The sequence below is a fragment of the Antechinus flavipes genome, chromosome 3 (genome assembly GCF_016432865.1).
Source record: "Antechinus flavipes isolate AdamAnt ecotype Samford, QLD, Australia chromosome 3, AdamAnt_v2, whole genome shotgun sequence".
NCBI lineage: Eukaryota > Metazoa > Chordata > Mammalia > Dasyuromorphia > Dasyuridae > Antechinus > Antechinus flavipes.
The window spans coordinates 418,822,608-418,886,076 of NC_067400.1; the positions used below are offsets into that span (position 1 = coordinate 418,822,608).

At 34.5% G+C, this 63,469-nt stretch overlaps 2 protein-coding genes across 2 annotated transcripts in view; one reads left to right on the forward strand and one right to left on the reverse strand.

Annotated features, from left to right (window-relative positions):
• The window catches only part of LOC127557785 (neurabin-2-like), a 20,528-nt gene extending 6,301 nt beyond the window's left edge, over nucleotides 1-14,227 (forward strand). The window contains exons 5-9 of the mRNA XM_051991097.1: nucleotides 20-122; nucleotides 4,755-4,837; nucleotides 5,441-5,537; nucleotides 10,238-10,382; nucleotides 14,073-14,227. Coding sequence (XP_051847057.1) covers nucleotides 20-122; nucleotides 4,755-4,837; nucleotides 5,441-5,537; nucleotides 10,238-10,382; nucleotides 14,073-14,155 — 511 coding nt within the window. The 3' untranslated portion in view covers nucleotides 14,156-14,227. The remainder of the gene's footprint in view (nucleotides 1-19; nucleotides 123-4,754; nucleotides 4,838-5,440; nucleotides 5,538-10,237; nucleotides 10,383-14,072) is intronic.
• Nucleotides 14,228-27,752: 13,525 nt separating this feature from the next.
• PDK1 (pyruvate dehydrogenase kinase 1) lies at nucleotides 27,753-59,448 on the reverse strand. The gene is made up of 11 exons (XM_051991089.1): nucleotides 57,921-59,448; nucleotides 54,750-54,891; nucleotides 50,808-50,879; nucleotides 47,462-47,646; nucleotides 47,131-47,226; nucleotides 44,396-44,473; nucleotides 42,678-42,754; nucleotides 40,812-40,910; nucleotides 38,303-38,413; nucleotides 31,634-31,747; nucleotides 27,753-31,257 (listed from the first exon to the last, which is right to left on the reverse strand). Exons 1-11 carry the CDS (start codon nucleotides 58,093-58,095, stop codon nucleotides 31,117-31,119), a joined length of 1,290 nt encoding a protein of 429 aa, XP_051847049.1. The 5' UTR covers nucleotides 58,096-59,448; the 3' UTR covers nucleotides 27,753-31,116.
• Between the last annotated feature and the right edge of the window lie 4,021 nt (nucleotides 59,449-63,469).

The window sequence follows — 63,469 nt, forward strand, 5'->3', positions numbered from 1 at the left end:
GGGGCTATTCTGTGACTAGGATTCAAATTGGACGCGAGTCACCTGAGAACACCAAGCAACTCATCAAACACTTAATGAAAGAGGAAGAAAGGAAAAGAGGTTTCCTTGATTCAGCCAAACAGGTATTAAATGAAATGCCTATAAAGGATGTAAAAGTTCAATTAATTCATTATTCTCCATTATTAAAAATAACATTTATAAAACAAATCTCTGTTCCTAGTTGCAATAGTCTGAAACAGGCTAGTAAATATCTAGAAACTCACCACACTGGGTTTCTTTGTTTTTTTTTTTTTTTTATAATTACATTGATGCATTTTGTTTTCACAGCCTGGTCTTTTCCAGATTTATCCCATACAATTATCACTGAGCAGTTCCTTGGAGTGTGTCTGTATATCATTTAATCCCAATTGCCTCAGCAAAACAACCAAATAAATAAATAAACAGCAGTTAACAAAACCTGCCAATATAACTGTATCTGACAGAACATGCAACATTCTGTAACTATTCTTTAGCCACTCTATTAAGTGGAGAAAACTTTTTCATTTTCTCTTTTTCTGGGTCCTAAGATTTTTCAATACAATTAAGAGAATGGCAACCTCTTAGTGATGTTTTTGTCTACATTAATTTTAGTTATTTATAATAATCTGTTCTTAATTTCATTCTGCATCATTCTGCATCTCTGAATTCTTCGAATTTGTCATTTTCTACAACACTGAAATGGCACTCTCATGTTACCTACCATTGATTCCTCAAATCTAATTCTTATTTCATGTCTTATTCAACTTGATCTCTCTGCAACTTTTGACACCATCAAGCCTTTTCTTCTCTTGGATGGTCTTTCCTCCTTAGGTTTTATAATACCACCTCCATCTGCTCCTTCCCTGCCCCATATAATTAGTCCATCTCTTTCTCTGGAGTTTACATCCCACTTGTGCCCACTAATTGTGAATCCTATTTCTCTCCTCATTCTACAACAGCTTTTTTGGTGATCACATTAGCTCCCATGAGTTCAAATGTCATCGTCCCATGTGTCCTGCTAAGACTTGCCATTTCTACTTCCACAATATCTTAAATGTCCCCCTTTTTCCATCTCCTCAGACATCTCTTTGATGCATGCTCTCCTCCCTTACTTCCTCCCTAAACTATTCCAACAGCCTTTCCTTACATCAAAGTTTCTCTCCATTCCAATCCATCCTAGCCTTAACTGCCAAAGTGATCTTCCTAAAATCAAGATTTAACCATACTTCTGCCCTATTAAATAAATGCTAGAGATTCCTGGATCAAATATAAAATCCTATTTTTAGCTTTTAAAATCCTGCAATGCATGGCCTGTTCTTCCAGTCTTTTTATGCCTTTTTCCTCTCCAAGTATTCTAAAATCCAGTAAGACAGTAGATTTCTTGCCCTTCCTCACAAACTATATTCCCATTTTACAATTACCATGCCTTCTCATTGACTGCTACACACACAGACACACACACACACACACACACACACACACACACACACACACACACACTGAAATGTTCTATCTCCTCACCTCTACTTCCAGGATTTCCTGACTTCCTATAAGACTCAGCTTAAATTCAGCCTTCTGAAATAATCCTCTGGAATGCTCCTTCCATATTTAGGGCCAATCATGGTCATCCTTGACTAATACCTTTCTTATGAGATTATTTTCCATTTATGCTCTATACTGCTGTATGTACAGTTTTTGATATATTTTTCCCAATAAAAAAGAGTTCCTTGAGAGCAAGGAACCATGCTTTTGCCTTTCTTTGTATCCCTAGAGCTCATCACAGTGACTGGCACATAACATGTTTAATAATTAACTTCATTAACTAATTTCTTCATTAACTAAACATATCATATTAATAAACCACTATTCATTCAGTCAATCTCTTTTCAATGGACAATTATACCTACATTGTTTCCAGCCAAAAAAAGGTTAACTGTGTATATGAAATCTTTTTTTTTTTTTTTTTACTTCTTTGGAGTACATATTTGTCACAGTGAAGTTAATGATTAAAAGGACATAGGTTAATGTCCTTTCTAAGTGGTACAATTGATAGAGCACTGGCATCTGGAATCAGGAGGACCTCAATTCAAATCTGGCCTCAGATACTTGAGAGCTGTGTAACCCTATGCATCACTTGTCCCTAACTGCTTCAAAAAATTTTTTTAATGAAAGGATAAGGACATTTAATGACCTTTTTCATATGATTCCAAATATTTTTCTCAGAATTGTTGGGTTTATTTCATATCCTCTAATAATTTGCTAATCGTTGGTCTATCTTCCCATAGCTCCTTCAAAATATCTATCCCCATATATTATCATTTTTGCCAATTTGACGTGAAATGAAAAAAGCAGTTGGTTGATCTATTTCCCTTCCTATTCATGAGGTTGTGTTAATGGTTGTTGATGGTTTTTAGTAGTTCTTTGAGGAAAGTGTCCTTATATTATTATTGGATGAATTATCTACTAGGGGGAAATGACTTTAAAAACCAAAATTGTTATATATTTTGAAAAGGCAGACTTTTCAACTGAGAAATTAAATTCAAAAGAGATTCCCAGCTTAAAGTTTCTTCTTTTATAAGTTGTATTGACTCTGCTCATACAAAAGTTTATTAATGTAACATAGTTAAAATTGTCTAGTTTTTTATGATGACCTTTATACCTTATTTTATTGCAGATATCTTCCCCACTCATATATTGAAAGAAACTCCTATTTTCCATGATGTTTAAATATTTTTTATTTTAAGCTATTTATTTATTTATTTATTTTTATTTTATTTTATTTAATAATAACTTTATAATGACAGAATCCATGCCAGGATAATTTTTATACAACATTATCCCTTGCAATCGCTTATGTTTCATTTTTTCCCCTCCCTCCCTCCACCCCCCCCCAAGATGGCAAGCAGTCCTATATATGTTAAATATGTTGCAGTATATCCTAGATACAATACATATTTGCAGAACCGAACAGTTCTCCCGCTGCACAGGGAGAATTGGATTCAGAAGGTAAAAATAACTCGGGAAGAAAATCAAAAATGCAAATAGTTCACATTCATTTCCCAGTGTTCCTTCTTTGGGTGTAGCTGTTTCTGTCCATCATTTATCCATTGAAACTCAGTTAAGTCTCTTTGTCATAGAAATCCACTTCCATCAGAATACATCCTCATACAATATCGTTGTCGAAGTGTATAATGATCTCCTGGTTCTGCTCATCTCACTTAGCATCAGTCCTATTTTAAGCTATTTATCCCATCAGAGTTCATAAATACTGTATGATGCTATTCTAAACCTAATTATTGCCTAACTGCTTTTCTATTTTCCCTATAGTTTTTCTAAAACAGAATCATTCCTCCTCTCTCCTCCCCTCCCCCATCCTCATTCATTCATGCTCTCAGGCTCACTGATTACTTGACTTTTGGGTTTATTAGCTTCTAAGGTCTTGATTATTCAATCTGTTCCACCCATTTGCCTTTTATTTTTTTTATATCATTAAAACCACTACCAGATAATTTTGATGATGAATGTTTCATGATACAGTGTGAGATATAGTAATGGTGGGGCCCCTTTAATTTCTATTTTTTTAACTAATAATCTTGACCTTCAGTTTACTAACATTATAACTATTAATTAAATCTGATGGTCTTTTCTCAAACTTTGTAGTTCCTTGCCTTTCTCTACCACTTCTTACACTGTGGATCTTCCCTTTCACATATAGATTACTTTCCCACCTTTGATTGCTCTGAAACCCCTGATGTTTCTATTATTAATTGATCATATCTTATTCCTCTAGCCTGGATTACTATATCTTACTCATTAAATCTGGGTGTTTTCCCACATTCTACTTCATGTAATCTTTTCTCGTCCTACACCTTCTTTCTTGATGATCTCATTTGATTAAATGATCATTTCTCCCTGAAAATTTCAAATAAGACTCCAAAATCCATAGATCCAGAAAGAATCAATGTCCTGAGCTTCAGACCCATACAATCAATATGCATTAATTTACCTCCTGTACCAAGATATACAAATTGGAGTCATTATCTTTCTCCAAATCCTATTAGTCCACCAAGTTTTCCTATTTCTATTGAGGACACTACTTTCTTGCTAGTCACCCATTGATTCCCTAAAAGTCATTTCCAAACTCTTTACTCTCCCTCATTTTCTTATATCAATCAACTAATCTTCCCACTATGCCTCTACAACATCCCTGGCATCCTAACTTTTTTCCTGCTCACATGAACAGTATTATCCTGGCTCAGGATCATAACATCTCTTGCCTGGACTATTGAAATAGCCTCAATTTTTAAAAGTTTTTTTTTCTTAATTTCTATAGATATCATTTATTTTATACAATCACCAGCATTTCTCCCAGTATCTCTTTCATTCTCCCAAGAAACCCATACCTTATAAGTAATAATTTTTAAGTAACAAAAAAGAGGAAGAAAAGGAAAAAAATCAGCAAAACCAATCACTACCTTGAAAAACATCTGAAAATGTAATGTCTCATATCTGTATACCATCCAGCTCTCTTCAAAGAAATTGAGAAGGCAGTCACTTTTCATATCTCCACTTTGGGCCATGCTTGCTCTTTAAATTTTGAAAAATCATTTTGAGTTACAGATATTAAAAGTTCATGCTGAGTAGTCTCAGATTGGTATTTTAAAAAAAGATTTGCTTTTGTTCCCTTTAACCTTATATTTTAATTATCTCTTTCTAAAAATGATTCCTTTCTAAAGGAAAGAGGTGAAACTAACAGAATTACTGAAAAGGAAACCCCAAATTATGAAGCTTCAACTCTGGCATCACTCTGGAGAACCAGGTACACTATCATCTATTACAAATAAGATTGCAAAATAATAGAATGTCTTTAGAGTGCAATGTAGTAATATTCTGGTCAACCTAACAAAATTTACAGCATATAAGCCTATGTCTCTGACATAGATCCCTTTATTGGGAATATACTAAATGGAAGAAAAGTAGTACATGTTCAAATATATTTATAGTAGAATAATATTATTGCCAAAACCTTGAGAAGCATGAAATGCCTGACAAATAAAAAATATCTGAATAAATTCTAGATTATCAATATAAAGGAAAAATGCCAAAAACTACAATCAGTTAGCAAAAATAATAGAAAGAAATCTAGAAATATTTCTGCTAATTAATGTGAGCAGCAGGGAAAATAAACCCAGAATAAATAGTGCATAGAAACATATGTTGTCAGAATAAAAGAGAAAGGATGTAGCTATATAGAGATAAATGGATAAAATAATAATGGTAATACAGAAGCAAATAACTAATATCAGTATGGGAATTATACAAGTTGCAGTTGTAATCCAATATATTAGACCCCAAGCCTCTTGACTCTCAAGTTATCATTCTCTCCACTTATAACACATTATTGGTTTTTCTTTTTTTCCAGAGAAATCGAATTCAAAAAAAGAGAACTAGCAACAAAAAGTGCTCTGAAAAAGAAAGTTCAGAAAGATACTGAATTCCTCAAAACAGCATATGCCACGGTGAGACAGTTCAATTCATGGAGAATTTTTCCCATTTCTATTACACAATGATTTAGAGGACCTGTTTGTATGCAATCTCCTGAAAGTTGTGAGATACAAGAAATTAGGAAGAGGAAAAGAAGGGAGGAGAAGGAAGAAGAGGAAAAGGAGGAGAAAAAAGGAGAAAAGAGAAGGGGGGAAGAGGAAAGAAAGAAAGAGAAGGAAAAAGAGGAGAAAAGAGAAAGAGAAAAAGAGGAGGAGAAAGAAAATAAAAAATAAAGGATGAGGAAAGGAAAAAGGAAGAGAAAAAAAGAAAAGAAAGAAGATACATAGGAAAGGAATAAAAGCAATGTTCCTGACGTGGGAGTGGGTGGTAGTTTTGATGAGAAGTGGAAAAACAAGAATTTTTTTGAAGAGAGTAAATGCCACTTTTATTCCTTAGAATTCTGAGTCAGGGAAGAATTTTTTTAAAACAGCATAATATTCTTTTCAAGTGCTATTAGTAATATGTATTCACTATTGATTCATAACTGTGTTTCCAAGTCAAGATTCTACATGACTCATTCCCATATATTGAAAAAGTAGAGATTTGTCATGATCACATAATTGCATGGGGAATGGTTGATGCCTCCATGCTTTCAAATCATTCTCTTAAAACCAATCTTCCTCAATCTTTACAATCACTACTCTGCTTATGATGGATTTCTTAGATAATAAAAAGTAAACTTGATAACACTTAACTGATACCATAAGATTAGTAATAGCCTTGAAAATAGCTATTCCAACTCCCCAGTACCATGAGTTAATTTTATGTATATGAATACACAGCGTGACAGCTAATAATATGCTAAAAGCCATATAGCTAGTTTGTTTACTTTCCATTTGAATTCTTAAGCTCAGAAAGGAAGAAGAATAGATAATAATTCTGGAAAATATTTTGGAGATACATAAGGTTTTTAAAGTTTGGCTTTGAAAGTAGTTGATGTGACTAGATTGGTAGAAAGATGGGAAGAAGAAGAAGAAAAATGATAACAACAAACATTTATATGGCACTTATTTTGTGTCAAGCACTGTGCTGAATTCTTTGCAATCATTATCTCATTTGAACCTCTCATCTACCCAAAGAAGTAGGTGCTATTATGAAAAGCATTCCAGGTGAGCGAAATGGAGTGGGCAAAATCACAGAAGTGGAAGTTATAGTCTATGTACATAAACTGTGAATTTAATTGAATGGCTTGGGAAAATTGCTAAGATGTAAAGCACTTACAAATAAGTAGGTCATGGAATAGGGTGTGAGGGGCACTGAAAATGAAAGATTAAAAATTGAATGTAAGGGATTAGGAAGCTGATGGTATAAATGATAGCAATGAGGAAAAAGGAAATTATTTTAAGCTAAATATTTTATACCAAGATCTTGGTTTTTGAATGTGAAATGTTTAGACAACTCAAGTAGGCTTTTGGTTATTGTGGGTTTCCCTTTCTAATTTATTAAATCCTATTATATTCTATTCTATTACTACTATTATTAAATTAAATTATTAAATTCTAACCTATCTTCAAGCCATTGATTTCATTTCACAAATTCTTTTTTTCAAGGAGTTAGTTGTTTTCTTTTTCCATTTCACTAACTCTATTTTGTAAGGCGTTTTCTTCAGATAATTTTTGTGTTTCCTTTTCCAAATTCTCCTACAATGTTCTCATTTCCTTTCCCCATTTCTCTTCTAACTCTCTTTTTTTAAATTAAAGCTTTTTATTTACAAAACATATGCATGGGTAATTTTTCAACATTGACCCTTGCAAAGCCTTCGGTTCCAAATTATCCCCTCCTTCTCCCCTCCCCTAGATGGCAGGTAGTCCAAAACATGTTAAATGTGTTAAAATATATGTTAAATCAAATATATGCATACATATTGATACAGTTATCTTGATGCACAAGAAAAATCAGATCAAGAAGAAAAAAACTGGGAAAGATAAAAAAAAAGGCAAGCAAACAACAGAAAGAGTGAGAAATGCTATGTTGTGGTCCACACTCAGCTCCCACAATCCTCTCTCACTGAACAACTAGAATTGGTTTGAGTCATCTCATTGTTGAAGAGAGCCATGTTCATCAGAATTGATCATCATATAGTCTTCTTGTTGCTATGTACAATGATCTCCTGTTTCTGCTCATGTCACTTAACAGTTCATATAAATCTCTTCAGGCTTCTCTGAAATCAGCCTGCTGATTGTTTCTTACAGAACAACAATATTACATAACATTCATATACTATAACTTATTCAGCCACTCTCCAATTGATGGACATCTACTGAGTTTCCAGTTCCTTGCAACTACAAAAAGGGCTGCCACAAACATTTTTGCATATGTAGATCCCTTTCCCTCCTTTAAGATCTCTTTGGGATATAAGTCCCTAACTCTCTTTTAAGATCCTTTTTTAATTCTTCCAAGAAAGTCTTGTGAGATAGGAACCAATACATAATCACTCTTTGGAGCTTCATCTGGAGATGATTTGCTTTTAATCTCCTCAGGGTTTGAGATCTGTTCTTCTCTTTCTCCATAAAAACTATCTATGGTCAAAGTTCTCTTTGCTTTTTGCTCACTTTTTTAAAAAAAGGTTGAGGTCTGCTTTTAGGGTAAAGGGGAGATTGTCCAAGCTTCCTCTAGAGGTGACAGTGGCTGCACTTGGTTGGTGCTGCTGACTTCTGGTGCTGGGAAGTCTTGTGTTATTCTGGGGTTCAGAGGCTCACTACTTGCCTCTAGTATTTGTGTTGGATGTCTCACAGCTACTCTGCTGTTCCATCAGCTTGCAACCAGGACAGATTAGCCAACACTGCTGTAAATTCCTTCCAGTACATTCTCTGGCACATGGATCTCACACTGCCGTAGGTCTCTGTGCTGCACCTGTGCTCAGCCTGCCTCCCTCTGAGCCAATTTAAACAGACCATTTCTGAAGTTCTTTCTATATTTTCTGATGGAAATTTGTTATGTTCCAAATATCCATGGGTTCTGTGATTCCAAAAACAGTTTAAAGGCTTGATTTGGTATTGAGCTGAGGGACATTAGGGAGAACTCAGATAATAAGTCTCTTCTCCATCATCTTGGCTCCACTACCTCAATTTCATATATTTCATATCATATCATATATGATAGATTTCCTAGAAATTCTTTTTTTAAAAAAATTCTCCTTTTGGACACTGGGGACATCTTCACATCTAGGCTTTCTGGTATTTCTTCAGAATTTCTCAGAGATTGCTGACACTGGTACTATTATGTAAAAAGTCTTTGTGCTCTCTAGGATTATACCCAGTTCTCTGCTCACAAACTGGAAATGAATCCCTGTTGCATAATGAAACAAAATCTAAATTCAAACTCTTCCATTGTCTGACCCCTAATAAGTCTTTCCAGGCCTACTTCTCACATGCAATTTAACAAATCTGATATTGCAATATCTTGCCTTATTTGACTTTTTTCCAAATGTGCTTTGTTCATTCTACTTCCATGCCCTTGCTTACACCATTCCTTTTGCCTGAAAAGTCAACTTGTGTTGGAATCGTTACAAACTGCTAACTCATTAGAGTTGATAGATTATTGATCTAATCTTACAAGATGATGTTTGGGGCCAGAACCTGAAACAAGGTACTAAGTAGAACAATACAATGATACAATGCTTGTGTTCATACCTTTACTCATTGGAGTTCACACATTTGGGAGATTTCAGGGTTTAGTATGAGATATCCGAATTCACCTCTGGCTCTTAGAGCCAGAGAGCACTATGGGAGAAAACCCATAATCCCGCTCTCTGATATATAAGAAGAAAGCAGAGGCTCAATTAGGAGAGTTCAGCTGAATTTAGATTGAGAGGGGAGCGTCAAGTGAGTTCAGCCAGAAGCCCTCTCTGAGTGAGGAGTTTTACTTCAGGACATTGTCTGGGGTCGGAGAGAAGCACTCTGGGAGATTAAGAGCCAGAAGCCCTCTCTGAGGCAAGACGGATTCAACTTGGTGCTGGGTCTGGAGGCTGAAGAAAGCAGAGGCAGAAGCAAAGGATAAAGCTGCAAGAGCTCTTGAAACCAAGCAGAGAGATAGCCCTCTAAGGTAACCGGGCTATATTGGAGACAATAAAAGATCTGAACTTTTATCACCTGGCTGTGTTTTGAGGTGATTATTACTTTCAACTGCAACTAAGGCTGCCTCCAGAAAACCTCCCCAAGAAACCTGCACTCTCCCAGAGAGAACTATTATATTATAAAGAAGAAAAACATCACAAACTTTCTCAACTCTTCTCTACAAATCTTATCAGCTTCAACCTTTTTTATAAGAAGTTGAATATAAATCTTCTATATCCAATATATTCTTCTAGCTGGAAATAGTCTCCCCAATGTCTCTTTTTATTATAAGGAGTTGCAAAATTCATTGAGCAGTTATTTTTTTTAGTTGTATGTATGTATCTATATATCTTCAATTTCATTACTGTATTATTATATATTTCTCAAAGATAGAGAACCATGTCTTTTCAATTTTTCTGTCCCACAGAGGATAGATAAGAAACTTTTAGGTAAATAAATTTCTGAAGAGTGAATGAATTGTAAGTTAACTGAAGAACAAATAGTGCAAAGACACACTGAGCAGAGATAACATCAGCTACTCAGGAATATGAGGTATGCAAGTAAAGATAATAAAAAATAAGATGGATCATTGGAAAATGAAGGATTTTTTAAAATTTCAGATCGCAGAAGCTGAAGCTAAATTATCAATATATGAAAAGAAAAACAGAATTAGGATGGACATGGAGCCAAAGTTGGAAGAAAAAGACTATCCACCCATAAACTCTTCCAGAGGAATGATTGAGATCCATGAATCTTCCAATTTGGGTAAGCCTGAACTTATATGCTTCCCGCTTTATTTTAGGGGTCATTTTTAAAGGCATGGCATTATTGAAGAATATTTATAGTTTTAATGTCATTAAGATAATGTCATTTGAGATATGTAATAAAATGGAGAAAGCTATGGAGAATAACTATCCTAGTTATTTGATGACAATATTTGCATACGGTTCACTGTAAAATGTAGCTTCTATGGAGCACTGTATATCTGAACTCTTAGTTTGGATCATGAAGCCTAGAACTTTGCAAACAAGTATAGGTGTTATTAGTACAGATGTTGCAAAAGCTTGTCTCAAAGAAGTATCATTGTGTAGTTCAAAAGGAGGCAGACCATTATCAAATAACTATTTAATGTACTATAGAAATGTTAGCTTATAGAAATAAGAGAAGAAAAAGAAATTAAAATAATTAGAATAGGCAATGGGGAAATAAAATTATCATTTGCAGATGATATGATTTTATACTTAGAATATCTTAGGGAATCAACTAAAAAACTACTTGATATAATTAACAATTTTAACAAAGTTGTAGGATACAAAATAAACCTGTATAAATGACCAACATTTCTACATATTACCAACAAAGTCCAGCATCAAGAGATGGAAAGAAACATTCCATTTAAAATAACTGTAGACAATATAAAATACTTGGAATCTATCTGCCAAGAGAAACTCAGTAACTATTGTTCATGGGTTGACCAAGCCAATATAATAAAAATGACAATTTCACCTATAACCAGTACCATTCTAATCAAATTATCAAAAGTTATTTATAGAACTAGAAAAATATTAACAAAATTCATCTGGAAGAACAAAAGTCCATGGATACCAAAGGAATCAAATGAAAAAATATGTGAAAGAAGATCTAGCCATACCAAATTTCAAGCTCTTATTATAAAGTGATAATTATCAAAACAATCTAGTACTAGTTAAGAATTAAGAGTGGTGGCTCAGTGGAACAGATTAGGTACAAATTACATTATAGTAAGTGAGCAGAGCAATCTAATACATAATAAACCCAAAGATTCAAGCTTCTGGAATAAAAACTCATTATTGGACAAAAAAATGCTTGGAAAAGTAGAAAATAGTATAACAGAAAGGTGTTGTGTAGAACAATACCTCACACCATATACTAAGATAAGGTCAAAATGAACAGATAATTTACACAAAAAAATATACTGCCAGAAGCAAATTAAGAGATCATGCAATAGTTTATCTGTCAAGTTTATGGATAGGGGAAGAATTTAGGGCCAAAGAAGATGTGGAGAGCATTACAATATTTAAAATAATTTGTTTTATAAAATTTAAAAGTTTTTGCACAAACAAAACCAGTACAACCAAAATTACAAAGAAAGCAGAAAAGTAGTTTTTTTTTTCCTAACAAGTATTTCTAATAAAGGTTTCATTTCTCAAATATATAGAGAAATGAACCAAATTTATAAAAATACAAATCATTCTCCTGTTGATAAATGGTAAAAGGATGTGAACAAGCAATTTTCAGACAGAGAAATCAAAGTGAGAGTCATAGAAAACAGATTCTAAATCACTATTGATCAGAGAAATATAAAATAAAATTAAAACGACTCTGAGGTACCACCTCATACCTATGAATGGCTAATATGAAAAAAAAAGAAAAATGTTGAATGTTGGAGGGGATGTGGAAAAAATGGGACACTAATGCATTGTTGGTGAAGTTGTGAATTGATCCAAACATTCTAGAGGAATTTGGAACTATGTCCAAAGGGCTATAAAACACTGCATATCTTTTGAGCCAGATAATACTACTATGTCTATATCCCAAAGATACCCAAAAAAGGGAAAAGCACCTGTTTGTATGTAAATATAGCATCTCTTTTTGTGGTAGCTAAGAATTGGAAATCAAAGGGATAGCTATCAATTAAGAAATGGCTGAACAAGTTGTGGTATATGATTGTAATGGAATAATATTATGTTGTAAGAAATGACAAGCAGGATGACTTAAGAAAAACTGGAAAGACTTACATGAATTGGTGCATAGTGAAGTGATCAGAACCAGGAGAACATTGTACACAATATCAACATTGTTCAGTGAAGAACTATGGATGGGACTTAGCTATTTTCAACAATACAATCATCGAAGGCAATCACAAAGGATTAATGGTGAAACATATTATCCACTTCCAGACAAAGAACTAATAGTGATTGAATACAGACTGAAACGTTTTTTTTTCACTTTTGTTTCTTTTATTTGAGTCTTCTTATACAAAATGACTAAACATGGAAATATTTAACATAATTGCACACGTATAACCTATTATCTGATTGTTTACCATCTCAGGTTGGGGGTAGAAAAGGGAAGAAGGAAGGAATAAAATTTGGAACCTAAATATTTAAATAAAAATGTTTAAAATTTGGAAGAGGAAGAAAAAAGAGAGAATATACTTCTCTAGTCTCTTCTCCCCTTGTCCCACTCCATTCTCCAAGGAAGATTTTCATTGCTAACAGGAGGAGAAACAGGATATTGGAGCCAGAATTTAGTCTTCTCTGCTCTCCTCAGAGAAAGATGGTAATGGGTTAGAATTACATATATATATCTGCTCTCTTAAGAATTATTAGTCTAAGGGATATGGTTTTCAAATGCAAGCTACTTTCTAATCATTGTTTCATTATGGGGAAAGGAGGACAACCCCGAGCTTTGGATCCAAGGCTTTGACTCCTTCCTATCAAGTTCAGTTTCACAATGACCACACATAGCAATAGCCAAAAAACTCATCTAACCAAATCAAAGCAAAATACCATTCAGAGAAAGCGTACATAGGAGAATATATAACAAAGAATGCAGAGGGAAGAAGTTCTGCAAGGTACTTCAGCTCAATTGAAGTCCTGAATTTCACTCATGGAAAAGTTCCTCCAAGTCTCAAGTGCAAAAAAGTGGGAACCTCTCAAGTTCCTTTCATTACTGTTCTTTGAGTCTTTTCCCTAGGCAACTTCAAATAGTGTTGACATCTTTCATCTTAAATTTGAAATTGGGAAACAGAAGTGACTGAAGCAACTGCAGAGCTAGAAAAATACTAGAGTCTTGAAGAGACCAAAGTGCTCTGTCATTTTCACCAGCTCTGCCCCATTGAACATTGATCTTCACCAGTTAAGAGAGTCCCAAAACAATGAGCTTTGCTCACATAAGCTTACAAGAGATCAAACTTGTGGATAAAGCACTATCTTAATTAAGATAATTGTTACCTTTTTTGTTTACTTGACTTTCATTGACTATTCATGCTAACTACCATGAACATGACCTGGTTAAATTGGTGTTAGGCTGATTGAATTTCTTTAGTGGACTTAATGTTTTTGTTTTCCTAAATCTACTCTTAAATGGAAAAGAAAATGGCAAATATTTACATGAAATAAATCATTGTAGATTCATACTGGAAAGAACTTTGGAAGTTACCTTGTTCAATCCTGAAGTCATTTTGTAAGTGAAAAGAATGAAACTCGTGAATACTGAATAGTTAACTAGCTAGTCACATAGAGTAGAGATCCCAGAATTCGTTGCTCCCTAATACAGTGCTCTAGATACTATATCATGCACACCTCCAACATAATGATATGATTCACAACCCAGCTATGAATATTATTGTTCTTTATTCATAGATGTAGGTAGTTTTCAATGTTTTACTTGCTGAATTATTCTTATTCCTAGATGCAAAAAATAAGAGACCATCACCTATGCAAAGATCACTACTGGTAAAGGCTGCAAGAAGGTTTGCAAGATGGTTCCGGTAATACTTCTGTTTTTGCCTTTTAATAGCAAAATTAAAACTGAATAAATAAAAGTTTCTTCCTGTTTGGCGTTAATTGCTTATCTGCCCTTTTGCTTTCTTGCTTTCATTTGTCTTTGCCTTAAAGAGCTCTTTTAGTTATGTCCAGTAACTTCCAATGCTTCTGTTGTCATGGAAATAGCAGAAAGAATGCTAGATGTTCAAAGAAGCTGGCTTCAAATTCTGATTCTCCTACTTTACCTCTTTGCCCATAAGCAAGAGGTATTTATCCACTTTGGGATTCAATTTCTTCATCTGACAAATTAAGATATATAGAATGACATTCACATTCTGAAACTATGATCCTAGAATTATTTGATAAGTCAGCGTAAGAGCAAGCAGACACAAGAGTCCTATGATCCATGTTTGGATGGATTTATATAAATTTATACAAATTTATTACAAATTGAGACAAATTAAGAATCAATATCTAAGAATTCATTATGAGATAGAAGGCAACTTTTATAGGCTTCCCTATTACTGTAAATCTCTTCAGTGTGATTATATTTTTTGATACTATTACATTTTCTTTCTTTATTGAACTCTTTATTTTCAAAACATATACAAGGATAATTTTTCAACATTGACCCTTGAAAAACCCTGTGTTCCAATTTTCTCCTCCCTTCCCCACCTTCTCCTCTAGATGGCAAAGTATTCAAATATATGTTAAACATGGAAAAATATCTGTAAATACAATATAGATATACATATTTATACAATTATTTTGCTTGCACAAGAAAAATAAGAAAAGGAAAAATGGGAAAGAAAATAAAATTCAAGCAAACAACAAAAGAAGGGAAAATGCTATGTTGAGAACCACACACAATTCCCACAGTCCTTTCTCTGAGTGTAGATGGCTCTCTTCATCACAAGATCATTGAAACTGACCTCAATCATCTCATTGTTGAAAAGGCACGTCCATCAGAATTGATCATTGTATAATATGCTGTTGCTGGGTACAATGATCTCCTGGTCCTGCTCATTTCACTTAGCATCAATTTATGTAAGTCTCTTCAGGTCTCTCTAAAATCATCCTCCTAATTGTTTCTTATAAAACAATAATATTCCATAACATTCATATAGTATAATTTATTCAGCCATTCTCCAATTGATGGGTATCCAGTCAGTTTCCAGTTTCTTGCCACTACAAAAAGGGCTGCCACAAACATTTTTGCACATATGGGTCTCTTTCCTTCCTTTAAGATCTCTTTGGCATATAAGCCCGGTAGAAACACTACTGGATCAAAGGGTGTGCATAGTTTGATGGCCCTTTGGGCATATTTCCAAACGGTTCTATAAAATAGTTGGATCAGCTCACAACTCCTCCAACAATGTATTAGTCTCCCAGTTTTCCCACATCCCCTCCAATATTCGCTATAATCTTTTTCTGTTACCTTAGCCCATCTGTGGGTTTTGTAGTAGTACCTCAGAGTTGTCTTCATTTGCATTTCTCTGATCAAAAGTGATTTAGAGCACCTTTTCATATGACTACAACTAGGTTTAATTTCATCTGAAAATTGTCTGTTCAAAGCCTTTGACCTTTTATCAATTGGAGAATGGCTTGATTTCTTACAAATTTGAGTCAATTCTCTATATATATTAGAAATGAGGACTTTTATCAGAAGCCTTGAATATAAAAATGTTTTCCCACTGTATTGCTTCCCTTCTGATCTTGTCTGCATTAGTTTTGTTTGTATAAAAACTTTTGAACTTAATATAATCAAAATTATCTATTTTGTGAGCAATAATGAGCCCCAGTTTTTGGTCATAAATTCCTTCTTTCTCCACAGATCTGAGAGGTAAACTATCCTATGATGTTCTAATTTGCTGATACTATCACTCTTTATGTCTAACTAAATGTGATTACATTTCTGACATGGATCCTTGACTGTATATTAAAAGTATGCTTTCTTTCATCACCTTGAATTCAGAATTTTCATAAAAACACTGGCAAAAGATAAAAAGATCAGAAAACTAAAGTGAAGATAATATTTAGAAAGTACTTTCCAAACTTTAAAGTGCTATATAAATGCTAGCTACCATCATAATCATCATTACTATTAATATTATTAGAACATATTTATAATGTCATTGATGTTAAGAATAGGAGGGCTTAGTGTAATGGGTTGATGCTTGAGTTGATGCACTGAGGTCCCAAGCAAATCGTAATTGGACCATACTCTATTAATATATAAGCTTGGAGAAAGAATGGCCCCCGCCCACTCTTTGTGCAAGTCCTGATGTATTGTATAGGAAATGATAATTTTGGTGGGTGGAGGCAGGGGAGTGGAAAGGGAAGCAGAAAGAGAGACTGCTGGTTGGTTTCTTGACACAGCTGCTTGCATTGCTATCACAATCCCCCTTCACCTCCGATCCCCTTTTCACCTGCAATCCCCCTTCACCTCTGCTGGCTGCCCATTTTGCTATCGCAATCCTTCTTCACCTCTACTGAGAATAAAGATTGAAGATTTTTTGCTTAACCTGAATTCCTGACTCCGCCTGATTTTAAATACGCGGTCATCACATTTGGCGCCCAAGCATGGGAACCAAGGACCCTATTTTCACTGAAGAAGTTTTCAGTGACCAGGAACTTAGGTGAGTATTGTAATAGACAAACAGGGAACTTATTTTCTTAAAGACTAAACTAGTAACCTTTTTTGGCTGAAATGGGACAGATGCTAGTTAAAGATTCTCCATCCCCAACCCCAACCTCCTTACTCCCAGCCCCACCCAGGAGTAGTGCTATAGAAAGCATGCTTAAGCTGATAGAAGATCAAGGGCTATTTATAACTTGGGAACAGACAGCTAGACTTCTGGGTACATTAAAACACACCTCCCCTTGGTTCTTAGAGGAAGAGCAAATCTCTCCAGATAATTGGACATTAACTGGCCAACAGCTCTCCGCATATTACAACGAAAACAATCCTCATTCAATTTCCATTGAGGCATTCTATTTATACAATATAATACAGTTGGCCTTAAGAAATCAGATAAGTTATAGAAGAAAAGGAAAAAACTCTAGGAATAGCCAAATGGGGAAGCCTGAGATAAAGGATGAAGCCAAAGAATAGATTAATGACCTATCCCCACAGGGCATAGAGACTTAAATGAGGCTCAAGAGTGTGGTGAATCTGAGGCAGCTTCAGCCCCACCTAAGGAGCAGGTAATTGACTCTCCTCCATCAACTCCACCCTCCAGGATGGAGGGAGGAGGAGTAGTGAGGGAGAGGGGGCAGTGACAGCACCAGCACCCAGCATTCAGCCGCTCCTATGAGTAGACTGCAAAAGGGACTAATTAAGGCCAAAGCGAGAAGGGAGAAATGTTTTGGAATGTCAACACCACATTTTTCCTGTAATTCAACAGTTTAATTCTTCAGGTTAAGAAAGTAGAAAATACGCTCCTTTTGATATAGAAATCCTCAAAGACCTGAAAGAGCCTTGTACTCTTTATGGACTTACATCAGCTTATGTTAAGATGTTATTACAGAATTTGGCTTTTGAAATCTTGACCCCTAATGACAGGAAATCTATAGCAAGGATATTCCTAGAACCTGGACAAAACTTGTTGTGGCTTTTTGAATATAGTGAGCTCTGTAGGATACAAGCCTCAGGCCATTATAGTTACAGACAGAGGAGAGCAAGGATTTGGCAGTTCCAATAACATTTATTGGACCCCCTGAAAAAAATAATACCAGGAACTAAAGTGTGGGTGAAAAAACACCCAACTGATAAACCTAGACAAGCTGAATTAATTGCCCAAGGGAAAACAAATACTGCTATTGTTGTTTACCCAGGTAATGATAAATGGTATTAACACACGTTTTTATGAAATTAAGTATCTTCTAGATGTTATTGGCTGGTGGACTGCATGGGCATGGACCTCTGAATGTAGTGAGCTCTGTAGGATACAAGCCCAACAAAATAGTCAAAGTGGAGTTCATGCTGCAATCACCTGTGATATACTAACAGATGTAGGTTCCTATGCAGACGATGCAGTACAGATTAATTATTCCATAGCAGCATATGAGCAAATTGCTGCTAATGCTCTCAAAGCGTGGGCTTCTCACCACAATAAAGACGACAAAGGTGGGGCCTTCACAAAAATAACACAAGGGCCAAATGAACCCTTTGCTGACTTTGTGGGACGTTTTGCAGACAGCTATCACAAGAACAAATGGAGAAAATGTAATAACAGACATTTTGATAAGGCAACTTGCTAAGAAAAATGCTAATGAGGTTTGCAGAAGAATTATACTAGGACTGCACAAGGATGCTTCTTTAGAGGAGCTCATAACACGCTGTGCCACAGTGGGCACAGATGCCTTTTATAGCCAGGCTATGATGCAGACTTCCCAAAATCCAAACATGGGAAGACAGAGTCCCTCCTGGCAAGGGACTCGTAGATGCTTTCAGTGTGGAAAAGTAGGGCATCTGAAAGCTCAATTTTGGTATAGAGATAGAATGGGAAAACAGGGTGGGAGAACAAGACCCAATAGCCCATGTCCAAAATGCAACAGAAGCTTCCATTGGGCCTCAGAATGTAGACAGACTCACGGAAACAGGATGAGGGGCCCAGCCCCAGGACCCAAGGCAAAAAACACTTGGGGCATGATGGCAGCCAATGGTGCACCCAAAGAGTGCCTACAAGTTCAGTACCCAGATATGACCAATCAGCCAGAAAGCCATATGATGGGAGAAGGGGATTACACAATCAACCAGCCAGGAAGCAACCTGATGGGAGAAAGGAATTACAATTGGGGAGAATAGAGCTGTATGCAGCTGCGACAACTGAGATACCCCCTGGAGAGATGAAATCTGTTCCTCTCCAGCCTATGGATCCCTTGCCTCCAGGCACAGTAGGCTTGACCATTTCACCTCCTTTTTGTATGTACAAAACAATGTCCAACCACACACTGATGTGGGAAACTGGGGAATGTGTAGATAATATCCCAGTCACTAATACAGGTAGATGATGTGTGACTTATCACCCAGGAGAAGTAGTAGCATCAGGTTTACTCATACAGAATTCTAATAAGCAACCTGGTGATAGTCACCCAAATTCTGACTCCAGACCACAAAATCCAGGAATATACTGGACAGCAGCTGTAACAGCTGACCGACCTATGCTCATGATCTATATAAATGGCCTACCGTTAGAAGGATTGGGGTAGACACAGGTGCCATACAGTCATTAGAGGTGCCAATTGGCCCAGTCACTGGCCAAATATTAAAGCAGACACCTACATGTCTGGTGTAGGAGGATCAATAGCAGCTGAAGTTAGTGCTGCCCCTATGAGATGGACTTTTGAAGGCAAAACAGGAGTTTTTACTCCTTTTATAGTTGAAAAAATCCCCATCAATCTGTGGGGAAGAGACATTTTACAGCAATTAGGGTTAAAAATGAGTACTTCAGTTTTTTAAGCAGGGCTTCTGTTGAAGGCCTGCCAACACTTTCACCTGTTCCTATCCAATGGAAAACTGATACACCAGTGTGGATAGAACAGTGGCCCTTAGGTAGTGATAAAATTCAGGCCTTATTAGATATAGTACAGGAGCAGCTTGAACAAAGGCACTTACAACCTTCTCTAAGTCCTTGGAATTCCCCAGTGTTCATTGTAAAAAAGAAATCTGGAAAATGGAGGATGCTCACTGATTTAAGAAAAGTGAATGAACAGATGGAAACTATGGGAACTCTTCAGCCTGGACTTCCATTTCCTACTCAATTGCCTAGAGAATGGCCTCTTTGGGTCATAGATATTAAGGATTGTTTCTATTCTGTCCCTCTGGATAAGGAGGATATGAAAAGATTTACCTTTTCAGTGCCCAGCATTAACTTAGCTGAGCCTTATAAAAGATATGAATGGACAGTTTTGCCACAGGGAATGAAAAATAGCCCCACTATATGTCAAATGTATGTTGCTGCTGCTCTTGCTCCAATAAGAAAAGCCTTTCCAAAAGTTATGCTATTACATTATATGAATGATATCTTGGGATGTGCACCTGAGGAACAAATGCTAGAAGCATGTCTACAAAAGACCATAGAAACACTAAGGAATTACAAATTGTACATAGCTGAAGAAAAAATTCAAAGACATGCTCCTTTTCAATATTTAGGATATGAAGTATATCCTAAGGTGCTTACAGTACAAAAACTGTCCTGAAGAACAGAGAAGCTAAACACCTTAAATGATTTTCAGAAATTGATAGGAGATATCCAATGGATGCGATCAGTGTTAGGCTTGACTACCTATCAGTTACAACCATTATATGACATTTTAAGGGGAGACAGTGCTTTAAATTCACCACACCAGCTCACAAAAGAAGCTCAAGAGGCTTTGAGAAAAGTTAAACTGGCTTTAACCAATATGGTTCAAAGAGTCACTCAAAAACCCTTGGAAATATCAGTTTTTGCCACACAAGAGGCACCCACAGCAGTCCTTCATCAAGGAGACAGGGTGATAGAGTGGGTGAACCTCCCAGCACAACCAGAACAAAGCCTTACTCCTTACCCAGTGCTTGTGGCTAGAATTTTATTTAAGACCATTAAGCAAGCAGTACAATTATCTGGGACACGACCTGATAAAATATCCACCTTTTACACCAATACACAAATTAATGTGTGCTGTGAGACCATCCCAGAGTGGCAAATTTTATTAGCCATGGCTTCAAATTTTACACATGGGTCTCCATTAAAGATAACCAGACTTTTACATAATTGGCAATGGATTCTTGAAGAACAAGTTTCTAAAGTTCCTCTTAAAGACCCTACCAATGTTGCTGAATCAATAATGGATGCCATTGAAGATTTTGCACATAAAGGATCTGGCCAATCACTGGAAAAAATAAAAGTGGTCATCTTCTTGCCAGAGCTCCTGAAAGTGTTTCATGATGTTATGAAAAAAAGAGTGACATCTAAATTATCAAGCTCAAACCCTGTGATCTCAATGATAAAATGTAAGTTAATCATTTTTTAAAAAATACTTGTGCCTATGATTTGCCTTGAAAATATTTATGAGTAAATACTAATGTGTGCTGTGAGACCATCCCAGAGGGGCAAATTTTATTAGCTATGGCTCCAAAATTTTACGCATGAGTCTCCATTAAAGATAACCAGACTTTTACATAATTGGCGATGGATTCTTGAAGGAAAAGTTTCTAAAGTTCCTCTTAAAGGACCAACTATCTTTACAGATGCATCCAAACATAATATTTGTGCTGTATACTCTCATGATTTAACCATAAAAAAAGTAGTCAGAACTCCTTTTCAGTCCACTCAGCAGAACAAATTATATGCAATCATGCTAGCTCTCACTTATTACCCAGGAGACATAAATATAATATCTAATTCAGCCTATTCAGTAGGTGTAGTACAAAGAATTGCCACAGCCCAAATAAAATTTGCAGCTTCTAATATATATCAGCTTTTTAAGAAACTTCAAGAGCAAGTGAGAAAGCATCCAGGAAAGATTTATATCTTGCATGTCCACTCACATAATGGACTTCCAGGTCCTATTTTTGATGGAAATTCAAAGGCAGATAGCCTTCTAACTATGTTGGTCAATACTCCTTTATTCCAAGAAGCCCAGACATCTCATTATAAATATCATCAGGCTGCTTGAGCTTTACGTTTACAATTTGGAATAACGAGAGAGGAAGCTAGGAGCATAGTAAAAGCCTGTATGGCTCCTACACTGCCTCCAGGAAAGAACCCTCATGGTTTGAGACCCAATGAAATCTGGCAAATGGATGTGACCCATTATAAATCTTTCGGTCGTCTGTCTTTTATCCACGTTGTGGTAGACACCTTTTCAGGATTCACTTTTGCCATACCAGCAGCAAAAGAGATAGCCCAAGTGGTCACTGAATTCCTTACACAAGTATTTGCTATTATGGGTGTGCCACAAGCAATAAAAAGAGACAAAGGTGCTTCATATATCTCCAAACATTTTGCACACTTTTGTGCACAATATAAGATTTTACACACCACTGGCATACCCTTTAATCCTCAAGGGCAGTCAATAGTAGAGAGGAGAAACGGAGACATTAAGATGCTGCTCCAAAAACAAAAGAAAGGGGGAGTCACAGGTAACCCTAGAGAACTACTAAATCTAACCCTTTATACTATTAACTTCTTGATTTTTGACAAAGATGCACTGGCTCCGGCAGACCGGTTTTATAACCCACCAGAAGGGCAGTGTCCAGTGCAAACAGCTCCACTATCTTTAGATAATCACCAGGTGATGTGGAGAGACCCAGAAAGTGGTGAATGGAAGGGACCAGATAGGCTAACTGCTTGGGGGAGAGGGTTTGCTTGTATCTCTACAGGTGGAGAAGGAATCAGATGGGTGCCAAAGAGCTGTATTCGCCTTGTCCATCGCAGAGAGACAGAGCAGGCCTTTGAAATGAAGGACAAGACCCAAGAAATATCAGGTGGTTCTGTTGCTGATTGTGCTCATCAACATGGCAGTTATGGCGTTTGACTCAGGCATAGAAAATTGTTGGACTTCAAAACCCTCAGGAATCATTGGATTCTCTGAGACATAAGATTGTTGTAGGACTTGAAAACCCTCAGAAATCTTGGATTCTTTGAGACATAAATTTCAAGGGCAGTCAATAGTAGAGAGGAGAAACAGAGACATTAAGATGCTGTTCCAAAAACAAAAGCCCTCAGGAATCATTGGATTTTCTGAGAAATGATAAGACTCTTAAAAGACTTCAAAATCTGCTGGAATCATTGGATTCCCTAACACATAATAAGACTTTTGCAGGACTTCAAAAACTTGGGGGGATCATTGGATTCCCTGATATGTGAAGCAATGAACAATAGATTGGTTTTGGACTATCTCTTGGCTGCTGAAGAAGGCGTATGTGTGACTGCTGTTTACATACTCTCCTTCTAGGACTTCTGGCAATCTTACAACACCATGTTGATTTATATTGTTTGTTATACTGTTACTTGCATGTACAATTCATGTTTCTTACACCACATCAAGCCTGCACTGACTGAGGGGAGGGTCATCACTAATAGCCTCTGCATTGTTGCTGTGTGCTTGTGTAATACTTCCCATGCTGATGGGTTTGTGCATACCTGTTTCTAATAAGACCCTTCAGCCCAGAAACCCGCTAGCAACCCCCACTTCCCTTTGGTGCTTTTCATCTCCCTTCCTGAGATGTCAGGGTGGCATGACCACCTGTGATGTTAAAAAAAAAAAAAAAGCGGAAGATGTAATAGGCTGAGGCTTGAGTTGATGCACTGAAGTCCCAAGCACATGAGGCTAAATAGTAATTGGACCATACTCTATTAATATATATGCTTGGAGAAAGAATGGCCCCCGCCCACTCTTTGTGCAAGTCCTGATGTGTTGTATAGAAAATGACGATTTTGGTGGGTGGAGGCAAGGGGGCAGGGAAGGAAGCGGAAAGAGAGACTGCGGACTGGCGTCTTGTCACAGCTGCTCGCATTGCTATCGCGACCTGCCCTTCATCTCCAATTCCCCTCTGCTAGCTGGCTTCCTGTTGCAACTGCCCATATTGCTATCGCAATCCTTCTTCACCTCTACTGAGAATAAAGATTGAAGATTTTCCCCTTAACCTGAATTCCTGATTCCAGCTGATTTTAAATACATGGTCATCACATATATTAATTTCTATTCACACTCAATATCTGTTGGAATCCTTACAAAGTGTTGTCACTCAAATTGATAGAGACAATAATTATCTAATTTAGCATGGTTCAGTATGATTGATCTGATTTTACAGGAGATGTTATGGGCCAGAACTTGAAACAAGGTGATAATTCAATGGAATTGATGGAAGCAATGCTTGTGTGCTTGGGTTTGCACCTTTAAGAATTGACACATTAGAGCTCACACCTTTGAGAGTTCACACATTAGCTCACACATTGGAGTTCACAAGTTCGGGATATTCAAAGTCAGAAACCCACAATCCCTTTCTCAGAGGAGGAGTCAACCTTTGTGTTCACACCTTTAAGAGATCATATATAAGAAGCTTCAGTCAGTCAGTCAGTCAGTTCGGAAGATTCGAGAGCTCTCGGAACCAAAGAAAGCTCAAGTGAGTTCACTTAAGGAGATTGACAAACTAGAGATTACTGTTGGGCAGAACTGGGGATTCAGGAGAGGCCTCTAAGAAAGCTAACCAGGCCCAAAGAAAGAGACTAACCTTGGAAGGAGAAAATAAACGTTTGGATTTTATCAGCTGGCTGCATTTGGAGTGATTATTACTCAGAACTGAAACTAAGGCTGCCTCCGAAAACCTCTCCAAGAAACCTGCTCGCAGAGAGAACCATTATATTATAAAAAAGAAGAGAACATCACAAATATCCCCCAAATATCTGATATTGTGGCAGTATCAGTATATAAGACAGGGTTACCTTTGAAAGAATTCAGGCTCATATAGTTTTCACTCTAAAGAAAGGTATTTCAATGAGATTTACATTCTCCTTGGATAGGCTAAAATCCCTGGAGTTAGCAGTCTAACAAAGCAAGACAAGGATTTTTATAGAGTAAATGGTACTGATTACATCACAAGATATGTAAAATTTAAGGAGAATAACTAACATGGGGAGGTCCTGAAGCTTTGGTAGAACTGTACATGCAGTTACACAGAATGCATAGAGAAAAGGCCACTTGGGGGAATATTCATGTATAGTAAAGATATTATAACTATAATAGATTCACCCAAGGACAGTAAAGGGGAACTGCACAGAAACCATGTTGGGCAAAAGATTTATTGAGGTTTGTGGTCCTGTGTCCTGTTCTGTATCTTGTTGGTGCTACTTTCTTATTGGTTGATTTCTATAATATGTCTAAACCAGAAATTGTGGTCAACAGGGCATACTGACCTTGTTTCTGTAGTGATTTCTGTGTTTCAGAGGTGGGTGTAACAGTTGGACTGGGGGCAACAATTAGAATGCCATAAATATCTTTTCTAGAATTCTATTCTGTTGTTTTAACTTTTTTCTTGTTTATTTTATGATTACAGCTGAGAGCTATAAACTGAAGTCCTTCACTATTAGACTTATCATTTTCTCCTGTAACTAATTTAACTTATCCTTTAAAAATTTAGATACTATGCCATCTGATTCATATATATGCATTACTGATATTAATTTATATATATTCAATACTAATATTAATTAACAATTACTGATATTACCTGTGGTACCTTTAGTAAAATTTATTTTCTCTTAATCATGTCTGGCTTTTTTTTGTCTGACATGACTGCCACCCATCTTTTTAATTTCAGCTGAAGTACAAGTGATTCTGCACTAGCCCCTTATTTTAATTGTATCATCTTTCTGGTTCAAGTGTGTATATATAGTGTATGTGTGTTGTAATAATAGTGAATTTAAAAATATTACTGGTTTCTAATCTAGTTTGCTATATTCTATTTTATGGGTGATTTCATTCCATGCACATTCAGCCTTATGACTGTTATGTCCTCCCATCCTATTTTTTTACTTCTTCTTTACCCTTTAAGTCTGTTTTATTTCTGATCATTGCTGCCCTTCTAGCATCTTTATTTTCATTCACTTCTTCCCCTTAATCTTTTCCCCTACTTCCCTGTGGGGTAAGACACATTTTTGGACCTAAAAATGTGTATGTTTATTGTTTCCTTCTTGAACAAGTTCAGATAAGAGTGAAGTTCAAGTGGTGCCATTTTCCCCTCCCTTCTCTGCTCTTCAAGTGCATTGCTTTCTTACTCTTGCAATCTATTTTTGAGATTATCCCAACATAATAGATAATATCCAGGCCCTCTAAGTAGACTTCCTTTAACTGTCCTATAAAGTTCTGAGATTATGTGAACCATCTCCCCATGAAAGAATGTAAATTGTTTTATTTTTTTGTCCTTCATGATTTTTCTCATTTACCTTTAGAAAAAAAAAATTTAATTATCTCTCCTCTCACCTCCCCACTCCCTGAGACAGTAAGCAACTTGATACAGGTTATTCATGTTCAATTATGCAAGACATAATACAAAATTAGTCATTGTGGAAAAAGACCCAAAGAGAGGGAACAGAAAGTGAAAACGAATATGTTTTGATCTGCCTTCAGATTCTCTTCTCTGGAGATGAATAGTATTTTTAATCACCAAGTCCTTTGCAATTGTGTTAGATCATTATATTGCTGACAATAGCAAGGTCATTCACAGTTGATCATTATGCAGTACAGTTATTACTTTTAATTATTCTTTTGGTTTTGCTCATCAGTTTATATGGGTCTTTCCAGGTTTTTCCAAAATCTGCCTATACATCATTTTTAATAGCACAGTAATATTTCACTATAATCATGTACAACTTGTTCAGCCATTCCCCTATTGATGGGCATCTCTTCAATTTCCAATTCTGTACCATCACAAAAGTAACTGCTATATTTTTGTACAAATAAGTCTCTTGCAACTCCCTCCCTTATTTTTTTTTAATCTTATGGAACACTGACCTAATAGTTTTGCTGAGTCAAAAGGTATACACAATTTTATAACTCTATGAATATATTTCCAAATTCCTCTTCAGAATGGTTGGATTTGTTCATGAGTCCAACAATACATCTTCATTTTTCCACATCCCTTACAACATTTGTTATTTTCCTTTTCTATCATATTCAGATTCAGTGTGGAGAATTTTCTAGATTGTTTGCTGGGGAGTTAAGACAAAAATATTGGTCACTCTACAATTGACTCAACTCCAGGATATCTCTTTTTAAATGTAACGAATATGCCACTTTCTATTATTCTTTGTTCTTTCTGAACTATTTCATTTCACAATGTCATTTAGGGAGGCTTTTGTACACTGAATTTGAATTCTGTCAGTTGTGCCTTTTTTTTTTAATGAGACATTTGGGGAAATTTATAAATTTGCCAATTTTAACTGTTGCATTCTCAAAACTGGATGTTACTAGGTGTGCAAAGTCCTACTCTGAGGACCTATGGTGATGTGAAAGTGATTTGGGGGTTCCTCAGGGCTATGATGGTTGAATGCAAACTCTGGAAAGTCCTATCATTCTGGAAAGAATTTGAGTATACCCTCCAAACAGATCAAATTTGCTTTTCTTTTCTTTCTTTCTTTTTTTTTTGCTGAGGCACCTGGGATTAAGTGACTTACCCAGGGTCACACAGCCAGGAAGTAATGTCACTGAGGCCAGATTTGAACTCAGGTCCTCCTGACTTCAGGGCTGGTGCTCAATTCAAATATGCTTTTCAAGAACACTGAAAAGTTCATCATCATTCATGCTAGTCACTCAATAAAATTTTTGGCCATCATGTACCATGAAACAAAGAAAAATACAAAATATCCCTCTTTTTTGAGTGGCCTCTTACTTCTTTTTCACTGATATTAGTAAAGTAGTAAGGAAGAGAGAAGATGGTTCTAAGAGTCACAAGCTTTTTGATCACCTCTAAATTTCAATTGGTTTTCTAAATGTGATATCCATATCCAATGACCAATGAGGATATACTGCTAAAGGAACTAAATAATAATCTTGACATTGTCCCTATAAACAAAACAGAAAAAGAATAGTTCACAAGTACTCCTTAAAAAACAAAAAGTTGATAAAATTGTTTTATTGTATATCCAAAGACGTCAAGAAATATAACTTCATAGAGCATGTGATTCACATATTGCAGTATGGAAGACACTTACAAAAAGTTCACCAGGAAAAATAATTGTAGGTGATGATTGAAAACAGTGAGGAAAAAGAAGTCGACTCTTCTTCCTAGCCAATTGCACGGGGGGCACATGAAAGATTGTGTATTTAATACTGGGAGAGGTTGCCATGAACAGAGTACCTTCTGTAGAAGACGTTTTCATGACTGCAAGAAAATTGAAGGAATATGAGAGGAAGAGACCTAATATGAAAAGCAGTTAATAAAATTGGCATTTCACAAACTTCAATGGAAGGGCAGAAAGAGTAGAATAGCAACAATGGAGGAAGAGAGTTAATAAAAATAGAAATGAGGGTGCAGGGAGTGGTATTAAGAAAAAGGAGCTTCTTCCTAGACAACCTATAACTAAATAACAAGGATTTGGGGTGGAGTAAATTTCACACTAATGTATTGTTATCCCAGGACCTGTTTAATACCTTTCTCTGCTTAGATTGGTTTTGATTTGATACTTGTGATGCAGATCAAGTCATTTATATTTCTGCAACAACTTCTATTGAGTCATTTTATCCTTAACATAATTACTTTTCAAATTATGTCCTTTCAATAAATTAATTGGCCTTATTTAATTGTTTTTAATGCATGAAAATCTGTCTCTTCCATATATAAGGTCCAGTGCCAAAGCTGAGAAAGGCCACTGGTTCCCAATTTGTTATATAATTGGCATTGCATTGCTTTAAAAAATCAGTATGCTCCGAAGCTTGAATCTTTGTTTCTTTCCTCAGCCACTTTATTTTTCAGTCTCCACAATACCATTTATGTCTGACCCCTAAAGAAAAAAGATTAATATATATCACAAAACTGCAATTTCCTATTTTCACTTCATCCTTTTCTGATGAAAATTTATTTGAATATTAAGCACTGATAGGGAGGAATAGTTGATTTTATTGCATAAGACATAGCAGCCTATATAAGATCTGGTTTTGAAAGGATTTTTTTTTTTAAGTTTAAATCATGGTATCAATTTAGTTTCATACACAAAATCTTTCAAAGATCACACTTTACACTTCCATTTAAATATCTCACTTAAATTTTCTAATTCAAGAAAAGGAAACCACAGGTAGGTATGAATATAATCAAAGCATAACACAGAATATCTACTTTACTATGAACTCCTAAAACAATTCCTAATTTTCTCAGCTTGTATTGATTTAGAAAATAGATGATATCTATATATTACAATTAAAAGTAAATTATCTCCAGCAGACTTGGATAAACTATTTTAAACAAAATTAACAGCTTTTTAAAAACAAACAGCTTAGAACCATCATGAACAATTAATCAGTCAAGCAATATACTAACCTACAAGAAACCAAGAGGAAATAAAAAATTTCTTATAAGTTTCTGTGTATAATCATAATTATCAGAAAGAACTCCATATCAATCATCTAAAAATATGAATGTCTTGTTATAAAGGAAAAAAGGATCTCTTTATGACAGCATTAAAAAATACAAATGTCAAACTTACATACTTTGATTGTAAAAAAAAATTATTTTATTTAAGGCTGACCATTTTATAATTAATTCAAAATCTGTTCTGATTTGAAGAATTCCAAAAGTTTATACATCATTATTGCTGGAAATTTGAAGACAGTTATATTCAGCAATGATAATAAGTCTGAATTATTTACCCTTCATTTACTAATTCATAGTAAACTAATAATACATTGGGTTTTTTGTTAGGTCACCCTGCAATATTCATATAGTATGGACAGTAATACCTCATCATTAGAAAACATGGAATTCTTTTTATGTTAATCTATTTTAATATTTTCCAATAAAAGATTTTTTTAAATGTATGAGATACTTCACTGATTAAAACAAAATGATATGGGCTCACAAAATAGTATTATTACTGTATAATCAGTCACATCTCCAATACTGAAGGAGAACTGACCTTTTTTCTTTTGGTAATTTATCACAAAAATCAATTACTACATGTGCGGATAGAAAGATTTTTAGAGCTCCAAGACTAATCTCTGTTATCAATTGTTATTCAATTCTTATTTCTATTCTGCTGTGTTCTTTTATGTACAATTAGCTACATAACTGCCCCTCTTATATACAATTAGATTCCCAGCAACTGAGGAAACTGGGAGACTAATTGAGATTTTATTATGCTGTATTTAGATGTCTGTGGAAACCTAATGTAGACCTGTATCATTATTCCCATCTGATATGTAAGGATAATTCTATCATTAGGGTCGCTTTTTTGGGACGATTCTAGATCTGTGATTTCATTATTATGATGAACTCTTATTTTGAAAATTTCCTCCAAAAACAAGTCAATTTACAAACTTAAAGAATTAAGGCAAGAAGTAAAGTGCCTGACCTTTGGTAATTAAACACAGGTGGTATATCAAGGCAAGACTTGGACCTAGGTCTTCCTGCCTCCAATGCCAGCTTTCTACCAATTATGCCACATTACTTCTTGATGTCATAATTAGGATCATTATACACAATTTAAAATCACACAATAAATAACTATCCCCTCAAAATTTCTGAGGATTTTGTTAAGGGTTGCTGGTCATTTAGCAACAAAATTTTTTCTCCTCAATTAATTAATCAAAAGAATATTCATAGTAAACTAATGAAATTTCACAGGATCTTGACTGAACAGGAAAAACTAGATATTGATTGTTCAGAAAAAGAAAATTTACCTCTAAAAATAAGTGCCCCTAAGTCTACCACAAAAGGAAATTATAAAAAGCAGGTGGTATTAAATCCACAGAGTAACAATTTTCTGCCTTTATATGTGCAACCAATAGGCAGTTATTGATTATAACATGAAAACAATTTCAATTTGCTCTCATTCCTGAGTAGACTTAAATAAAGCATAACAAGATTTTCCAGATTATAAAAAGGTAGTTAATCAATTAATCAGTACAATTAGGGAAATATTTTTACTAGATATAAATGAAAGAAATAAGTATAAACTACACAGGTCCAATGAGGAACCTGGAAATTTCTATACCTGAAACCTAGTCCCTGAAGTACACTGAAAAGGAAACAACACATGTAACATTTGCAGTAGTAATGTACACAGTATCTAGAATTTTCTTTCTTCTTACAGTTAAATGGTTCAATGCTTTAGGAGGTCTGAAAGATAACTATGGAATTCAGTTTCCATTTATTCTACCTAGTTAATGAGGGTGAAGATCAAGAAATGTTTGGTGTAACAGTTTTCCAAAATTGCTTTCAACCATAATACTAGAAATCAGTTTTGTTTTTTCAGATAGCCTAGATACAGCTATGCACTGCGGAACGTGGTCATGTCCTTTGGTTCACTGCTTGGCACACACCAGTCATCTGCCTCATGATTGGTATTATAATGTTTCCAAGCAGCTTTATTATATACGGGGAGCCTCTCCACTGACTCTGTTGATAGGGCCTAGAAGAAAAGGAAATTCATATTAAATTCAGTTTACAACATAAGCCACTGATACTTTAAAACAGACACACCTCAGCTATTGTGAATGATTTTTTTGTTAGATAAAGAGTGTGGTCTGGTGATAACTGCAAGAAAATGAAGGTAACCAGCAACCAACTTAATATGCTAGGTTTCTCAACTTATCTTGATGTGGTGTTTTCAAAGATCATTAAGATGTTTTTTGTTTTTGTTTTTGTTTTTACATCCATACATAATGCACACACTCATATGTACATTCACAAAAAGGTGTACTATAACTTAAAATTAAGTTTTTTGACAAGTCAAAGACAAACTAAGAGAGACTGATCTGATTGATAAAAAGTGCTGGAATCATTACCTTAATGTAGATAACAGCATCCGTCCCATAACCTTCTAAGGAATACAATTTTAGGTCTCCTTGAAAGTATTGTGCGTAAAGCCGAGATATGGGCAATCCATAACCAAAACCCGCCTTTTTAATGAGAGTAAGAGAAAAAAAAAAACAACTGTTTTACATTATAATCATACCTGCCAGATCCATTTATTTATGAGAGTATAATTTGTACATTTCTACATATTAACATAAATGTGAAAGCAGGAAACTCCAGTGAATTTTTTATTTTAATGCCCAATAAAGTTTATTGTAAATAACAAACCTTAAATCTGAGTACTTTTTTTTTTAAACCTTCAACTCTCTTAAGTTAAAATTCCCTTTTCCTTTATTTATTTCATATAAAATCGCTTTAGTGTGGTGTGTTCTTGCTAAGCTGACACAACCCAAACTTCCTTTACCTTTGGTACCTCTCTCAAAGAATATTCATCTCTGAGCATTTCTAGAAGCACCAAGGAACAGAAGAACAAATTCCTTGGAATAAGGAGACAGCAACTTGAACACTGGATCCACTATTTACTAGCATTGTAGACCTGGGCAAGTCATAAAAACTTTGCTAAATTTCAATATCCTCACTCTGTAAAATAAAAATAATAATAGACTTCCATTACTAAGTACCTCACAAGATTTACTGTCGGGGAAAAGGAGATGGTGTACATAAAAACATTCTGATGCCATGAAATGCTAAAACCATCACCTATTTGACATATTATTTTTTCTAACTTAAGCCCCCCAAAAAAGCTATGATCATAAATCTAATATCCACAAGCCATGAAAGCAGTTGCATAACTTTAGCTTCATCATGAATTTTCTATAAGTTCTATAAGTTTCTATAAGTTCTCAATCTCATAAACTTTTCTTTACTAAGCTGGCTTCCTTAGCTCTATTGCCACTTTTATCATAAATACTTTCTTTTTCATAATAAGATTTTCATTCATACATACATACATACATGCATGCATACATAACTACATATTTATACACAAATATACACACACATAATTTGTGGCTTAGGATGTACCACTTCATTAAAACAGTCTTAACTGTAAGATTTCTAACTAGCTTCTCCTTGCTAATTTGAATCAGAGATAGTAAAATAAAGTTGTTTTAAAATAAAAATTTTAAATATAATTTTGCCTAAAGTATTTCAGACTGCCTACATTATAATATTTTACTTACTCAGTTGCAACCCAATTATTATAAAATTCTTCATTATGACTAGAATATGATTTGTTCAATATAATTCTTATTTTTAAAAAAGTTTTATATCTAACATCTTAATTTACAATAAAACTCCAACAATGACATAATTTTTTATTTCATATTTATCTATAAATTGATCTTTTTGATTTTGGATCTCTCAATATCTGTAACAGACATATACCTGTCCATGCAAGACAACACTTCTCACATTTCTTAAGTAATTTATATCCACAAAATAATAGTGTTCCAGTTAAGAATCATTCCAACAAAATTGAAGAACTGTCACACTCTAATATTCAGGCTCTGAATATCATAAGCTTTTTCCTTTGAAAGAGCTCTTTGATTATTTCTTTTGCATTCCCAATGCCAAGAACTCTGATCTAGGTGCTTAAAGCATCATGGTACAATGAAAAGACTATTGGATTTAAAGTCAAAATGACTACATTCAAATCTCATTTCTCTTTACTATTTATGTAACAATGCACAAGTCACACATTTTTCTATTTTCATCATCAATAAAATGAAGGAGTTAAACTATATGACCTATAAGGTATTCCCAGCTATAAATTCTATAACTCAATGAGTTACTACAACTCCCTATCTCCAGCTTCTCCCCTCTTTATCATGTACATCACTACCAGAACAAAATTCCTAAAAGTACTTTTTTCCATATCATCCCCTCACTCCCACTCAGAAACCTAAACAACTCATCTACTCGCAAACACATCAAGTTTAAAATCTTGTGGTTTATTTGAAGACATTTTTGCTGCAAACTTCAATTCCCCACCACTGTTTCATCAAGCTAGGTCTATTCACTGTCCTTTACAACAGTGAAGTCAAAAAAAAGAGAAATAGAGGCCCCTAAACTATACATAATAATCTTATGAGTAACATTCTGACTTAGAAAACTTCACACACACACACACACACACACACACACAGTAACATATATATTATACATATTTCTTTTTTAATAAATACATTAACATTAGACAAGGATTACGCTTTATCTAGTTCAGGCTGCATTCAGGAGTGTTGTGGGCCATGTTTGACACCTCTAGTTCATACATTCCATGCTCATTACTGCCTCTCTTTGACCACGCTGGCTCTCCTTCCTGGAATGTTTTTTCTGCTCTTCTTGGTCACCCCTATATTATTATTATTAGAGTCATCATGAATATTACATCATTCAGCATGTATTCTCTAATTCTTCTATATAAGTTATGTCTATATATCCAAATCTAACCTCCTTAAGGGGAAGGATCATGTCTTATATAGCACACATAGTGTTAGGCACAAAATTGGTGCTCAATAAAACATTTATTATTGATTAAAGAAACTAAGGTTTTCTAAATTGTCCAGATTGTTTATAAATTTTTAAAAAGTGCTTTCTTAAACTAAGTTATTAGTTTATTATTTATTAGTTTATTAAGTTATTAAACAATGACAAGACATGTACACATATATATGCATTTATACACATGTATGTGAATACATATGTAGTATAGAAAGATATAGACATATATGTACAGGGAGTATATGTGTGTGTGTGTGTGTGTGTGTGTGCGCACATGCAGGTATATATCTACACTGTTAGAACTATGAAAAAATGTCTTTTCATAAATTCTCCACAAAGAACCTATTGAAGGCCTTCTCTCAATTCTTTGCAAATTTCCTGCATAAACCAGTACAGGACTTGGACTATTCATTGGTTTATCTTCACAGAACGTGATTAATTGCCTTCTTTTCTAGTCTTGTACAATCTCTTGTACAACTTCTCACAAGAAAATTTGCAATCATTATTGGTTGTAGTCTATTCACACCCCCTATGCATGCCTCTTTTTATTGCTCTTTGGGTCCTTTGAAGTAACTATCTGATAGGGTGCCATATTATTAATGTCATCAGAGAATTAACTCTAAGAAAAGCCTGATTTTTAAAGTCAAGCGAAATATTACCGAAAATGTACTAAATCCCAGTAGCAGGAAGAGTAACAATGTAGAAAAGAAAATCTATTAACAAAAAAGTTTGTCTATTATTTCCTAACACTGACATCCAAATTGTGACTCATCAAGGAGATGTACAATCACTATCAGAGGGCAAGAAGCCTGATTCTCATAAATATGCTTCTGCTTCATCAATTGTAAAACAATATACAGTATTTGACAAAGAGCAATTTCTTATCAACAATTTCAAAGAACCTATATCTTGGTATAAAAAAGAGAGAACTTTCAGGAAAGATCACAACTGATGAATCTAGAATACAGATCTAGTTTCAAAATAAAAGAGCCAGATAATCATCAAAGCAGAAAAAGCAGGCATTTATGGCTTTAAATCAACTCAAGAAAAGAGATGTACCTAAAAAAGTCATCTCCAAATCTAATTCTCAAAAAGGATCATTTTGAATATGATCTCTCCAAGCATGAGTTATCACCAACAAATGCAACCAGGCCAATTCAGATCAGATTAGACTAATTGGGAAGCTGGCCCAAGAAGCAGCAGCTTCATGGAGAAGAGAAATGGAACTCGAACTACTAAGGCTGCTTGGTCATGATATGGCATTTCCCAGCCATCACTTTGGCTCCTCCCCAACAATGAAACCATCAACTCAACTTCAACCCTGTGGCTTCTCCCGGACAGCTTTCCAGGGAAGTTCCAGCCAGTTTGCATCTTCCTGGGCCCTGTATGGCCAAAGAATTATAGCACACATACCTCTTTTTATGGAGAAATGGAGCCACTATTGCATCCTCAGAGACAGGACCAGAAAATGGTATGGATACTCATACTATTACCTACTACCTTTTTGATATATACTGGAGCTTCTACCTCAACTGCAATAACCGTATCCCTAGCAACCAACAATACTATTGCTCTCCATATCCCAGCACCCCACCTTCCAGGTACAGAAACTGTACCCATTTCAGTATCAATCACCACAGGCTAATTAAGACTGAACACAGCCAGCCCCATTTGTGATGGGGGAAAGAGCAGCTAAAAGAATCATTCTCTTCTTTACCTGGCAAGGACAAGTGCAGCCTATAAATCTGTTCAAGATAATTTAAGTGTGGGCTTACCTATTCCTGATGGGACATCTATCTTTCCCCCGTCCCCAGGAAGATAATAGACACCAATTTGATAGATCTGCCTTCCCTTCAAGGAATCTGACTGTTGAGATACCAGATGATACATACAAGTAATTCAATGACTTTTTTTCCTGTGTTAATGAATTCTTGAGTAATCTGAGGATCTGTATACTATGGTGTGTCCCAGCACTTTAACAGTGCCTGTGACTCTAAAAGTCATTCTAAGATAGAAGTTTCTTGCTTTCGAGACTTGTAAACTAATTTATAAAAAGGAAAAAAATGAAAAACAAAGAACTTCTACAAATACCACCATCTGTACAAATACTGTATCTGTATACTGTGCTGATTTCAAAACTATTTGAGTTATATTGTATATAAAAATCCAATCTTTTTCCAAACTTCAAAGCTAATCTTTTTGAGAATTACATAGTAATGTTTTTACACATAAAAATATGTATTTTTCTCATGTCCATGATGAAATTTATCCTTTTAATTATAATAGATATTTATATAATTCTGTAAGGTTTGTAAAGTGCTATGCAAATATTATTTCACCTGATCTTCACCTGCCAATTTTGCAGATAAGGAACTGAGGCTCAGAGAGATTAAAGACTTGCCCAGGTTCATATAACTTGTAAATATCCAAGATCATATTTGAACTCCAGTCTCCATGACCTACCCAATATTTTAACCACTGTGCAATTCAGATGAATCTTACTGAAAGTTCCATACCAGAATTAATAATTTTAAAGAATCTGTGATTTTTTTTTAATAGAAGCACCTATTTCTCACCTGAATTTTCCCTTCATTTGTAAGTTCTAGATTTGTACAACAGTTTTGTTCATTATTTGCTAATCACTATTCCTACTAGATTATAGTAGGGGTCCTTGAACCCAAGGGTTTTGCTATTTCACATTTGCCCATTTTAACTAATACCAAAAACATATTTTAGTAATTTAAGGGTGTGTGATACCATCACTATTAATGTTCCTTCCACCAAAATGCATATAACTTCTATATCTTAGTAGATTACCTTTATGAATTGCTATGATTAAAAAATCTTTAGTTCAGTGACCAATTTTCAGGTGATGAACCTCTGTGAATGTAACTAAACTGGTTCTCATATATGAGACATAACAACCTTTACTTAATTTTTTTGAGCTGCCATAAAAGCTAATGTGAGCTTGAATTGCATTACAACAGGCAAAACTTTTGGAAAATAAGATATGTCTTTCTTGAATCAGCTCTCCTCAGATCTCATCTAAAGTACTATGTTAAATTCTGGCCAACACAATTTTAAAACAGTGATAAATTGAAGAGTCCATAGGAGGGCAACCAAAATAGCAAAGCACTTTTGAGTTTAGGTCCAATGATTGGCTGAAGGAAATAAGAATGCTAGAGTTTGAAGAAAAACTTATGGGGAAACAGGATATCTCTGTTCAAGTGCCTAAAGTTCTGTCACAAAGGGGAATTCTTGGTCTATTTGGCCTGAAAAGGCAAAATTAAGAATCATAGGTAGATTTTGCAAAGAAACAAATGTTACAAAAAAGAGGCTAACAATGAGAGCTGTCCAAAAATTGAATAGGCTGTTGAGAGAGGTGGCAGTTTACCATTTATTAGAATTCTTGAAGAATTTCATATAAATGGGGAAATTAGATTTTTTTTTGTTCTTTGGAGGGTACTAATAAAGTTTAAAATTACTTTCCTATCTTTGATACCTTCCCCTACCTTCAAATACCTTGGTAATCAATCACTGGATACCCTCTAATACATTTTTCCTGTTTACAAAAGATCTGGTCCTGTTTATTTTACCATTTGTCAAGTATTCTTTTATAGTAGACATTCCTTTAAAGTATAGATTGGACTAGAGGGTTATTAAGGTCCCTTTCAAAACTCTCAAATTCTGTGATTCCATGATTAACATATTTAAGATTTTCTACACTAGTTTAACCATCTAATGTTTGTAGTCTGGTAGGATAATCTTCAAGATTCACTTCTGTGCTATGATAAGACACCAGAGGAGAATTTTACTTAATTAAATTTAACAAGCTTTTATTAATTTATTCTTATAACATATTAGTAAAAACATACCAGAATGTGATTTACTTTCTGGCTTTGAAAGTCTAATAATTTTATCCGTCTCAATATATGAACTTAATCCAAAAGATTTTTTTTTTTTTAAAGTAAGCACTGTTTTCTTTACAGAATGATCTTCCCTTATTCCTTGTGCAGAACCCCACCTTGTGGCCATACTGAGGAGTTTTTAAATGCTACTTTGGCAGCCCATCTCTTTTCACTTTGATTAGAAAGGAACATCACCAGAACATATTTCATTATTACAAGAATACACACCAAGGGTACAGCTCGAGACGTTTCAACACGAGGTCGGGGTGCAGTTGAATACATATAGTTGAAGAGTCTATCAATTTTCCTCAAAGGAACACCGCCTCCACGATCACTCATCTAAGAGAAGAAAATATTTTCTAACATTATCTTATAAAAAAAATCAGTATTAACCTAGCATATAATGTATAGCTACAGATTCAGATAGCCTTTGAAACAAAAGCTTTTTAAATATGGCATCTAGTAAATCAGATCCAAGATGAGTAAAAGGTTAAAAAAAAAAATGATTCTACGTAAAGATTAGAGTACTGCTACAAAAAATCTGAAAAAGTACAGAATTGCAGTCTTTATTTGAATGTTACTTAAAAGTTATCCTTTAACACTGTTCTGCCAATAGCAAAACATGAACAATTATACTGTGAGAGAATATATAAATTCCTTAAGTCTTTGTATAGTTTTAAATTTTAGTAAACTATAGGCATATAAATAGGATTAAAAGTCAAACTGATTTTTTTCCCCTTACAACTAATATGAATTCTAATTCTGTAACAAGTGTTTATCACTTTTCACAAGATCTGAAATAAGGAAGCACTGTACACAATTGCAAGGCATAGTTGCCTGAGTCTTAGTAAATTTGTTTTAAATATCATACAATAGCTGATTCATTACTTAATTTTTAGAGAGTATAAAACCTATGAAAACCCAATATGTGAAACTAGTATAGGAGAGAGAGCTAAAAACAAGACTGAAATTACTCTTGAGCTGCAGATTCAAATTCCTACTGGATATATAGTAGTAATTTGTCTTAAAAATTAATGAAGTGAATTCTAAAAACTTAACTACATAATAGATTTTTTCATATCATTCCTTAATCTAGAGCAGTCAATTTTTAATGTAAACAGTGTGTATTTCTAATTCATTTGCAACTGGCTATATAAGTTATTAAACAGAAATACACATAAAAGCTGCCTTTCCCCCCTCCCCCCCAAAGCAAGCAAGGTATTCACCTTTAATAAGACAAAAATGTTCACTACTCTTTAGAAGTGGCAACTGAAACAGATAATGATAAACAGTTCCCACTGTTTGGTTTCATTTACTCTTTTTATAGTTACTATAATTCAAATGCTGAATTAGTTTAGGTCTGAATAAAAAGTCAACTTAGAGGTTATTTTAGAAAATGAATCAGAAAAGCATGAGAAAAGACAGAAATAACAAGAGAAATCTAAGATAAATGGAGAAAACTAGGTAGTAGAATTAGAAGTAAAAGCTAATGAGCTTGTTTACCCTTTGAAACCCAAACACTACAAGCAAATGAAAACTTATATGAAACCATCTATAAAATTTGAGTACAATAATGACATAATTTAAGTGCTTACTACAAAAAGCGTTGTTGTTGTAGTGGGGGCTAACAACAGATATATTCAAAAAAGCAAGTAATCTACCACGTAATATTATGTGGGAAAGCCTATTTAGTACTTTCTAATATCTTCATTGAGGCATGCCTTGATGCATATGTAGATTTTTAAAAAAATAACCATTTCATATAAATGGGAAAGTTGGATTTTTTGATTCCTTGGGAGGGAGGGGGGGATACTAATAAAGTTTTAAATTCTTTTTACATTTTTGATACTTTCCCCTCCCTCAAATTTTGATAATCAATCACTGGGTACCCTCAAAATTTTCTACCTCTAACATATTTTTCCTGTTTAAACTGATTTGGTCCTTTTTCTCAAGTTCCTTAAGACTGTGATCAATCAGTCAACAAATATTTATTAAGTGCTTAAGATGTGCCAGCCCAGTGCTAAGTGATGGGGATACATATACAAAAAACATCCCTTCCTTCAAAGGACTTATAACCTAATAGGGGAAGACAACACACAAAAGGAGAGGGAGAAGGAACGAACTAATGTAAAGGATGGTGAGGTCCAAAGAAGTACAGCTGGGGAGAAAGTAAAAAGATGGCTGTCGGATGTAAAATATATAAACAAATGACTACAAACTCACCACACATTTTGAAGTTTCTTTCAATAAGGGTAGCAAGTTGTGCTGAGCCATCCACATTTCTCTTTTGAGGTGACTAGTCAGGTTTAGAGGGAAAAGTATATGGGGAAAGTTTCTTTACACAAAGCTAATTTGTCTGTATTGGAATTAAACCATTAACAATAATAGTAACAACTCACATTTATGTAAGGGGGTTTTAAGATTTATAAGGCTCTGAGCAACAGAAGTAACCACCCTAAAGATTATATACAATTCTACATAAATACTCACACATTTTGAAACTAATATATCATGAATACCCTTAAATTATTGATATGATGTGCCTATATTTTATGTGCTTTTGCCTGAACAAGTAGGTTAAACATTCCAGTTTTGATAATACTTATATGACTATTGGCTACAAGTGAAAAGATTTTCTTTATGATTTAATCATTTATTTTTAACTTCACATCGTGAAATTAACAAGCCCTTTTTCATTTCGGCATATCTAAGCCCCAAACTTTTAAACAGCATTTACCTTCACAGTCAAGTCCTCATTACCCAGTGTTACATGAACCTGAATAGGAGGGTAAACACCTTTGTCGGCATGGTATTCCATAGTTGCTCTCATTGCATTCTGAAAAATATTGGTTATGTTAAGAGCTACAATTTTCCAAAATTTGTAAGCTTCTTTGAAGTTTCTAATCCCAGGGAAAGCAAATAACAAATGGGTACAAATGACCCAGACAATTCTTCTAAGTATTTTTAAAGGACCATTTTCACAAGGAAAGACTCTTAGATTGCTCTCTATAAACAATAAATACACTGTGAAAACTCCAAAAGTTACACTGAAGCAGAAAATTCTGCCAAAGAATTATAGTATAATCATACTAGATATTAGGTAAAAGAACTTTCCTCTCCAACATCAAATATGCCAATAAACTCTATTTTTGGAAACATAGGTTTCCTTTAGTTAAGATTTAAAGTGTCTTAAAATGTTCAAAAGAAATAATTTTTTTTTATAAACAAAGACTTCCAAAATCTAATCCTAAATTATCTTTATTTAAAAAAAAAAGGGGGGGGGGATAAACAATTCAACAATAATGCCCATTCCTAACCAACACCTAGATCATGGTGGCACACCCACATTTCCAAGTCTCCTCTATTTTCACCTTGTATTAATCAGTTTTTTATCATGTGTATAGGAACATTGTCTAGTTCTGTATTTCATATATCATGGAAATAGGTGTTAATGAATAATAAAAAAGCATGTCTATTCTTTATATCCTATCCTAATTAAACTGTAATAGTAAATTTTAAAAATATACTTTTAGTTTCAAGTGTTCTTAAAACATAGAACAGATGCAGAAGACGTAATCCCTGACATTAAAATACTATGACAGAAAAATTTAAATATAGGAATGTCTCACTTAGATCTATCATCACTGTCAAGTGATATGTTCTAAACAAAACACCAAAACTTTATTTAAACATGTTGGTAGAAATCTTTGTGAAATATGTGTCCCTATTTGGTTAAACAGAGGATATTAAAAAAATAAAATCCTTTCTTGATGATTAGGGTCATCCTGACAGTGTGACTTAATAGAAAGAACTTAAGAATCTGAAATAAGAAGTTATATAAGTTTGTTTCCCAGCTCACCTCTCACTTTATACAATCTCTCTGGACTATGACATTCTCTTCTATAAAATGAGAAAACTGGACTAAATGATCTTAATGGGACTTACAACCTCTAACTCCTCCGAATCTACTCATGCAATAGAAAGACCAATAGAAGATATGAGTTTGAACACTGGTCTCATGCCAGCTATAAAACCCTAAATGAATAATTTAACATTTCTATACTTCAGTTTTTATCTATAAGATGATAAAGAGCTTACTCTTCAAAGAGCTGCCACAAGAAAAAAAATTTTAAACTGATAATTGCATTATCAATTATTATTACAATAGTATAACTAGTTTAGTTTTCTTGCTACTTTATTATTAGGTTGGTACCTGTCACTTCTAACTAATGTCTATTCTACTTGTTAAGGATCACTCCTTTTTCCCAAACTGATCTTCCCCTCCCTATATATAAGCTTTTTTCATTTTCAGCTTTTAATTTACTGTGGGTTAAAAACCAGGTAATTAAGTCTACTTAGATTTAAATGTTAGGTAAGAGTAAAAAATAACTGAGTAAAATGTTCTATTTTCCCCTGTGTTGTCTGTTTCTAGAAGTCTAAGGCCATCAGAATACTGACTTTCGATAATTGGGGTATCATCTAATTATACATTTTTAATGAAATTACATTTTATTTTTAAAGTAGTTTTAGGAATTCAGCAAGATTCCTAAAACTAAGGAAAAAATCTAAATACATAAAGCTTATGTAATTCTTCTTCACAAACCTTGAAAAGTTCAAACACCATGTGATAGAGATGTGATGGTACATATACTACTTGCATGGGCTGTCCTGGTGATTTTGCTACAGAGTGGAAAAAGAAAAATTTAACTATGGAATTGGATCTACCCAAGCATCTTAAAAAGACAAACAATATAGTAATGGAAGAAACATTTATTATAAAAGGCAGTATTGTTTCTGAAAAGTTGTTATATAACTCCTTTTTCATGACAATAATGTTTGAATTTCCTTGCTCAAGAAATTCACAATTGAATTGACAACATTAATATTGTAGTAATCTCAAGGAACACTCCAAAATAACCTAACAAATGTGGCTATCCCCAAATGTTTTCCATTTTCCTCCCTCCACTAAATTTTCAAAATTACATAATTTTGTTTCCCCAAAGAAAAATTTTAAGGAGCTTAAAGAAACACAAACTTCCAGCTTAATAGGAGCTTTTTTGAGTTTTTTTTTTCTCCCAGTTCACATAAACTCAGATAACAAAAAACAAACAAATAAAAAAATCCCAGGACATATTAAAAACAGCTCTGTAAGGCAAAATTTTTCTGTTCTTTTACAGATATTTTCAAGTATCTTAATAAAAAATATTGTATTACCTTTAGTGTTATAAGGAATATAATTTCAATATTCAAATGTTCACTAGGATCATGATGACAATAATTAGTCTGAAAATTAACAATAGGATTGGGAAAAAAACAAAGAATTATGAATCAATGTGGTTCATTATTGCAGTTTCTGTCAATTAATGAGTGACATTCTAAAAAGACAGAGTAGAAAAAGGTTCTGCAATACAGATTCAAATCCTACTTCCAACGCAAACTGAGTCATCTGGAAATCACCGTATCTGACTTTTCCAGGCCATGACAGCTCATATCAGAAGCTGGATTTTAGACCTGGATTCTTTTGAGTCCAGAACCAGTGTTTTTTCCACTATGTGTTTTGAGAATGTCTCTCATTAGTTGACAGAACTGGAATAAAAAGCCAAAGTAATTCATTCAAAAGTTAATCTCATCTGTAAAATGAGAAAGTTCAAACAGCTTCCAAATTTTCCAAGATCTCTTACAGTTCTAAATTTACAATCCTATTATTTCCTAAGGATTAAGATCAGTAATTTTGTGCATACTTAAATTTTTTCATGTCACTAAGATTACATTTAATGCACTGAAATATACATACATACATACATACATATATATATATATATATATATATATATATTTTAAACTTAGGTGGCTTTAAGAAGATAATGCTTATAAAAACCCCTAAATCACTTCTCTATTATCAGTTCCATCTCTTCTCCTCCAATATCTCTTGAGTATAGTTTCCTACCCACATGTCACATGATAAAGCTTAAAAGGAACTCCATAATCTTTAAGGTCCCTTACAGTTCTAAATCTATGATGCAATGTTTTTTAAAAAATTTTGTTTGAGTCTCAGTTTCCTCAACTGTCCCTTCTAGTTCTAAGTTCTATGAAGCTATAGAATTACATTAATCAACTTAAGAGAATTGTTGTGATGAAAATATTCTGCAAGTTATAAATTGTTAATAAACATGAACTATTATATATGTTTTATATAACCCAAAAATCTGTGACTCAATTAAGATTAACTTTCATTTTATATGTTCATAAAAATTCACAAAACTCTCATGTTTTAATTTTAACACTAAACATTAGTAAATGAAAGGTGGCACACAGTCTTACCATTTAATTCTTCAAGTTCTAGTTCTGGAGAATTAATATAGTACAAATCACAAAGACGCTTTGCATTTTCATAGCCATCTACAGCAAATTAAAAAGGAAGAGTTAAATATATTTAGTTCATTTTCATACACTAAACAGAGAAGCAGAATTGCTGCACTAAAAGATACTAAATTAATGAATAAAGTTTTTCAATTGTTATAATCAACTATTTCTGACTCTACTTTTCTGGGACAAAAATTAAAATGAGAAGGATGCTCTTAATGAAAGTGCCCCATCCCATATATGAGAAGTATTTGGAATATTTTTTTACAAAATTAATTAGTGGTACATTCTGCAAGACAGAATCATTTTATAAATAGTATGTTTGTTAAACTTATATAAAAAAAACTAAAAAGCATAAAATTTTTAGTCATTCTTAACCCATCCTTAAAAAGTTTTTTTCCTAGATAAATGATACAGATGAAGTATATGCTGTAATTTTATTTTTAAAAGTTTTTGCTGCAGGAATTTATTATCAGACTGCTAAACGTAGATTATTTTTTCAGCTAATAATATGATCAGTTGATAATTCCTAGAAGGAAGACCCTAATGATATAATTTCACCTGGAGACCACACATCAAAGAGAAATGTCTATTTTACTTAAGGGTAGAATAAGTTAGAAAAAGTTATGGTCTATGTGCTCAACTATGATACCAAACATACTGACAAAATACTAAAGGGATTACGAACTACAGCTCTTCATGATTTTTACATTATTTCCAAATCAGAGTATTTGCCACCTGTTTGTTAAGTTTATAATGCCCTCCCCTACCACCTGAACCTTGGAAATCTTAACCAATCTTCAAGGTCCAGCTCAAATATCACTTCCTTCATGAAGTCTATTAATTCTTCCATACCAGGCAGAAGTGTTTTCTTCCGTGAATTTATAGTACCTTGTTCATACCTTTCTTATACATTTATTGCATTCTATTTTGTATTATAATTATTTGTATAGATTTCTTATCATCCCTAGTAGATTATAAATTCTTTTGAGAGTAGGAGATCGTCACACTTAACACTGTACACCAAGATAAGGTCAAAATGGGTTCATGATCTAGGGATAAAGAATGAGATTATAAACAAATTAGAGGAACATAGGATAGTTTACCTCTCAGAACTGTGGAGGAGGAAGGAATTTGTGACTAAAGAAGAACTAGAGGTCATTATTGATCACAAAATAGAAATTTTCTATTATGTTAAGTTAAAAAGCTTTTATACAAACAAAACTAATGCGGACAGGATTAGAAGGGAAGCAATAAACTGGGAAAACATTTTTATAGTGAAAGATTCTGATAAAGGTCTCATTTCCAAAATACATAGAGAACTGACTCAAATTTATAAGAAATCAAGCCATTCTCCAATTGATAAATGATCAAAGGATATGAACAATTTTCAGATGAAGAAATTGAAACTATTTCTAATCATATGAAAAGATATTCCAAATCATTATTGATCAGAGAAATGCAAATTAAGACAACTCTGAGATACCACTACACATCTGTCAGATTGGCTAAGATGACAAGAAAAGATAAAGATGAATATTGGAGGGGATGTGGGAAATCTGGGACACTAATACATTGTTGGTGGAGTTGTGAATGCATCCAACTATTCTGGAGAGCATTTTGGAACTATACTCAAAAAGTTATCAAACTGTGTATACCCTTTGATCCAGCAGTATTACTACTAGGCTTATATCCCAAAGAGATATTGAAGAAGGGAAAGGGACCCACATGTGCAAAAATGTTTGTGGCGACCCTTTTTGTACTGGCTAGAAACTAGAAATTGAATGGGTGCCCACCAATTAGAGAATGGCTGAATAAATTGTGGTATATGAATGTCATGGAATATTATTGTTCTATAAGAAATGACCAGCAGGATGAATACAGAGAGGCTTGGAGAGACTTAAATGAACTGATGCTAAGTGAAATGAGCAGAACCAGGAGACCATTACACACTTCAACAACAATACTATATAATAATCAATTCTGATGGATGTGATTCTCTTCAACAATGAGAGAATTCAAATCAGTTCCAATTGATCAGTAATGAACAGAACCAGCTACACTCAGAGAAAGAACACTGGGAAATAAGTATGGACCACAATATATCATTTCCACTCTTTCTGTTATTGTTTGTTTGCATTTTGGTTTTTTCTTCTCAGGTTATTTTTTATCTTCTTTCTAAATTCGATTTTTCTTGTGCAGCAAGATTAACTATAAATATGTATACATATACTGTATTTAACATATACTTTAACATATTTAACATGTATGGGACTACCTGCCATCTGGGGGAAGGGGTGGAGGAAAGGAGGGGAAAAGTTGATACAGAAGTGTTTGCAAGGGTCAGTATTGAAAAATTACCCATGCATATGTTTTGTATATAAAAAGCTATAAATAAAAAAAAGTAATATTAAAAACAGAGAGAGAGAGAGAGAGAGCAGGGGATCAAGTCTTACTTATCTTTTTACCTTTCCCAGTGTTTAGCACATTAACTTGTACAGTGTAAGCATTATATATGTCTACTGAATGAATATATCTCAGTCATTAACAAGGTAAACTTATTCTGTAATCCTAATATTTGCTACTTATAAAGTTGTATATAATATTCTCAAACAGTCAATTCCTTATGTAACTAGGAAGTAATATCTTTGATTTCTATAAACTTTTAAAAATATAAATTCAGAGGAAATTACCTTTAATAACTTCAACAACATTACAATTTGGATTAATGCTTCCAATGTGTTTTCGGTGAGTTGAACTTCCTTTTCCTTTTCCACCAAACAATAAGGCTATGCAAAATTAAAAAAATTAAAAAGTTAAATAGTTAAATACATTTCAGTCTTATAACTTCTTTTTTTTCTTTCAATAGACTTTAAATTGGAAGATATAAATATTTCTTATAAGCATTGATATTCACTAAAAACTGAATAGCTATATATGTTTAGCTGATGGGCAACAAAAGGAAATGAATTGTCCACTATTGTATCAATAGATTTTCTCCTCTCTTTTCTCCTAAGTACTTACAGTGCTGATTGAGTAGCATTCTTATTGAAATGCGACTCATATAAAAGCGATCCAAAAAATACTGTACATTCTGGCTGGTCACTGGATCTACACCAAAGCTTTCCTTGTATTCAATCACACCCTGAGCCATGGTAGGAATGACATCATTATGTCGATTCCGGATTCTTATCACAGTGTCTGTAAAGCTAAACAAAACGCACTTGTTAGACTGGTCCTACATTTTTAAACATCTTTTTAGAGATAACAAAATAAAGTGAACTAACAAGAAAGGAAAACAAAAATCCTCAATTTCTACACAGCATATAATAAAAACAGCATCAGTGCATTTTGGGTAGTAAATACTATCTTAGGAGTAAAAGTAGCAACCTCTCAATTAGTTCAAGTTTCGCAATCTGGTCCACAATTACCAAAACTAACATACTCTATGACATTTGGTTAAGCACAAGGGTTTGGTTGTTTTTTTTTTTTTTCCCCCATCCATTATTAACATTTTCTACTTGTCTATCAAAATAGCTTTTCTAAAGTCTAAGCCTAACCATGTTTACATCATTGGCTTAAAAACTTTCATTGGCTCCTTATCATCCCTAATATAAAATATAAATCCCTCAGAGGTCAAGTATTTAAAACCCTTTATAATTTGCCTTTCATTTACGTTTGGAACTCATTTTATAACTGTTCACATACTCTGTTTCAGGAAATCAGATTTATTTACTGTTTCCCAAAAACAGCATTTCATCTCTCATGTAATCTAAATGTCATTGCACAAAGTATCCATATAATGTATCTTCACACCTGTTTTTAGAATCCCTTCAAGAGAATTTTTTTTCTTTTTTTGCTGAGGCAATTGGGTTAAGTGATTTGCCCAGGGTCACACAGCTAGGAAATGTTACGCGTCTAAGGCCAGATTTGAACTCAAGTCCTCCTCACTTCAGGGTTGGTGCTCTATCCACTGTGCCACCTAGCTGACCCCCAAGGGACATTATCTTAAAGATAATGTTAAATATGGTTATTGCGCCCATCATAAATCTGATCTGATTATGAATAAATTTATGTCAATATTAACACTATTGGTACGAAGATGTAATAGTCTCTGTTAGGTTTTGATCACTCTCCAACCCTAGATCATCTTCCCCCTTCCATGCCATCATCTTCATGGTGCTAAAGTAGAATGAATGAAATAATATAAGCTAAGTCAAGGCTCAATTCATGTATCTTCTCCAAAAAGGATCCTTCTTGATCTAAAGTATTAATGCTCTCTCTTATGTCCTCCAATTATCATGTAGCTACTTATCTTTGTTTACATGTATACTCATCCCAATGCTAGGAAAAAAATCTAAGCTGCCTCAAGGAAGGGATACTTTTTCTTCCTATCTTTGAACCCATTGTCTAGCACAGTATTTATACATGGTAGGAGATTGACAAATGCTTGTTGGGTTTGAAGTCTTTATCTAGCACTTAATATAAGTAAGCATGGTCCTACACAGATGCTTTTGGAGCATGACAGTATGGAGTGCTTTTAGTTAATAGTAAATCAAAATAAATAGGTAATTACAACTCTTTAGTGTTAGAAACTATCATATATCTAGAGCAAAAAATAATGTATGGTGTGTGATAATAGTTTCATTCATTCTATTATATTAACATTATGCAGATGAAGGCAGGAAAGAGGGTATATTAGTAAAGGAAGGAGGGGAGAGAAATGGCCAAAACTTAGAATGAACTAGTACAACATTGTGCCAACAGTTTAAATAATGACATAGGCCTGTATATTATATAAATAATGACATATAGGCCTGCAAATTTGTAGTGGGCAAAAAAGACATATTAAAGATGATGATGCTTAGTACTAACCTCAATTAAGAAAAAATTAATGAAAATATCAAAGGAAAGTGGTTACTTAAAACATATTACATATATATTTTATATCTAATTTGACATTCTATATTAACTATCTGGCACTCCCCTTAAAAAAATCAGTTCACAGGAAATTCAAAAAATCTAATCAAAATGGTTCAATGAAGGATTTTAATGGAATCTGTAGAGGGTCAGACAGTGGGAAAACTGTGGGTGAGGTATAAGACCCTTCAGCCCAAAGGGAACCTGCTAATGACATCTGGTTTGGCTCCCCTCTCCCCAAGGGCTCATGGCCTTCCTGAGAAGTCGGGGTGATGACAACCTGTGTTGAGATTGAAGCAGAATGATACCAGGTGGAAGAGTGATACCAGGTGGCAAACTACATACAATAGCAAGTTGTTTATGTGGTCCCATGTGCACAGTGTTGTTGTTACATTATATAATGGGGAAGTCCTTGAAATAAACGGATTCCATTTTTCCACCATCCTTGGGAGTCCCGCCTTATTACCTCCACTAGGAAGGTATATTTTAATCACCCCAGTGTGGGGACTCTAGAAAGCAACAGTATGTTTTATCATCTCAGCTTGGGGGCTTTAAAAAGTAGGATATTTTAATCACCCCAGTGTGAGGGCTCTAAAAAGCACAGAACATTTTGTCACTCCAACTTGGGGGCTCTAGAAAGCAGGATACAACAAAAACCTGTTCATTAAAAACAATTACAGAATTTGTAACTCTCATTTAAAGTTTTATTTAATTCTCAGTTAACTGTCCCATTCAAAGTACTGAGAGTCTTATACTCAATATTTTTTCTTTCTTTCAAAAGTAAAAAAACTGTATATCCAATTTGACCATCCTTGTTGACTTTGACTTCCAAAAATCATATTAAATCTTTAACCTTTGCTCATTATTATTGTTTCATTCTTTCATTATTCACTATTAACCTTATTCAAAAGTATGTGCCACAAGTTTTAAAGGTAGTTCTAAAGCAGAATTATAAAGATTTTGAGCAATGTCAACATTGTTGGAATACATGTACAATCTCTCAAGGTAACAAAAGAATCTTTGAGATGTATACATGTGTATTTTTTTTTTTTTTAGCAAATAAATATAACTTAATAGGAGTAAAGCTAAATAGAGACAAAGAATCTTAAGAATGGGAGAAAATGTAAAAGTTAATAAAATCTTTAAACAAAAACAAAAACAAAAAGGCAATACTACTAATCCTTTTTTTTCCATTAGTAAAATTAAGTCCAATGCCATTGTTGTTTGTCCTTCATTTCTGAAGATGACTTTTATACAGGGAAGTGAGGCTACGACATGCAAGTGAATTGGATTTGAGTGAGGGAGGGCTATGCAAAGTCACCCGCCTCACTTTCTCCTCAGGAACCATCTGAGTTCAGTGGCCAGATGTATTTATTTTTTGGAATAGTGTTAAGAGGACAAAAATTAGGCAGTAAAGATACTGCAAGAATGGGAGCAAGAATATACTTACTCATAAACAGCTTTAGCATCTTCAGCACTTTTATCCTTAAAATCCAGGAGCTCCTGTAGACTCTGAATGTACCTAAAATGTAAATACCCAAGATGAAATTAAACATTATGTTCCAAGACTTTAATCTGTAAAAATATTTCAAATGTACTTTTAAAATACCACTTTTTGATCAAGAACAATACTATGACATCATATAAGAATGACATCAATTGTTGAAAAGATATTTTTTATAGTTACTCAAGAGCCAGTCTTATTCTCTCTTGCTGACAATGTTTTAGACAAGATATTATTCAAAAATCTTAAAACCTTATCCTGCTATGCTTTTGTTTTTCTTTAACTCTTTATCTTCACTTAACTATTTAGACATGTCTTTAATTCAAAAAAAGATGTATAGTTCAACGTACATTTGATTAGTGAGTCAAGAGATGTGGGGTTCTCAGCCATGCCACTAGATAAATTTACTGAGTAATCTCTTAAAAGCCTTCCCAAAATTAAAATTCTAAAAATCTAACTCAAATGTCCTGACTCTAAAGCTTTCAATTTTACAAAGTATATGATCATCCAAGAGAAGATAAACATAAAATAATAAAACCAAGTATTTTATTTGCTTAGCATTATAAGAAAGTTGAAGCACTTGAAATAGTATTGCACTTCTAAAGAGAAGTTATGACCAGCTCAAAAATAAAGAAAATGAGAAAGAGGAAGATAATATATCTCTTTCAGAGGCAAAAAATTATAATTTTTAAAAAAACAGTAATAAGACTAGTACTAAATCACTATAATCTCTTTTCAGTTAAAGAGAACAATTATACAGTGCGACAAAAACTTCTTCCTTTGAATTACCACATTATCTTAAACTGTTGTTATGAAACATTAAGCAACAAAGATGTCTTAGATAACTATCTGTATAACTGTGTTTGTTTTTAATGTTTTCCTAATTGCGTGTGTCTGACAGAATTCCAAAGGCATATATTTTGTTGCTGCTTAGTTTATTAGGCAGGTCTGACTTTTTGTAACTCCATTTGGAGTTTTCTTGGCAAAGACACTAGAGAGGTTTGCCATTTCTTTTTCCAACTCATTTTACAGAGGAGGAAACTAAGGCAAACAGGGTTAAGAGACTTGTCCAGGATACATAACTAATAAGTATCTGAAGCCACATGTGAACTCAGCTGACTCCTGGGCTATCACTGTATTTAACACACCATCCAACTGTCACCAAAACAAAAATTAGAAAAGGAATTGTTGTTCAATCGTTTCAACATGTTTACGTGTTTTATGTGAATGTATACTTCTTATGAATATATCTGTATTCAGTACATATAAATGTATACATTTGGTATGAATATATATATATATATTTATATTATATGTGCATATATATAATATACATGATTTTTTAATATAATATTTTATTTTATTTTATAATAACTTTATATTGATAGAATCCATGCCAGGGTAATATTTTTACATTATCCCTTGTACTCGCTTCTGTTCCGTCCCCTCCCTCCCTCCATTCCCTCCCCTAGATGGCAAGCAGTACTATATATGTTAGATATGTTGCAGTATATCCTAGATACAATATATGTTTGCAGAACCGAGAAGTTCTCTTGTTGCACAGGGAGAATTAGATTCAGAAGGTAAAAACAACTCGGAAAGTAAAACAAAAATGCAAATAGTTCACATTCGTTTCCCAGTGTTCTTTCTTTGGGTGTAGCTGCTTCTGTCCATCATTTATCAATTGAAACTGAGTCTTTGTCAAAGAAATCCACTTCCATCAGAATACATCCTCATACAATATCATTGTCGAAGTGTAAAGTGATCTCCTGGTTCTGCTCATTTCACTTAGCATCAGTTCATGTAAGTCTCTCCAAGCCTCTCTGCATTCATCCTGCTGGTCATTTCTTACAGAACAATAATATTCCATAACATTCATATACCACAATTTACCCAGCCATTCTCCAATTGATGGGCATCCATTCAATTTCCAGTTTCTAGCCACTTCAAACAGGGCTGCCACAAACATTTTGGCACATATAGGTCCCTTTCCCTTCTTCAGTATTTCTTTGGGATATAAGCCCAATAGAAACACTGCTGGATCAAAGGGTACGCACAATTTGATAACTTTTTGGGCATAATTCCAGATTGCTCTCCAGAATGGTTGGATTCGTTCACAGTTCCACCAACAATGCATCAGTGTCCCCGTTTTCCCGCATCCCCTCCAACATTCATCATTATTTTTTCCTGTCATCTTAGCCAATCTGACAGGTGTGTAGTAGTATCTCAGAGTTGTCTTAATTTGCATTTCTCTGATCAATAATGATTTGGAACACTCTTTCAATATATATATATGATTTATAATAATCATTCCATATTTTTCTGTCTAAAGGTCCACATAACAGTGGAATAACTATTTTTAAACATGAGATGCACATTTTGACTGCAGAGTATATTTTAGGCAAGAAATCTCTCAGAAATATTTCAGTTTTCTTCTCCACTTTCAGAATTATTTTATGCTTAATCAAATCTGTAACAGTTTAATGCTTAAAATTGTACTGCCATTTTAAAAAAGAAGTATGGTTTGCTAATTGGGACTCACTTGTTTCTTTTGTAAATTTAAAAAAATGGATATGAAGAACAAATTTTCTCACAAGTATAATTTACCCAAAAGAAAAAAAAAATCCTAGAATCTCTTAATAACCATAATCAAGGATTAAAATTTTTGTAATTAATCTGTATTCAGTACATATATATATATCTATCTGGTATGAATATATATATACACACACACACAGAGAGAGAGAGAGATTTATAATAATCATTCCATATTTTTCTGTCTAAAGGTCCACATAACCGTGGAATAACTATTTTTAAATATGAGATGCACTATTTGTAGAATAACTATTTTTAAATATGAGATGCACTATTTTGACTGCAGAGTATATTTTAGGCAAGAAATCTCTCAGAAATATTGTTTTCCTCTCTACTTTCACAATTATTTTGTGCTTAATCAAATCTGTAACAGTTTAATGCTTAAAATTGTACCGCCATTTTAAAAAAGTATGGTTATGCTCATTGTGACCCACTTGTTTCTTTTGTCAACTTAAAAAAATGGATATGCAAGAACAGATTTTCTCACAAGAATAACTTATCCAAAAGAAAAAAAAAAACTTAAAATCTCTTAAAATAATAACCATAATTAAGGAATAAAGTTTTAGTAATTAAATTACTTTTAATTCAAAATTTATCTTGACTTTTGCTAATTGTTTATATGATGCGTAAGAAAACAGCAATAGTGAAGACAAACAAGGACAATTATTTGAAAACATAACAAGCAGTTAATAAAAAGATTATCAACAATTTTTTAAAATATGGCTTATAAAACTGAAGATGTTTTCAACAATTGAATCAACCCAGTTATTAGGAATATGTGCTTTTTAAAACACATTTACTAAGCCATCTAGATGGCACAGTGGCTAGAACATGGCCCTGGAGTCAGGAGAACTTGAGTTCAATTATGCCTCAAACACTTAACATTTACTAGCTGTGTGACCCTGGGCAAATCACTTAATCCCAACTGCTTCTCAAAAAACAAAAACAAAAACAAAAACAAAACAAACAAAAAAAAAAAAACACAAAACAAAGTATACTATAAATTTATCCATACTAACTACATTTGTCCAAATTTTAGAATTAAAAAAAATCAAAGTTTGAAATTTAACAAAAAATGGATCACAAAACATACTTAAGGCACATACTATCCTGTGCAGAACTGCTTCTCTCAAAGCAAAGAATAATAACGTCTAGCACTTAGGAAACAAATACACCACAAATAAGGACTGCTGTACAATTCTAGTGGTCCAACAGAGATTTACAAAAAGACAGTGCTCAACTTAAGTTAAAATATTTTCCAATGATGTTCCAAAAACAAGATAGGATTCTTACCAGCTCTGTACCAGTTGAACTGAAGGTGTTCTTAGAAGATTATCTGGAAGGAGACTTATTTCTTTCATTATGTTTGCCAATCTCACTGGCAACTCCTGCCTCAAAAACATAAATGAGGTCTTTTCACATGCATTCACAGATCCTGAAACCAAAAGAATTTGAAAATCAAAATGGAAGTGTGAAAGAAATGAGAATATATAAACACAATTCTTCCACCAAAAGTTGCTTTTATATTCTTTGTTTCTAAATGGTTAAATTTTGAAAGTATCTGCTTAAGAATTATACCGCCATTTTAAAAAAGTATGGTTATGCTCATTGTGACCCACTTGTTTCTTTTGTCAACTTAAAAAAAGTTATTTTGTGCTTAATCAAATCTGTAACAGTTTTTTAACTGAATCTTAAGGAAAACAAGGAAATATGTAAGAGAAAGAAAATCATAAGTCTACAAGATCAAATCAACTCTGTCTAAAAGATTTAGTTTTACCAAGAAAAAAACCTGAACTCCCAATACCACAATAGCTCAATGACCTAAGGATTCTCAGTAATGACATAAGATAATAACCACCAACATATATAATTCTTAAATTTCTACTAAACATTCCATTCAAAAGAATGGTTTCTTGTTTCACTATTTTAGAGTCCTGCTGAAAGATTTAGAAGACATTGTAATCTGAGGGGGAAGTTGAGTCTCAAAAATATGCATTCTTCTGGTATAAAGGAATTAGACAAAATGTACTGATCAAACTATTCTAATGGTAGCCATCATTATGCTCTTGTGTTCACTCATATTTTACCATAATGGGAACAGAATGTCCTACACATACTGATAACTGTAACTAAAATATCAAAAACAAGTCTTTTTTTTTTTTTTTTAACTCAGACTGCTTCATTATCATTGTAATGTAGCAATTGTAATTGTAGCCATTCGCAGACAAGTGATGAAACTGTGTTTTCTTCCTCTTGAAGCTATCAGATACTTTGAAATTCTCTCTCTCTTTTTTCCCTAAGGCTATTGAGGTTAAGTAACTTGTCCACAGTCACACAGTTAGGAAGTGTTAAGTGTCTGAGGCCAAATTTGAACATAGGTCCTCCTGACTTCAGGACTGGTGCTCTATCCACTGCACCACCTAGCTGCTTCTACTTTGAAATTCTTTATGATTACTTATCTATTCTACAATATCAATATTTAGTCAGACAATATATAAAATAGTCCATTCTGATAAAAACTGAATAGGTAACTTTTAAAAATTTATAGCTGTATTACCTTTTTTTAAAGTTTTTAAATGTCTCCATCTTATTCACTTTTTAGTTACATTTTTTTTTTTTGATATAGTAAACCAAGTGGGAGAGCTAGGAAAAGAACCTGCTTCTCCTTACTCACAGAAAACTACTTTTTTCTAACACAATGCAATGCTTCTTCATACTATGTTGTCTCAAAAGATTTAAAAGAAAATACTTTCTCCTAAAATTCAGCTTAATGGCATACTTTTAAAAATGTAATGATCCTGTCAACTATCAGAGCAGTTAATTTCTAATTTTGAATAAAAATAAAAACATGCAGACATTTTATAGTCAAAACAAACAGACCTTATAAACTAGAAAGTGTTTTTATTTTAAAGTAATTAAATCATCAACATTGTGTTGAGGGTGTAATATTAGGATATGGAAGCAAAACCTGATAACAAAAGTAAATTATTGTCCCTAGCACCCACAGTGTACAGAATTTTTGTCCAACCACTACTTATTAGAAGGCTTCCACTTTTCCCCTTGTTTTATCATCTTCAGAAAGTCTTGAGTTCAAAGTGGAGTTCAGACATTTACTAGCAACCTGAGCACTTTACTTAACCTGTTTTCCTTTGTTTCCTCATCTGTAAAATGGATCGAATAATAGCACCTACCTGCAGGGTTGTTTTGAAGATCAAACAAGATAATAATTATAAACATAGAACATAGTAAGCACTATATAAACATTAACTATTATTAATATTAATTATTTTATGTTTTGTTTAGTCCAAGAACAACACAATAAATAATAAATGCAACCACCTCTTTTGTTTTCTACAATCTGCTAAATATTTTCTTTCTTTGGAGGAAAACTTTTTAAAAATCCATCAATTTGAACAGGAAGAAAACTGGAATATAAATTACTTAAAAGCAATCATAGATAGTGTTAACAGAAAACTTGAGTCCCACAGCATTTTGTGTTGATGCAACTTGTCTATTCTCAATATTTGTTTAAAATTAAAACACTTTCTCTGAGTTATCAACATTTATCAGTCCATAAACATTTACAAAGCATCGATCCTGAGCTAGGACCAATGCTCAGCACTTTTGCAATTATCTTCCCTTGATTCTGGGAATCTAAGCCTTGGAAAGACAAGAAAAGAGGGGGTGGAAAGGAGTCCCTGACCTCCAGGAGCTCAGAGTCTAATTGATATCCCCCAAAAAGTATCATTCTCTTCAAGAAAAACAGTAAAAAAAAGTTTTATTTCATAGGTTTAGATAACTTGTTTCCTTTGTGAACTGTAATCCCAGGATAAGAAAAATTCTACACCACCATAAAGCAGCAACATAGCCATCATTAAGTTTTTTCTACTGATCATAATCATTTCTGTCTCAGAGTAAAGGCTTTGTGGCAAAATGAGAATTTAACATTATTCTTGCTTCTTGTTGCATATTAGAAATACAATTGTGGCTTATGTCTGAGACTTCGTCTGCAACTTTGAATTTTGGTTATGTAAAAAAATAAAGATAAATAATTTTTTTTTAAAGGAACACTTGGAACAGAACTGGGCCCTAAAATGCTTCCTTGTCTCCCCCTCCTTCCAGCGCTAGATGGATTTTTTTAAATTCCTAGTTTTTGCTTGAAAATGAGAAATGCATCACACAAAACACGAAAAGAAACACGATATTAAGTTGTGAAAGAAAAGTACGAAAAGGAGGGAAGAGACTGGAGAACGACCTGGACACAAGGATGGACACAAGGGAAGGCAGGTGGATAGAGTAGCCGAACAGAGGCGAAGGCACAGGAGAGACCCAGACGTGCATGGACATACACACATACACACGAATGATACCATGGGGGGACTGAGGACCCCCCTTCCCCCCCCCCCCCAGCGGAAGCCGCCAGTGTGGGCACCGCCTCCCCGGGAGTAGCGCAAACACTCTCACCGAAGTCCAGAAATTGCTTCATGGAGAGCGGAGACGGGGAGAAGCGCGAGTAGAAATCCACCTGGCCCGGGACGCTGCGCTCGGGACCAGCACCAGGACCTTGCTTTGGGCTGGGACCGGGGCCCGAACCCGGGCCGGCCGAAGCCGCCCGCCTCAGATACCTTATTAATCTCATAGCGAAATGTTTTCCAGAAGGGGTGAAAAAAAGAAGGAGCCGAAATCAGGAGGCGCCATCCCGCGCACAGCTCCCGACATCCCTAGCGCGTACGTGGGAGCGGAGAGGGCGGGGCACGGAAGAGGCGGGGCCGCGGGCGCCGTCTGCGCTCGAGATGCCTAAACGAGGGAGCTGAGCGCCCCGCCTCTAGGAGGGAAGTGGCGAGGCAGGGGCGTGTCCCGGAGTTGCCATGCCCCTTCTCACCTTGAAGCCCTGTCCCGCCAAACTAGAGGTACTTGCTGGAACTCACTCGAACTGTGGTCTATCTGCCTTCCATCTTCTCCAGGGCTGGTTTTGCTTAGCCTCTGCCCATTCTTCATCCGAAGGGGCACTCCGTGCCTTGTCCAGCCGTAGAGCTGCATGAGGACGGGGTGCACAGAGGCCATTCCTAAATGGCCTAGGCGTGCCACAATGCGTCCCGTACGCCGCTCACCTTCCCAGCCACGCTCCCAATCGAGCCACCCAGCACCGCCCCTTTTGTAATCCCACCTTGCTTTTCCTAGGACTCCTGCTTTCAGGAAAGCGCCGGAAGAGGAAGCCACACTACGAATGCCTTGGTCTGTTACAAATGTTGTTTACATGTGTGATGGATGGGAGATGAGGGACGCGCTAGGGATTAGGGGAGATATATGAGGTTGTGACAATTACGATCCCTGTATTGATTTATTTGAAAAGGCTGCTCTGTGATATGCAGAGATTAGTTACATTGATAGACTCTACAACGAGAACTAAAGTGAAGTTAATTCATTTGACAAGCATTTACGTGCCTCCTTTATATGTTTACTTTTCATTTTACATTGTATATGTTTTATGAATACATTGTTGTTTGCAAGTTGTCTTCACGATTGGAATGGAAGCTTCTGGAGGGTGGTGACCACGTTCAGGCCTTTATTTGTATTCCCAAAACTTAGCGCTCTGCCTAACACATAGAAAAATGTTTTAATAAATGCTTGTTGACTTATAGATTGCCAAGCACTATACTAAATTCTGTGATGCAAAATGGGATAAAAAAAAAAAAAAAAAGCCAGTCACTACCCACAAGGATGTTACTTTCTGTGGCACAGAAACAATATAAAAATAAACACAAAATATCTTAAAGGTAATTTCTGGAGAGAGGATACTAGCATATATGGGGATTGGGATAAGTCTTCTATAGGAGATGGCTTTTCAGATAAACTTTGAAGGGGACTAGGGATTCTACCAGACAGAGAGAATGAGTGCACTGCAGATAATACAATAGCCTCACTGAGGCCAGATCCCTGGTAGTTTAGATTCAATAAAGTAATAAAATGAGACATCATCATGAACCATCCAGTAGTTAACAAAAGGAAATTTACTTAGCCATAGTAGGAAAAAGAGATACATGATATTCATTTGAGTTGTCCATGGTTGTATCCTGGTTCAAGAAGCTTCCATGACTCCTAATTATCAGAAGAATCAAAAGTAAGGCATTTGGACTCCTTTACAACCTGGCTCTGCATATTGTACGTTATCTCCTTTCCTATTGTGTACTCCAGCCAAAGTGGCCTGTGTCAATTAAATGGAATTGGCCCCTAATCTGGGGGTGACCACAGCAGAACAGAACAGCATAAAGACAGAAGAGTCAGTAATCAAATAGAAATATATTTATTTACTTGCCATGGCATCATCTCTCTGAAGTTATCCCCTTCTTTGAGAACATAGGACAAGCAACATCAACAGCCTGAAACCCAAATCACTTTGCCTCTCATTGATTAGCCAACCAAAGATCCCAGGCCAAACTCATTAGGTCTATGTTTGGGACCTGTCTGCCTTACTGAAAGTAAATAGCAATTTTTTCTGTTTTGCCTAGAATCCCTGAAGGTCCATCCCTCTGACTGATTTTTGTTCTTTTTCTTTTCATCTTCTTTTATTTCTTGTCTAAGGCCAGTCTTTACCTCATTTATTTCTTACCTAACTTTAATGGATGGTTGCTTCAGTCAAAGTGAGATCTGCTTAAGACCTTAGCTTAAAAATGGCCAGGTCCTCTACTATATCCAGAGTCATCTCCAGTCATTCTGATCTTTATATGACCACTGGATCCAGATGGCTCTAGAGGGAAAAATGAGGCAGGTGACTTTGCACAGTCTTCCCTCACTTAAATCCAATTCACTTGCATGTCATGATATCCTTGATGTCATGGCTGTCTTGGAAAATGAAAGACAAGCAACAACAACGGTTTCAAAATGGCTTACAAGCAAGGACACATATGCTGTAGTACTACTCCTAATAGGGAAACCTGCTTTAATGTGGCCAAATCTCAGTACTTATAAGCAGTGATCTGTAGCCCTGACAATGAGGGGTAACAGCAACAATGAGACAAGTTTGATTCAAAGCAAGACTTCATGACCAGAATATGGATACAGCAGGTGCTCCTTATAAATAAGATTTCTTCTCCTTTTCCATGCTCTTCCACAGAATTTCTATTTACACCATTCCTGGTTTTGTTAACATCCACTATGTCAGGTGGAATTGGCTCAGAAGACCAAGACTCAGGCTGTTGACTGAATTTCCAGCCATAAAAAAAAAGACAAAGAATTCCAGTATTCATATACTTTACTAGTATCATTTGGGTAATTATGCAAAATATAAATAAGAGGGGAAAACTCAGAAACAGGGGGATCAATTAGGTTATCATCTTATCCACTTTTCTGAGGCTGGCATATATATATATATATATCATTATATTTGGGCTAATAAAAGGAGAAACTGAGGCACAGGGACTAGGGAAAGAGAACTCAGGTCCTCTATTTCCTTATTCCACTAAATATAAGTAAATTAAACAGAAAAAGTAAATTTTTCTATTATCATGGACTGCTTCCTACCCCTCTTATTTCCTGAATCTAGATGGCAGTTCAGCCAACCATGAAGCATCCTTAGATAAAGAGACAACCATAAATTTTCAGAGACCCCACCATCTCCAATAAAGAAACAAATACCAAAAAATATGTAACTTTCAATAACATCTAAAAACAAAGATTGCACTATCTACTGAACATTGTAGGATATGGATAATAATTAAAACAAGTTCATCATTAAGAAGAGAAATATTAAATTCACCAATTAACAATGAATCAACAAATGTTTATTCAATTGGATTGAGGCCAATATATCTCAAAGACAAATACTTATAAAGAGCTTATATTCTAATAGGGGAGAAAACAAGGTCATAAGTAGATGTATGTGTGTATTGTGAATAAATATAAATGTGTGCTAGATAATTTGTACTAGCAATTGGGAAGATTAGGAAAGGCTTCATGCATGGTTGGCTTAGCTGCATTTTAGAAGAAAGAGGACTTACAGAACAAAGATAAGGACAGTACTTTGGAGTCTTCTCTGGGACGAACAGAGAGAAGACCAGTTTGACCAGTTTGACAAATTCAGGAGAGGGAGTAATTGTAATAAGATTGGAAAGAGATAGCTTTTAGGCAGGTTACACAGAGTTTTTAAAGTAAACAGAGAAGTTCATATTTTATTTTAGAAGCAATGGGAAGCCTCTAGTTGATTGAGCAGGAAATTGATATGGTAAGATCTGTGATTAAGAAAAATTACTTTGGGAATATTATTGTTCGGTAAGAAATGACCAACAGGATAATTTCAGAAAGGCCTGGAGAGACTTACATGAACTGATGCTGAGTGAAATGAGCAGGACCAGGAGATCATTATATACTTCAACAACAATACTATATGATGGTCAATTCTGATGGACCTGGCCATCTTCAGCAATGAGATGAACCAAATCAGTTCCAATGGAGCAGTAATGAACTGAACCAGCTACACCAAGTGAAAGGACTCTGGGAGATAACTAAGAACCATTACATCAAATTCCTAATCCTTATATTTTTGTCCACCTCCATTTTTGATTTCCTTCACAGGCTAAATTTTTGTACACTATTTCAGAGTCCAATTCTTTCTGTACAGCAAAATAACAGTTTGGACATGTATACTTATTTTGTATTTAATTTATACTTTAACATATTTAACATGTATTGGTCATCCTACCATCGAGGGGAGGGGGTGGGGGGAAGGAGGGGAAAAATTGGAACAAAAAGTTTGGCAATTGTCAATGCTATAAAATTACCTATGCATATAACTTGTAAATAAAAATCTATTAAAAAATTTTTTTAAAAAAAGAAAAATTACTTTGGCAGCAGTGTATAAAATGAGAGAAAGAGTAGAGAAAGACATAAGTTAAGAAGCCCAATAAAGAAGCTGTTGAATTAATGTAGATGAGGGGTAATGAGGGCTTGAACTAAAGTAATGGCTATCTGAATTGAGACAAAGAGTCTGATCCAATACATATTGTGAAAGTAGAAGCCCAAAATTTGGCAACCGATTCAATTTTGAGATAAGGAAAAAGGAGTTTCAGGCAATATCAAGGTTATATATCTGAGAAATTGAAAGTGTGACAATGACTTCAACAGAAATAAGGATGCTTGGAAAAGGAGTAGATTTTTGAAGGCAATGTCTTCATTTTGGACATGTTTGGTTTAAGATAGCCATTCTTTTTTTTTTTTTTTTTTTAAATAACTTTTTATTGATAGAACACATGCCAGGGTAATTTTTTACAGCATTATCCCTTGCATTCACTTCTGTTCCGATTTTTCCCCTCCCTCCCTCCACCCCTTCCCCCAGATGGCAAGCAGTCCTTTACATGTTGAATGGGTTGCAGTATATCCTAGATACAATATATGTGTGCAGAACTGAACAGTTTTCTTGTTGCACAGGGAGAATTGAATTCAGAAGGTATAAACAACCCGGGAAGAAAAACAAAAATGCAAGCAGTTTATATTCATTTCCCAGTGTTCTTTCTCTGGGTGTAGCTGCTTCTGTCCATCTTTGATCAATTAAGGCTCTCTTTATCGAAGAGATCCACTTCCATCAGAATACATCCTCAAACAGTATCGTTGTTGAAGTATATAATGATCTCCTGGTTCTGCTCATTTCACTCAGCATCAGTTCATGTAAGTCTCACCAGTCCTCTCTGTATTCATCCTGCTGGTCATTCCTTACAGAACAATAATATTCCATAACATTCATATACCACAATTTACTCAACCATTCTCCAATTGATGGACATCCTTTCATTTTCCAGCTTTTAGCCACTACAAACAGGGCTGCCACAAACATTTTGGCACATACAGGTCCCTTTCCTTTCTTTAGTATCTCTTTGGGGTATAAGCCCAGTAGAAACACTACTGGATCAAAGGGTATGCACAGTTTGATAACTTTTTGAGCATAGTTCCAAATTGCTCTCCAGAATTAAGATAGCCATTCTAAAAGGTTAAATGCGCAATTGATGATGCAGTACCACAGT

Bases quoted from the DNA above. Each gene is read 5' to 3' on its own strand.
- PDK1 (XM_051991089.1), bottom strand. From the start codon at position 58,095: ATGAGATTAATAAGGTATCTGAGGCGGGCGGCTTCGGCCGGCCCGGGT. The intron at 42,755-44,395 runs GTAAGACTGTGT...TCCACTCTGTAG, and splicing joins AGAACTTGAAGAATTAAATG to CAAAATCACCAGGACAGCCC. The intron at 40,911-42,677 runs GTTTGTGAAGAA...AATATTTTTCAG, and splicing joins TGGTGTTTGAACTTTTCAAG to AATGCAATGAGAGCAACTAT.